General features: G+C 39.5%; 3 protein-coding genes and 1 pseudogene across 4 annotated transcripts; all 4 read right to left on the bottom strand.

Annotated features, from left to right (window-relative positions):
- Positions 1–9,610: 9,610 nt before the first annotated feature.
- LOC129550428 (olfactory receptor 5H8-like) lies at positions 9,611–10,576 on the bottom strand. Its single transcript, XM_055418099.2, has one exon. It carries the CDS (start codon positions 10,538–10,540, stop codon positions 9,611–9,613), a length of 930 nt encoding a protein of 309 aa, XP_055274074.2. The 5' UTR covers positions 10,541–10,576.
- Positions 10,577–28,954: 18,378 nt separating this feature from the next.
- Positions 28,955–30,790, bottom strand: LOC129551349 (olfactory receptor 5H2-like; annotated as a pseudogene).
- Positions 30,791–46,037: 15,247 nt separating this feature from the next.
- LOC129550427 (olfactory receptor 5H8-like) lies at positions 46,038–52,050 on the bottom strand. Of its 2 annotated transcripts, XM_088838746.1 has the most exons (3): positions 51,966–52,050; positions 51,682–51,710; positions 46,038–46,970 (listed from the first exon to the last, which is right to left on the bottom strand). In XM_088838746.1, exons 1-3 carry the CDS (start codon positions 51,991–51,993, stop codon positions 46,038–46,040), a joined length of 990 nt encoding a protein of 329 aa, XP_088694872.1. In that variant the 5' UTR covers positions 51,994–52,050. The 2 variants fall into 2 exon arrangements, with proteins under 2 accessions (XP_088694872.1, XP_055274059.1); XM_055418084.2 differs by lacking the exons at positions 51,682–51,710; positions 51,966–52,050 and having other exon boundaries at positions 46,038–46,988.
- Positions 52,051–64,819: 12,769 nt separating this feature from the next.
- Positions 64,820–67,659, bottom strand: LOC148778733 (olfactory receptor 5H2-like). Its single transcript, XM_088831018.1, has 2 exons — positions 67,641–67,659; positions 64,820–65,787 (listed from the first exon to the last, which is right to left on the bottom strand). The coding sequence occupies exons 1-2, from the start codon at positions 67,657–67,659 to the stop codon at positions 64,820–64,822; spliced, it is 987 nt and encodes a 328-aa protein (XP_088687144.1).
- Between the last annotated feature and the right edge of the window lie 4,430 nt (positions 67,660–72,089).

Raw genomic sequence — 72,089 nt, 5'->3', positions numbered from 1 at the left:
CAACTGAACTGAACTGAACTGAATCCTATCATGTAAGTCTTATCCTTATGACCCAATCTGAAACTAATTAACTCCTAAAGACTCCACTCAAAATAACACCACATTAGGGGTTGGTGATTTAACATAGGAATTTGGGGAGTAACCAAACAGTGGTTTGCCTTGTGTAACTACACTCTATGCGGTTGTGGAGAGCCAGAGATGACTTCGGACTGAACAACAACAAAAAACAAAACAGAATCAGAAACTCTAATGATGACACCTTTCAATTTGTCTCTTTAAGATCTTTAAATGATTCTGGTGCCTGCTAAATTTTCTTTAAAAGAGCAAAAACCATGAAAGTGAAATCCTATACCAGAGAGGCATTGACATGTACTAAATAATATTTTGCCAAAATTATTTAGCCACCAGAATTTAGTTACATAGTTCTGGCTTTGATTGATATCTGTTTTTATCTAATCCTAATCGTGTTGAACACAGTCTAGAATAATTTTATCCACATGCTCCTGAACAGTATGTCTCATTCAGTGCTAAGGTATTCTAAGGTGATGAGAAAAATCATATATAAATATATATAAGGAGAGAAGAATTTTTCTTTCCTTTTAGTCTCCAGCTTAAGAAAACAAATGCACTTTCATGATAAACACTGTCTCAAGTATATTATTGGTATTTCTAAGGACCGATTTAATCAAGCATCAGCAGTGTTCCAGACAACTGATGAGTTTAGCAAAATGATCTCATCCTATACACCTAAACAATTGTTAAATAGTACAGATTGAGTTTCATAGTTTCTTTTTAAAATAATCAGAAGAATACCTTTTTTAAAATGTGAATATTTCACAGGTGTATCTTTTACCTTTTTTCCAACACGCCACTGAAATGACAAAAATAATCTACAAAATGATCAGAGGTGAGTGGGATCACCTCATTTGACTAGGGAATTTTGTAATTTCTGGAAGGCACAAAGCAGTTGGGGTTGTACTGAAGGTAAAAACAGAGCAGAGGAATCTATATAGGAGACATCTACAAGAGAAGACTATAAGGACATCTAAGTTTCTTGGGGGCCTCCAAACATTCCATAGTCACCAAGCTAAATTAAGACTTGACAGGTTATTCACCCCACTCATATACTCATAGCTTGACATCAAACTTCTCATTCAAAGAAAAATCCATTAGAGAAATGTCCTTAATGATGGTAGAAAAAATATATACATGATGCCTGTACAAGCAGTTAATCTTTGGGTCATTACAATGTATGAAAAAGCAAAAATCTATATAATTGACAGGAAACCATTTGAACAATGGAAACATTGTGAAGCAATAACAACAAATTATGGACATATACAATAGCAATGATTCTTTAGGGAGAAGAGTAAAAGTACCTGGATGTGATCAATCCATTTTCTTTTCCTAGAATGTGAAGGGAATGCCTCAGAGGAACAAAATCAAATAGATGACCTGGTCGAATCTTGTTAACTGCACCTCCCGGAATATAGAGTAATGCTATATGTTGAAATACTTGTATCGTTAATCCAAACTTCTTAATTAGGAGGCTATTTCCAGATATTTGTCATACTCTATCCCAGGACTCAATCTTATGGATAAGAAGAATTCACTTTCAGTTCAGTTCAGTCGCTCAGTCGTGTCTGACTCTTTGAGGCCCCATGAACCACAGCACAACAGGTCTCCCTGTCCATCACCAACTACCGGAGTCCACCCAAACCAATGTCCAATAAGTCCGTGAGGCCATCCAACAACCTCATCCTCTGACATCCCCTTCTCCTCCTGTCCTCAATCTTTCCCAGCATCAGGGTCTTTTCAAATGAGTCACTTCTTCGCATGAGGTGGCCAAAGTACTGGAGTTTCAGCTTCAACAACAGTCCCTCCAATGAACACTCAGGACTGATCTCCTTTAGGATGGACTGGTTGGATCTCCTTGCAGTCCAAGGGACTCTCAAGAGTCTTCTCCAGCACCACAGTTCAAAAGCATCAATTCTTCAGCGATCAGATTTCTTCACAGTCCAACTCTCACATCCATACTTGACCACTGGAAAAACCATAGCCTTGACTAGACGGACCTTTGTTGACAAAGTAATGTCTCTGCTTTTTAATATGCTGTCTATGTATGTCATAACTTTCCTTCCAAGGAGTAAGCATCTTTTAATTCAATGGAAAAGAAATGCAAAAAAGCAAAATGGCTGTCTGAGGAGGCCTTACAAATAGCTGTGAAAAGAAAGGAAGTGAAAAGCAAAGGAGAAAAGGAAAGATATACCCATTTGAATGCAGAGTTCCAAAGAATAGCAAGGAGAAATAAGAAAGCCTACCTCAGTGATCAATGCAAATAAATAGAGGAAAACAATAGAAGGGGGAAGACTAGATATATCTTAAACAAAATTAAAGATACCAAGGGAACATTTCATGCAAAGATGGGCTCGAAAAGGACAGAAATGGTATGGACCTAACAGAAGCAGAAGATATTAAGAAGAGGTGTCAGGAATACACAGAAGAACTGTACAAAAAAGATCTTCACGACGAAGATAATCACGATGGCGTGATCACTCAGCTGGAACCAGACATCTTGGAATGCGAAGTCAAGTGGGCCTTAGAAAGCATCACTACGAACAAAGCTAGTGGAGGTGATGGAATTCCAGTTGAGCTATTTCAAATCTTGAAAGATGATGCTGTGAAAGTGCTGTACTCAATATGCCAGCAATTTGGAAAACTCAGCAGTGGCCACAGGACTGGAAAAGGTCAGTCTTCATTCCAATCCCAAAGAAAGGCAATGCCAAAGAATGCTCAAACTACCGCACAATTGCACTCATCTCACACTCTAATAAAGTCATGCTCAAAATTCTCCAAGCCAGGCTTCAGCAATATGTGAACCGTGAACTCCCAGATGTTCAAGTAGGTTTTAGAAAAGGCAGAGGCACCAGAGATCAAATTGCCAACATCTGCTGCTGGTGCTGCTGCTAAGTCGCTTCAGTCGTGTCCGACTCTGAATGACCCCATAGATGGCAGCCAACCAGGCTCCGCAGTCCCTAGGATTCTCCAGGCAAGAAAACTGGAGTGGGTTGCCATTTCATTCTCCAATGTGTGAAAGTGAAAAGTGAAAGTGAAGTCACTCAGTCGTGTCCTACTATTAGTGATCCCATGGACTGCAGCCCATGAGGCTCCTCTGTCCATGCGATTTTCTATGCAAGAGTACTGGAGTGGCTTGCCATTGCCTTCTCATGGAGAAAGCAAGAGAGTTCCAGAAAAACATCTATTTCTGCTTCATTGATTATGCCAAAGCCTTTGACTGTGTGGATCACAATAAAGTGTGGAAAATTCTGAAAGAGATGGGAATCCCAGACCACCTGACCTGCCTCTTGAGAAACCTGTATACAGGTCAGGAAGCAACAGTCAGAACTGGACATGGAACAACAGACTGGTTCCAAATAGGAAAAGGAGTACGTCAAGGCTGTATATTGTTACCTTGCTTATTTAACTTATATGCAGAGTACATCATGAGGAACGCTGGGCTGGAAGAAGCACAAGCTGGAATCAAGATTGCTGGGAGAAATATCAATAACCTCAGATATGCAGATGACACTACCCTTCTGGCAGAAAGTGAAGAGGAACTCAAGAGCCTCTTGATGAAAGTGAAAGAGGAGAGTGAAAAGGTTGGCTTGAAGCTCAACATTCAGAAAACAAAGATCATGGCATCTGGTCCCATCACTTCATGGGAAATAGATGGAAAACAGTGGAAACAGTGTCAGACTTTATTTTTTGGGGCTGCAAAATCACTGCAGATGCTGATTGCAGCCATGAAATTAAAAGACACTTACTCCTTGGAAGCAAAGTTATGACCAACCTTGATAATATATTAAAAAGCAGAGACATTACTTTGCCAACCAAGGTCCATCTAGTCAAGGCAATGGTTTTTCCCGTGGTCATGTATGGATGTGAGAGTTGGACTATGAAGAAAGCTGATTGCCGAAGAATTGATGCTTTTGAACTGTGGTGTTGGAGAAGACTCTTGAGAGTCCCTTGTACTCCAAGGAGATCCAACCAGTCCATTCTAAGGGAGATCGATCCTGGATGTTCATTGGAAGGACTGATGATAAAGCTGAAACTGCAATACTTTGGCCACCTCATGCGTCGAGTTGACTCACTGGAAAAGACTCTAATGCTGGGAAAGGCTGGGGGTGGGAGGAAAAGGGGACGACAGAGAATGAGATGGCTGGATGGCATCACTGACTCTGTGGACATGAGTTTGAGTGAACTCCGGGAGTTGGTGATGGACAGGGAGGTCTGGCGTGCTGTGATTCATGGGGTCGCGGAGAGTCGGACACGACTGAGCGACTGAGCGACTGAACTGAACTGAACTGAACTGAATTTCATGGCTGCAATTACCATCTGCAGTGATTTTGGAACCCAGAAAAACAAAATCGGACACTGTTTCCCCATCCATTTTCCATGAAGTGATGGGACCAGATGCCACAATCTTAGTTTTCTGAATGTTGAGCTTTAAGCCAACTTTTTCACTCTCCTCTTTCACTCTCATCAAGAGGCTCTCTAGTTCTTCTTTACTTTCTGCCATAAGGGTCATGTCTTCTGCATATCTGAGGTTATTGATATTTCTCCCAGTAATCTTGATTCCAGCTTGTGTTTCCTCCAGCCCAACATTTCTCAAAATGTACTCTGCATATAAGTTAAATAAGCAGGGTGACAATATATAGCCTTGACATACTCCTTTTCCTATTTGGGACCAGTCTGTTGTTCCATGCCCAGTTCTAACTGTTGCTTCCTAACCTGCATACAGGTTTCTCAAGAGGCAGGTCAGGTGGTCTAGTATTCCCATCTCTTTCAGAATTTTCCAGTTTATTGTGAGCTACACAGTCAAAGGCTTTGGCATAGTCCATAAAGCAGAAATAGATATTTTTCTGGAACTCTCTTGCTTTTTTGATGATCCAGCGGATGTTGGCAATTTGATCTCTGGCCTCTGCCTTTTCTAAAAACACCAATACAGTATACTAACGCATATATATGGAATTTAGAAAGATGCAAATGATAACCCTGTAAACGAGACAGCAAAAGAGACACAGATATATAGAACAGTCTTTGGGACTCTGTGGGAGAGTGTGAGGGTGGGATGATTTGGGAGAATGTTATTGAAACATGTATGTTGTCATATGTGAAACGAATCACTAGTTCAGGGTCGATGCATGTTATAGGATGCTCAGGGCTGGCATGCGGGGATGACCCAGAAGGAGGATAAAGGGAGGAGGGAGGTGGGAGGGGGGTTCAGGAGGGGGAACTCATGTAAACCCGGGGCGAATTCATGTCAATGTATGGCAAAACCAACCAATTTAATATTGTAAAATAATTTGCCTCCATTAAAAAAAATTAATTAATTAAAAAATAAAATAAATAAATAAATAAATAAAAAATAAAACCAGCTTAAACATCTGGAATTTCATGGTTCACATATTGCTGAAGCCTGGCTTGGAGAATTTTAAGCATCACTTTACTAGCGTGTGAGATGAATGCAATTGTGCAGTAGTTTGAGTATTCTTTGGTCTTACCTTTCTTCGGGATTGGAATGAAAACTGACCTTTTCCAGTCCTGTGGCCACTGCTGAGTTTTCCAAATTTGCTGGCATATTGAGTACAGCACTTTCACAGCATCATCTTTCAGGATTTGAAATAGCTCAACTGGAATGCCATCACCTTCACTAGCTTTGTTTGTAGTGATGTTTCCTAAGGCCCACTTGACTTCACATTCCAGGATGTCTGCCTCTAGGTGAGTGATCTCACCATCGTGATTATCTTGGTCATGAAGATCTTTTTGTATAGTTCTGTGTATTCTTGCCACCTCTTCTTAATATCTTCTGCTTCTGTTAGGTCCATACCATTTCTGTCCTTTTCGAGCCCATCTTTGCATGAAATGTTCCCTTGGTATCTTTAATTTTGTTTAAGATATATCTAGTCTTCCCCCTTCTATTGTTTTCCTCTATTTATTTGCATTGATCACTGAGGTAGGCTTTCTTATTTCTCCTTGCTATTCTTTGGAACTCTGCATTCAAATGGGTATATCTTTCCTTTTTTCCTTTGCTTTTCACTTCCCTTCTTTTCACAGCTATTTGTAAGGCCTCCTCATATAGCCATGATATTTGCAATTCACATTAAAGAAGTTTAAAAAGTGAGCTGACATACAGCACCCACCCCAGACCCAGTAATTTCTCTGGTCTCATTACCAAGTTGAAAAAGAGTGATACAGACTTATACATTTTATGTATTTGTGCTGTCAATCATTTTAATATTACAAATATTTCACTAATTCCTATTTAAGACCTCATATGTATAAACTATTGTACTACATGCCAGAAAAAAGAGAAAGACATATAAATTGTAGTCTAAAAGAACTTATCATATAAGGCCAGGTGAGGCCAAGAATTATAAATCAGCTGCTAAAATGTTAAAATCAGTGAGCATTCTTAGTTTCTTTGTGATATTCTGGAAACACATCTTGGAAGTTGTACCATTTGAGAGAGATATTGAGGAAATGTTACCATTTCAATTTTAAATGAAGATGAAACATTTGAGTGGGGAAGGCACTCTATGGAGAGACCTATGTGAGCAAAAGCATGAACCTGAGAGAGAGAGGTTTGTCCAGAAGGCTTTCAGAATCTCAGTTTGGATATAACAGAATCGTGGAAGAAGAACTTTATTATTTGAACTATGTTAAAAAGTGAAGAGGAACTAAAGAGCCTCTTGATGAAAGCGAAAGAGGAGAATGAAAAAGTTGGCTTGAAGCTCAACATTCAGAAAACAAAGATCATGGCATCTGGTCCCATCACTTCATGGGAAATAGATGGAAAAACAGTGGAAACAGTGTCAGACTTTATTTTTTTGGGCTCCAAAATCACTATGGATGCTGATTGCAGCCAGGAAATTAAAAGAGGCTTACTCCTTGGAAGGAAAGTTATGACCAACCTAGATAGTATATTAAAAAGCAGAGACATGACTTTGCCAACCAAGGTCCGTCTAGTCAAGGCTATGGTTTTTCCCGTGGTCATGTATGGATGTGAGAGTTGGACTGTGAAGAAAGCTGATCGCCGAAGAATTGATGCTTTTGAACTGTGGTGCTGCAGAAGACTCTTGAGAGTCCCTTGGACTGCAAGGAGATCCTACTAGTCCATTCTAAAGGAGAGAAATCCTGGGTGTTCATTGGAAGGACTGATACTAAAGCTGAAACTCCAATACTTTGGCCACCTCATTCGACGAGTTGACTCACTTTAAAAGACTCTGATGCTGGAAAGGATTGGGGGCGGGAGAAGAAGGGGACAACAGAGAATGAGATGGCTGGATGGCATCACCAACTCGATGGACATGAGTTTGAGTGAAGTATGGGAGTTGGTGATGGACAGGGCGGCCTGGCATGCTGTGATTCATGGGGTGGCAAAGAGTCGGACACGACTGACTGAGCGAATGAACTGAACTGAACTGAACTGAACTGAAACTAAGGTTTTATTTGAAAGATAGATGACATTATCTTAGATAATGTCAGAGTGAACAGATGCTGGATAGAGAATAGATAGATGGTTAGATAGTGTATTTATATATAATATGATCTGTATATATAGATACATTTCAATATATACAAATATTTTTACTTTTATTTATATAGCATATAATCTGCATGCACATGAAAAAATAATTACAGTGCATCTATAAATAAAGTATAAAGTAAATAAATTACAGTAAATAAAGCTATAGATATATAGCTCTAGGTACATTTATCATGTATGCTTACAATCTGGTAGCAATGACAATCCTTTAAAAGTTATTGGGTGGGAGGTGGGAGGGGTTCAAGATGGTGAACACACGTGCACCTGGGGCGGATTCATGTCAATGTATCACAGAACCAATACAGTAATGTAAAGTAATTAGCCTCCAATTAAAATAAATAAATTTAAATAAATAAATAAATAAAAGTTACTGAAGAATGATATGCTCTAATTACAGTCCTGTTTCTGAAGGTTAATCTGACAGTTGTGTTTGGAAAGGAAGGAAATATTAGCAACATGGAGGAATCAACAACTAGAGTTTTACAGATCACAGACGCTGATAATTTTGAAGTTGTGGGCCTGAATGGAATCAATAGGAGTCTGTGTGGAATTTCAGTGTTGAGAGAAGGGCAGACATGGATCTGGAAGTGTATCACTTATCATACTTAAATAATATGCAATGTGAGAAAAGCCAACTTTCAAGGACTTTTAAGACAGAAAATATCCAGATTTTTGCTCATTTTCATGTCTGTGCCACCAACACATTGGGAACTATGATATCATGCTATTGACATTATTTGAGCTTTGATAATATACATTTAAAATCCTTTGAGGTTAACAACACATTTAAATAAATGTTGTATATTACTGACTTCTTTAGCTTACAAACTTTTTTTTTTTAATTTTAGGAAGATTGAGGCCATTTCCTTCCTATTCTGCAACTTCTCTTCTTCCCACACCCATCCCAACTTAGTCATTCAGTCTGAATTAGTGAAGCTTTTCAGTTACCCAGCAACAAACAGACACAGCCAAAAAGAGCCTGAAGGCATTATAGACAGTAGAAATAACTTTCTTTTATCTCCTTATAGAAGCACACTGAGTTAAGATTATCTCGTATGGTTTGGCCTGCCCTTCAATGTTTTAAATCCCTTCACATGGTTCTTCATTACTTCCCTCTTTGGTTTATTTCCCTGTGTCACATGAGAATTGAATCCATTTGAAGCAGGATGACCAGGGACCAAACAAAGTAGAATAAAACCTTGAATGATGGCTGGCAATATTCCTAGGGTTTGCCTCTGTTCACTCAGACACAAAATGCCCACTATGTGAAGTTAAATGTGATATGAGTCTCCAGGCTATAAGAATGTATTACTATCAAAGACCCCATCTCAAGTATTTTTCAGAGCTTCTGCATTATTTTAGTACTTATGTGCTCTTTCACTCAGTAACATTCAGCTCTTTGTGACCCCATAGACTCACCGACTCCTCTCTCCATGGAATTTTCCAGGCAAGAATACTGGAGCAGGTTGCCATTTCCTCCTCCAAGGGATCTTCCTGACCCAGAGATCCAAACCACATCTGCTGTGTCTCCTGCATTGGCAGGCATATTCTTTTACCACTGTGTCATCTGGGAAACCCGTATTTTAGTGCTTAATACATGTTTAAAAAATCTACTTTGAAAACCACAATGAGGAATATACAAGCATGTAAAGATTTTTCATTTTAATTTATTTGGCTGTGCCATGCAGCTTGTAGTATCTTATTTTCCAGACCAGGGATCAAACCCAGGCCATCAGCAGTGATGATGTGTAGTCCTAAGCCCTGGACAGCCAGGGAATTTCCCATTTTAAATTCTGCTTTATTTATTTTAGCATGATATGAACATTTGATTAAAATTCCCTGTCTCTTTTAATAAGATATATAGATATCTTAGAGAATTTATTGAGTACTGAAATCTTATCATTAAAATAATAGGGTAGTTATGAATGCAAACAAAATTGAACTCTAATCTACATAGTTTTGTGTTGTTTTCAAGTAAGAAAACACATATTAGTATTGGATCTAAATATTTCTCTTTAACATTTTTGTCAGTGAATCTATGACTTTCTTATTTCTCAGGCTGTAGATAATTGGATTTAAGAAAGGAATTATGACAGTGTAAAATATAGAGTCCATCATATCTTGATCAGCTGTTCGTGTGGATCCAGGGCGCACATACGTGAAAAGAAGAGTCCCATAGAATAAGGAGACAGATAGGAGGTGGGCACCACAGGTGGAGAAGGCCTTCCTTATGCCTTGGGCAGACTTCTTCCTTAAAATCGTAAAGAGAACTAGTGTATAAGAGACAAGAATAATAAGAATGGTGAACACTTGAACTGAACCAGAGAAAATAAACATCATCAGAACATTAATAGAAGGATCAGTACAAGAAATTTTAAACAATGGCATGATGTCACAATAAAATTGATGCATTATGTTAGAATTACAAAAGGTTAATCTAAATAAAAAACATGTATGAAGTAAGGCATGAAGAAGGCCACTTGTAAATGATGAAATTAACATTTTCATGCATAGTCTGTTAGTCATAATCGCTGGATAAAGTAATGGATTGCATATGGCTACATAGCGATCATATGACATTGCTGCCAGCAGAAAGCATTCTGTGGTTGCACTGACTCCAAAGGAAAAAATTTGCACTATGCATTCAGAGAGGGATATCCTCTTATTCTTGGTAAACATGTTGACCAGCATCCTGGGGACCACTGTGGAGGATAACCAAGTATCCACACAGGCTAAACTCCCAAGGAATAAGTACATGGGGGTGTGAAGATGAAGGTCATTCCAGATGACAGCAATCAAACCAAGGTTCCCCATGACAGTGAAGATATATATAAACAAGAAGAGCACGAACAGAGGGATTTGCCATTCTGGTTGATATGTAAGTCCTGTGAGAGCAAACTCTGTCAGCTCTGTTGCATTTTTTCTTTCCATATCCTTAACAGAAGGCCTCTGAAATCAAATATAGTGAATGTAAAAAGGACAGTCATCAATCATTTAAGAAAGAAAATTTGGTGAAAATAATTGAAATAAAACCATACACTACCTGAATACCCTTTATTTTATTTACTCTTCTAAAATACATGAAAAGTATTTAGAAAATTATTAGATTAGAAAAATGCAACTATTTTATTTCAAAGTATGTACAATAACTAACAGGTATAGAAGAGAAGACATTAAGACATTATGCATCAAAAGTAAAGATGTGGGGCTTCCCTAGTGATCCAGGTGTTAAGAATGTGCCTTGCAATGCAGGGGACATGGGTTTGATCCTTGGTCCAGGAAGATCCTACATGCCATGGGGCAACTCAGCCCATTTGTCATAACTCCTGAGCCCTTGTGCCACTGCTACTGAAGTCTGCAGGCCCAAGAGCCTGTGCTCTGGAACAAGAGAAGCCAGTGCCATGAGAAGACTGCACACCACAGTGAAAAGTAGCCCCCGCTCACCACAACTAGAAAAAATCTGCATACAGCAACGAAGACCCAGTGCAGCCAAGAAAAACACAAAAAAACAGGTAAAGTTGTTAGAAGGCCCTGGATTATAAAATGAATTGAATGCCATGTGAAAGATCTTAAATTTTATTCTTCAAGGAATAGACAGATACAGAAAATTTTTGAGATGTGGAGTGTCTTCACCGTTTTTTTTAAATAAGTATTTGACTGTAGAAAATAGGCTGCTGGGTAAAGACCCTGGTGTCATAAATATTGATCACTAAACTGGAACTTTTATGCAGGGATTTCCATACCATATTACATAACAGAATTGTCTGGGGGAGTTTTGGTACAAAATATAGATTCTGAGGTATTACTGTAGAAATTGATTCAGTAGGTCATAGATTACATCTAGTAATATGTATTTTATAAATGTTGCCCAAGTGATTAAAACATTTGTGAAGTTTTTATTCCATGTGTGATATGACATTGAAAATTTTGAGGAAGGCAGATAAATCAAAATAGATCAGAATGTAGAGTCACCATTAGATATGAAGAGTTATCAGTAAAGGTAAGACAGTCAGTTGGTGTCTGGTTAGATGATCATCAAAAATTAAGATTGAAAACTCAGATAGAGTGGCCAATTTTTGCTAAAAACATCCTCTGAACATTGAAGTGACATAAACCTAGCAGTATGATTCTCCAAGAGTTTAATAGAAATAATGACTCGGGAATCACTGAGGTGGCAGAAAACATACTTTGTATGACTTATCCAGTGGACAGCATGCATAAGGTAAAAAGAAGGAAGTAAATGTAAGGGAGTTAAATTAAAATGGATTTTCATCACATCATCTAATCCTGTTTTCTGCCACATGATTCTTGATGTAGACACAAACTGTCATTCTCTTTAGAAGCCAAAATTCTGAAAACTGACTTTCCCCGTGAATTTAGAGTGAGGGAACTAGATCTAGAGTTCACCACTCAAACTACCACACAATTGCACTCATTTCATATGCCAGCAAAGAAATGCTCAAAATTCTCCAAGCTAGGCTTCAACAGAACCTGAATCAAGAACTTCCAGATATTCAAGCTGGATTTAGAAAAGGCAGAGATCAAATTGCCAACATCCGTTGGGTCATAGAAAAAGCAAGAGACTTTCAGAAAAACATCCACTTCTGCTTCGTTGACTACTCTAAAGCCTTTGAATGTGTAGATCACAACAAATCTGTGGAAAATTTAAAAGAGATGGAAATACCAGACTACTTTACCTGCATCCTGAGAAACCTGTATGCAGGTCAAGAAGCAACAGTTAGAACCCGTCATGGAACAACATACTGGTTCCAAATTGGGAAAGGAGTATGTCAAGGCTATGTCAAAATTTGTCAATTATGTCTCCCTACTTATTTAACTTATATGCGTGACTCAGAGGTTAAAGCGTCTGCCTCCAATGCGGGAGACCCGGGTTCGATCCCTGGGTCGGGAAGATCCCCTGGAGAAGGAAACGGTAACCCACTCCAGTATTCTTGCCTGGAGAATCCCATGGACGGAGAGGCCCGGTAGGCTACAGTCCACGGGGTCGCATAGAGTCGGACACGACTGAGCGACGGAACGGAACGGAACGGAACGGAACATCATGAGAAATGCTAGGCTGGATGAAGCACAGACTGGAATTAAGATTGCTGGGAGAAATATCAGTAACCTCAGATATGCAGAGGGCAACACCCTTATGGCAGAAAGTGAAGTGGAACTAAAGAGCCTCTTGATGAAAGTGAAAGAGGAGAATGGAAAAACCTGTTTTAAAACTCAATATTCAAAAAACAAATATCATGGCATCCGGTCCCATCACTTCATGGCAAATAGATGGGGAAACAGTGGAAACAGTAGCTGACTTTATATTTTTGGGCTCCAAAATCACTGCAGATAGTGACTGCAGCCATGAAATTGAAAGAAGCTTGCTCCTTGGAAGAAAAGCTATGACCAACCTAGACAGAATATTAAAAAGCAGAGACATTACTTTGCCAACAAAGGTCTGACTAGTCAAAGCTATGGTTTTTCCTGTAGCCATGTAAGGATGTGAGAGCTGGACTATAAAGAAAGCTGAGCACTGAAGAATTGATGCTTTTGAACTGTGGTGTTGGGGAAGACTCTTGAGAGTCCCTTGGACTGCAAGGAAATCCAACCGGTCCATCCTAAAGGAAATCAGTCCTGACTGTTCACTGGAAGAACTGATGCTGAAGCTGAAGCTTCAATATTTTGGCCGATGTAAAGGGCTGACTCATTAGAAAACACCCTGATGCTGGGAAAGATTGAAGGAAGGACGAGAAGGGGATGACAGAGGATGAGATGGTTGGATGGCATCACTGATGCAATGCACATGCGTTTGAGCAAGCTCTGAGAGTTGGTGATGGACAGGGAAGCCTGGCGTGCTGCAATTCACGGAGTCACAAAGAGTCAGATATGGCTGAGTGACTGAACTGAACTGAACTCAAACCTACCTACACTAGATTTGTGATATGAAAAGGTGAGAAGTCAAATGTGAACAAAAGAGCTTTTGGTTGCAAATCAGCCAAGCACACAGTATCACCACACCAAAATTCATCCTATTTCCACAACAGTGGCATTGTCATTGTGAGATATCTTGCAACCAGGAATACCAGCTCACACAAAAAGGGAAGACCAGAAAAGCTACTGAGCAGAGTGATCAGGGAAACAGGAGAGAATGGGAAGCTGAGTGGTGGGAACTTGAAGAGAGGAAAATACTCAAGGAGAACAAAGGAAAGAACAGTGCCTAAGTCAGATAAATGCTCTGGCCGCATAAGGAGTGCACAGAGATCACTGAATGTCAGGATTAAGAGATTTCTGATGGCTTTAGTAGTCCCCTGATGCCTCAGTGGCTTTAGTGAGAGCAGTTTCCACTTGTGATAGAGTCGAGGCCAGAAACGGAAGGGAAGCAAGTGGCACAGTAGTGAGGAAAATGAAAGAGAGTATCTGAGATGTGGACAACAGATGTGGGTTTCTTGTCTTATGGAACAACGTCATGAAAGTTTTCAAAAGAGAGAGAAGAGGCAGTGAGAGGAGTAAGGATAAAGCAGCAGAATGGGAAATTTGGATGGGGAAGGGGCAGTGGAAAGGAAACAGGAAGCAGGAAGAGAAGAAGGGAAAGAACATTAATGTTAAGTGTACGAAAGACAAGGCAATGAAGAGGCAGGGAGGAAATATCAGATGAAACAAGGGGAAAAGCTAGAGGTAGGGCTTAAATATTGTCTTAAATCTAATTTTTATTAGAAGTTGTCAGCACTGAGAATCTTTTCTTTTTCTTTTATTCAAAATCCCAAGTTTATTTTTCTATGGAATTTGTGTATGGAATAGGAACTTTCATTTTAATTTTACCTTATAAATTTGTATTGTTAATAAATATAATATCACTGCCTAGTATCATTGCTATTACTATGCTTAGAGATGACTTTCCCTAGAATTTCTGATGGATTTACTTGACAGCTTTTGCTTTTCTACCAGTTTGATAGCAGAAAAATAGAGCTATTGACTGGAATTTCATACAGGCAATATAAATAACCAGTGCCAATAACTGCAGTTATTAAACGTACGTTTATTTGGACTGGTCTCTATGCAGGACTTCCCTGGTGACTCTGACGGTTAAGTGTTTGCCTACAATGTGGGAGACCCGGGTTTGATCCCTGGGTGGGGAAGATCCCCTGGAGTAGGAAATGGCAACCCACTCCAGTATTCTTGCCTGGAAAATCCCATGGACAGAGGAACCTGGTAGGTTACAGTCCAAGGGGTTGAAAAGAGTAGGACATGACTGAATGACTTTGCTTTCATTTTTCTTGTATGCAGTCCTGAAACTAAATAATCAAAATGCTCAGCTCAATGTGTGGGTAATTATTAAGTCATAAAGCTGAAAAGAGCACTGAGGGAACATTTTTTGCATTTTTCTATATATATATGTTTTTTCCAGTGAAACTATTGTCAGAAGCAGGTTACAAAGTAGAGGTTACTAGTTAAGTGATTTACTATTTAATTGACTTAAATGCAAAGAGTCTGCTTAATTAAATGAAATAAGTGTTTTGAATACAATTATCAAAAAAGTTTCTTTTACAAGAAACATTCTGACTTAAATTCCTAAACTGCCTTTTAATTTGTTTAACAGTATGGTAACCAAAACTTAGGCTGTGGAATCATTCCAATTATTTTAACCAAATAATTTTATATCATTAAAGAATACAGTGTAGTCTTAGAGCTATTTTGCTTACCCAGATTTTACTCACAATAATAAAATATGCAGATTATTCAGTTTTCCATTTTCAACTGGATATTTTGATATCTTATAAACCAAATCAATATTATTATAAATTTAATAATATTTCACCTTTCTATAAAAAATAATGAATATCATAAAAATCATTCTTCCTCACCAATATCTGTTAAGAAACTGTAGAAATCCATTTAGCATTCGGCTTTCTGAAGTATTAATAGAAAATAAAATTCAGGCACCACAGTTGTGATAACACAGGCAGCATCATTTTGCACACTGATTCATTTTGGGAGCTTCATTTTCCAGGCCCAGGAAAATGTTGTTTATATGAATTTGTTTTGAACAGAATTGCCAACCATTGCATAACTGTATGCTTTTGCCAAAAGAGGAAGGAATGATGAACTAAAATTCCCTTGATAGTGCCCAAGGATTCCCTTTTGGACAAACGTAAGCTTTTTCGCTGTGCATTATGTACTTGGACATTTATGAGAAATCCAGGCTGCTCCACAGGGCATTGCAGTCTCTGAAATCATAAACATTATGTCATGTTTACATAACACAGAACACATTTCTGACATGTTTATGCAAACTCCAGTTTATCTATGAATTTTGATAGTCTGCCAGTATGGTCTTAATTAACTACACATGATTTTCATGATGTCAAAGTTCTAGATTCTCTTCAGAAGCCAACAAGAAAATTTTCCTCCTCATGGAAATTGTGACTCACATCCAGACCCACACCTAACTCCCCACTTTACAGTGAAAACTGATGAGAAATCTTTCTAGGAAGAGCAAAAGAAAAGCAAAAGGCAAGACCACACTGGTAGGTAGCCGAGATCAGTGCTCCTCAAACTTTAATTCCTATGAATCTCCTGGTGATCTTAGAATGCAGATTCTGTTTTGGTAGGTCAGAGGTGGCTCCTGAGGGGTGTCATTTCTCACAGGGTGCTGTATCTGGATATTTGCCATCCTCAGAGACTTCCTTCATTTACACGCCTAGCTTCTCAGAGAGTTGGATCATTACAGAAACAATACAGAAACAAAGAAAAATGGCAAATGGAGCTTGTGTGCAAAGAGAGAAGCAAAGTGGAGACCAAGTAGACAAAGAAGGCCACTGTGAGTGATCACAGAGGATCTAGAGGCTGGTCGGGTACTTTGCTCTTTACCCAACTTAAAGGATAACTACTAAGGGATTTTGAACATGGTGGTCACATATTCAGATTTTCCTTTAAATATTTACAGAGAAGTTGCCATTAAACATTTATTGAGCAAAATATTGACATTATTTATGTCAAAATAGGAGAGAGAGAAAGTTAGCTTAAAACTCAACATTCATAAAACAAAGATCTGCTCACTGGAAAGTTCTTCCTTCACCACTGTCCTCTGCAATGTCACAGAGAGAAGCTGTAGTGCAGCAGTTGTCCACTTTATGATGGTGCCTGCATACCATTCAGAACCATCTGTAAATCAGGCCTCAGTCTTCTCGGTCAACTAATCATAAGGACATCTTTTCATGGCAAATAGAAGGGGGAAAAGTGGAAACAGTTGCATATTTTATTTTCTTGGGCTCCAAAATCACTGTTGATGGTGACTGCAGCCATGAAATTAAAAGACATTTGCTGCTTGAAAGGAAAGCTATGACAAATCTAGACAGCGTATTAAAAAGCAGAGACATTACTTTGCCAACAAAGGTCCATATAGTCAAAGCTATGGTTTTTCCAATAGTAATGTACAGATGTGAGAGCCAGGCCAGAAAGAAGGCTGAGTGCCCAAAAACTGATGCTTTTGACTTGTGGTGTTGTAGAAGACTCTTGAGAGTCCCTTGGACAGCAAAGAGATCAAATCAGTCAATCCTAAAGGAAATAAACCCTGAATATTCATTGGAAGTACTGATGCTGAAGCTCCAATTCTTTGGCCACCTGAAAAGAGTGTGATGTGGGAAAGACCGAAGACAAAAGGAGAAGAGAATTAGAGTATGAAATGTTTGGATAGCATAATCAACTTGATAGACATGAATCTGAGCAAGTTCTGGGAGATAGTGAAGGACAGGAGAACTTGATGTGCTGCAGTCCATGGGATTGCCACAAATTGGACACTACTAAGCTACTGAACAACAACAAGGAAGTGTCTTGACTTTGGTGCATGATGAGTAAAAGATTTTAAGGGTCCAGACTTCTTGAGGGGGGAATTTTACAGCATAAAGGTAGCTAGGGAAGAGCAGGGAAACGGGGGCAGGAACCAGGAAATCACACATCTTGTAAACAGCAGAAGTCCATTAACAGATAAAGAAAAGCAGAAACCTCCAGACTGACAGAAAATTGGGTGATAAGGTCTGAGTAGCAGATGAAGAAAGGTGAGGAAAGGTGGGAATCTCTTGTAAACAAATGTAACTTTTTGTTCAATGTGCTCTCATAAGCACAAAAAGATTAGCTTTACAATAAGAAGCCTCTATGGATTTCTGAGGCAATGTTATCCTTATTTGGGCATATTCCTCCAGTCCATTTACCAAGTGACAGGAAGGGCTACTAGTTTTGAGTGAAGCCCCAGAGAGAAGGGACTTCCCTGGTGGCTCAGACAGTAAAGCGTCCGCCTACAATGCAAGAGACCCGGGTTCAATCCCTGGGTCAGGAAGATCTCCTGGAGAAGGAAATGGCAACCCACTCCAGTATTCTTGCCTGGAAAATCCCATGGATGGAGGAGCCTGGTAGGTTAAATAAAGTCCATGGGGTCACAAAGTCTGACACAACTGAACGACTTCACTTCTCTTCAGGAGAGGAGGCTGTCCAACATATCAAGGCTAATGTAAAAGCTGTTGTGCTCATGGGCCATATCCAGCACAAGCACTGGTGCTGGAAGTGGCAGTGGAAGAGATTGACGCCTTTAACACACTTCTAGAAGTGCATGCCCTTGGAATTCTGAGCAAAGGACTGCCATCTTCTAGATAACTACTCTAATTTAGAGAAACAACCATTGGCCTCCTAGTGAGCCTTAGGAGAAAAAAACCATGACCACCAATTTTCAATGATAACAGAGCTGCCCTTGCTAAGCTGAATAGTTTCCCTGTCACTCTCCATGCAGTTGGGTATGCATAGAAGCATTTCTTCATCAAATGAAATTAGTATATATAAACTTGATCAAGCAGGAACAAGCCCTGAGGGCACAAGTAAGTTACTAAAGCAGTGGTCCAAACTCTTATTTGCCTTCACTCCTGCTGCAATGGCTTCTGTCTCCCAGCCTGGGCCTGTGTCCTTATGATTAGTTGACCGAGAAGACTGAGGCCTGATTTACAGATGGTTCTGAATGGTATGCAGGCACCATCATAAAGTGGACAACTGCTGCACTACAGCTTCTCTCTGTGACATTGCAGAGGACAGTGGTGAAGGAAGAACTTTCCAGTGAGCAGATCTTTGACCACTGCACCGGATTGTACACTTTCTTTGGGAGGAGAAATGGACAGTTGTGTGGTTATATGCCAATTCATTGATTGTGGCCAGTGGTTTGGTGGAATATTCATAGACTTTGAAAGAATATGATAGGAAATCAACAATAAGGAGATCTGTAGAAGACTTATGTTAATAGACCTCTCTGAATGGGCAAAAAACATGAAGGTATTTGTGTCCCATGCAAATGCTCATCAAAAAAAGTGATCTCAGCAGAATAGGATATTATCATTAAGTGATTAAGATGATGGTAAAGAATCTGTCTGCAGTGCAGGAGACCTGGATCTTGTCTCTGGGTCAGGAAGCTCCCATGGATACGGCAATGGAGACCCACTCCAATTTTCTTGCCTGGAGAATCCCATGGAGAGAGGATTCTGGTGGGCTATAGTCCATGGGGCTGCAAAGTGCCTCACATGACTGTTCAATTAAGCACACAATGTATAGGCACTAGTCAGTCTTTCTCAAGCACCTCTGTCACCACTCAGTGGGCTCCCAAATGAAGTGGCCAAGGTGGTAGGGATAGAGGTTATTGATAGGCTCAACAACATTTACTTCCCCTTCCTAAGTCCAGCTTGACTTTGGCCACTGCTGGGTATCCAGTCAGTCAGCAGTCAAGCCAAACATTAAGCCCTTGATGTGCACCACCATTCATTAGCGTGACCAGCTGTGTACCTGGTGGCAGCATGGTTACATTTGAAGTGGGAGTCCTTTGTTCTTTTTGGAATATATACTTACTCTAGGTGCAGATATGTCTAGATTTATTAACTTCCCTGCAGTCAGTGCTTCTGCCAATATTATCATCCTTGGTCTTATAGAATTCCTTATCCACTGTCATTGTTGTTGTTCAGTCACTCAATCATATCCAACTCTTTACCATCCCATGGACTGCAGCATGCCAGGTTCCCCTGTTTCTCACTGTCTCCCAGAGTTTGCTCAAGCTCATGTCCATTGAGTCAGTGATGCCATCCAACCATCTCATACTCTGTCATCCCTTCTCCTCCTGACTTCATCTTTCCCAGCATCAGAGTCCAATAAGGAGGCTATTCATATCAGGTGGCCAAAATATTGGAGCTTCAGCTTCAGCATCAGTTCTTCCAGTGCATATTCAGGACTGATTTCCTTCAGAATTGACTGGTTTGATCTCCTTGCTGTCCAAGGGACTCTCAAGAGTCTTTGCCAACACCACAGTTCAAAAGTAGCACTTCTTTGGCACTCAGCCTTCTTTATGATCCAGCTTTCACATCCATACATCATGACTGCTGGGAAAACCATAGTTTTGACTATATGGACCTTTGTTGGCAAAGTGGTGTCTTTGCTTTTTAATATGCTGTCTAGGTTTGTCATAGCTTTTCTTCCAAGGAGTAAGTGTCTTTTAAATTCATGGCTGTAGTGACCATCCTCAGTGATTTTGGAGCCCAGGAAAATACAATCTGTCACTGTTTCCACTCTTTCCCCATTTATTTGCCTGAAGTGTTGGGCCCGAAAGCCATGATCTTAGTTTTTTTAATGTTGAGTTTTAGGCCAGCTTTTTCCACTGTCCTCTTTCAACTCATTATGAGGCTCTTTAGTTCCTTTATGATTTCTGCCATTAGAGTGGTATACCATTAGATATCTTCATCATATCTGAAGTGGTTAATATTTCACCTGGCAATCTTGATTCCAGCTTGTGAGTCATCCAGCCCATGAATAGTATAGTCATGATGTACTCTGCATATAAGTTAAATAAGCAGGGTGACAATATACAGCTTTGATGTACTCCTCCCCAATTTTGAACCAGTTTGTGGTTCCATGATGGGTTTTAACTGTTGCTTCTTGACCTGCATACAGGTTTCTCAGAAGGAAGGTAAAGTAGTCAGGTATTCCCATCTCTTTAAGAAGTTTCCACAGTTTGTCGTGATCCACAATCAAATGAATTTCATTTGATTACTTCATCCGTAATCAATAAAGTAGTAGATATTTTTGGAATTCCCTTGTTTTTTCTATGATCCTGTGGATGTTGGCAATTTGAGCTCTGGTTCCTCTGCCTTTCCTAAATCCAGCTTGTACATAGGGAGTTTCTTGGTTCACATACTGTTGAAGCCTAGCTTGAAGGATTTTGAGCATTAGTTTGCTAGCATGTGAAACGAGGGAAATTGTATGGTAGTCTGAACATTCTTTGACATTGGTTTTCTTTGAAATTGGAATGAAAACTGACCTTATCCAGTCCTATGGCCACTGCTGAATTTTCCAAATTTGCTGACATATTGAATGCAGCTCTTTAACAGCATCATCTCTTAGGATTTGAAATAGCTCAGCTAGAATTCCATCACCTCCACTAGCTTTGTTCATAGTAATGCTTCCTAAGGCCCACCTGACTTCACACTCCAGGATGTCTGGCTCTAGGTGAGTAACCACACCATTGTGGTTATCAGGGTCATTGACACCTTTTTTTGTATATTTCTTACGTGTATTCTTGCTCAGATGGTAAAGAATCTGCCTGCAGTGTTGGAAACCCGTATTTGATCCCTGGGTCAGGAAGATTCCCTGGAAAAAGGAATGGGTACCTACTCCAGTATTCTTTCCTGGAGAATTCCAGGGACAGAAGAGCCTGCCACACTGCTGTCCATGGGGTTGCAAAGAGTCAGACATTACCGAGAAACTAACAATTTCACTTATCCACTGTCATGCTAGTCTTTTCTTATAATTTTATATTTATTCATTTATTGTATATTTGGCTGTGCTGGGTCTTCGTTGCTGTGCAGGCTTTTCTCTAGTTGTGGACAGCAGGGTCTACTCTCATGTTATGGTGTGCAGACGTGTCATTGTGGTGGTTTCTTTTGTTCCGGAGCATGGATTCTTGGGTGTGCAGGCTTCAGTTGTGGTACATGGGCTTAGTTGCTCCGAGGCATGTGAGATCTTCCTAGACCAGGGATCAAACCCATGTCTCCTGCATTGGCAGATGGATGCTTTTCCACTGAGCCACCAGGGAAGCTCTGTCACAGTATTCTTAATAGCACTGATTCTGGTCAAGGAGTTCACTTCAGAGCAAAAATAAGTGTGGCAGTGTGCCCATGCTTGTGGTAATCACTGGTCTTACCCTATTCCCCATCATTCTGAAGCATACAGTTTGATAGAATGGTGAATCTCTGAACCAACCACCAGTATATGATACTGTTTCACCCATAGCAGATTAATGGGTCTAGAAATCAAGGAGTGAAAATGGGAGTGGCACCAGTCACTAATAACTCTAAGAACCCCTACAGAATATTTGTTTCTAGTTTCTGTGTTTTTCTGTCTTTCTGGCCTTAGACTCTGAATTACAGAGGGAGGAATGTTTCTACTGGGACACAAAACAGTGATTCCACTGAGCTGAAAGTAGATTGGCACTCAGTACCTTTGGGTCTGCATTTCTCTGAATCAGCAGACAAAAAAGAAATTCTGTGGTAGCCGAGGTGATTGATGGTAACTACCAGGAAGCAGTTAGATTATTCCACAAAGGGAGTAAGGAAAAGAGTGTCTGGAATGAAGATTCACTAGTCTCTTAGTGTTTTCATTCCCATGATTAAGGTCATTGAAAAACTTCAACAAACAGGTCAGACAGTAGTTCTAATGGCTCAGACTCTTCAGGAATGAAAGCTTGGTTTACCCCACCAGATAAAGAACAGTGTTCACCTGAGAGCCTTCCTGAAGCCAATAGGAATATAGAATATGTAGAGAAATAATTCAGTTAAATCATCAGCTACAAAATAAGTATCAGCCACAATCATGTGAGCTCTTACAGATATGAGGACTATAATTGCCAAGAGATTTCCTTCTTAGTATGATGTGGATACATTGTAGGTGTAGAGCAAATATCTTAGCTTTCTTTCCAGTCTTCTTTCCTTGTCATGTGCATAGGATATCCTGACTGTATAATATAGAGTTTGAGGGTTATTCATTTGCCATTATAGTATTTAAGTTTTCATATATCATGGAGAGAAATAAACATCACTCCAAGAATTTACCTACTGTTCTGGGGAAGGAGATAGTACATTTTCCATTATCCACAAATGGGTGTCTTATGTTCGGTGGAATATAACTTTATTCTTATTATATGTGGAGATAACATATGTCTTCAGGAGATATGTATGGGTGCCATGGTGAGTATGGATAGATTTTAAGGTTAGTTTTATGTGTCAACTTGGCTGGGATGTGGGCTGTCCATTTATCTGATTAAACATTATTTTGGAGTGTGTCTGTGAGATTACGTCCTCGCAATGTACCTGGGCATCATCCAGTCTGCTGGGGGTCTGAATGTAACAGCAAGGCAGAGGAAGTTTGAATTCAGTTTCTACTTGCCTGGTTGACACTGATCTTTAGATTCTCTAGGTGATCCTGATTCTCAAGACTTTGTACTCAGGCATCTATAGCATTGGCCCTCCTGTCTCAGGCCTTCTTTTGAATTACAACACTTGCTGTCCTCAGTCTCCAGCAGCGTTCCAGGCAACTGGCTGAATTTAGTAAAATGGTAACATGCTAAACACCTAAATAACTGTTAAACAATACAGATTGGTTTTCAAAGTATCTTTTTAAAGGAATCATATTCTCTAAGTGTAGAATATATATTCTTTATATATGAAATATATTTTCTGAAATCTGGATTTTTCAAAAGTGTATATTTTATTTCTTTCCTAACGTGCTACTCTAATGAAAAATAATGTACTAAATTAATAAATCTGTAACAGAAGGTGAGTGGAATCACATCATTTGACTAGATATTTTGATAATTTCTGGAAGGCATAAAGCGGTTTGAATTGTACTGAAGGTCAGAACAGAGCAGAGGAGTCTGTAGACCAAACATCTGAAGAAGAAGGCTACAAGGAGGTCTAAGTTTCTTAGAAGCTTCCAACTGTCTGTTCTGTACTCACCAAGCTAAATTAAGTCTTGATAGGTTATACAGCCCACTCATATACTCATAACTTGACATCAGACTTCTCATTCAAAGAAAAATCCATTAGGAAATGTCCTTAATGACAGTAGAAGAAAATGCATACATATAGCCTGCACTTTCAGTTAGTCTTTGGGTCATTACAGTGTATGAAAAAGCAAAAATCCACATAATTGACAGGAAACCATCTGAATAATGGAAACATTGTGTACCAATAATAGTCAACAAACTACAGACATAAACAATTAAAATGAATCTTTAGGAAGAAGATTAAAAGCAACTTTAATGTGATCAATCCACTCCATTTCCCTAGAACTGAGAATGCACCAGAGAAATTAAAATAAGATGAATGGACTGGTCTAATCTTGTGACCTGCACAAGATTCCAGGAATATAGAGTAATGTATTTTTAAAAAATACTTGTGGCTGAAAACCATTTTATGGTCACCAGTAAACCTCTTTCTCCAGCCACACTTGTCATCACCAGATAGGCTCATGAAAAAGGCAAAATGATGACAAGAACAAAGGTTACACATGATCCCTACATCATTAGCTTCCACTTAACATTGACAGCTTGCCTAAGGTCATGTCAGAGTGCTCCATTTGCCAGTACAGAGCCCAGCATTGAGTCCCCAATATTTCAACATTAGTTGGAGTGGTTAGCCAGCTACATGGCAATAAGTTGATAATTTGACAGTTTTCCATCAAGAAAGAGTTGGTGTTTTGTTCTTACCAGAATAGATATTTACTCTAGATACAGATTTACCTCCCCTATAGGCAGTGCTTCTGCTGAAACAACCATCTGTGGACTTACAGGATTCCTTATTCACTGTCATGGTACATTTCATTCCACAGTGTCATCCCACATTTCATTGCCTCTGATCAAGGAATTTACTTCATAGCAAATAAAATGTCATAATGGCCCCATTATTTTTATATTCACTTGTCTTATCCTGTTCCCTAAAATCCTGAAGCAGCTGATTTGAGTGAACGATACAATGGACTTTTAGAACTAAGTTACACAATTTCCTGTATGATAATACCAGAAAGTTCAAAGTTCAAAAGATGAATATTTTTTGAATCTGCATCCAATACATAGTACTGTTTCTCAGATAGGATTTTCTCTGCTTCATGGATCACAGCCTTGCCATGGCAAAGAGGTTGTGGAAACTCAATGAAGCAAGGAGCCATGCCATGCAGGGCCACCCAGGATGGATGGATTATAGCAGAGAATTCTCAAAAAACATGGCTCACTGGAGGAGAGTCTGGCAAACCACTCCAGATTTCTTGCTACAAGAACCCCATGAATAGTATGAAAAGGAAAAATGATATGATATTTTTGGAGTGACAAAGATGACACCCCTCCAAGCTCAGAAGGTGTCCATTATGCTACTGGGGAAGAGTGGAGGGCAATTGCCAATAGCTCCAGAAAGAATGAAGAAGCTGGGCCAAAACGGAAATGACACTCAGTTGTGGATGTGTCTGGTGTCTGGTGGTAAAAGTAAAGTCTGATGCTATAAAGAACAGTATTGCATAGGAACCTGGAATATTAGGTCCATGAATCAAAGTAAATTGGATGTGGTCAAATAGGAGATGGCAAGAGTTAACATCAACATCTTAGGAATCAGTGAACTCAAATGGAAGAGAATGGGTGAATTTAAGATGACCATTGTATCTACTACTGAGGGCAAAAACCCCTTGGAAGAAAAGGAGTAGCCCTCATAGTCAACAAAAGAGTCTGAAATGCAGTACTTGGGCAGTCAATCCCAAAGAAGGAATGTCAAAGAATGTTCAAACTATCATACAGTTGCATTCATTTCACATGTTAGCAAGGTTATGCTCAAAATCCTTCAAGCTACATGTGAATCCATCAGCAGTATGTGAAGTGAGAACTTCCAGATATACAAACTGGGTTTAGAAAAGCAGAGGAACCAGAGGTCAAATTGCCAACATTTGTTGGATCATAAAGAAAGCAAGGGAATTCCAGAAAATCTTCTGTTTCATTGACTACACTAAAGCCTTTAACTGTGTGGATCACAACAAACTGTGGAAAATTCTTAAGGAGATGGGAACATCAGACCATTTTACATGTCTCCTGAGAAACCTGTATGCAGATCAAGAAGCAGCACTTAGGACTGGACATGAAGCAATGGACTGGTTCCTAATTGGAAAAGGAGTATGTCAAAGCTGTATGCTGTCACCCTGCTTATTTAACTTATATGTGGAGCACATCATGTGACATGCTGGGCTGGATGACTCACAAACTGGAATCAAGACTGCCAGGAGAAATATCAACAACCTCAGATATGCAGATGATGCCACTCTAATGGCAGAAAGTGCGAAGAGGAACTGAAGAACCTCTTGATGAGGGTGAAAGAGGTGAAAGAGGAGGCGTGAAACTCAAGATTAATAAAACTGAGATCATGGCATCCCATCCCATCCCATCATGGAAAATGGAAGGGAGAAAAGTAGAAGCAGTGACAGACTTTATTTTCTTGGGCTCTAGAATCATTGAGAATGTTTACTGCAGCCATGAAATTAAAAGATGCTTACTCCTTGGAAGGAAAGCCATGACAAACCTAGGCATTTATTAAAAAAACAAAGGTCCATATAGTCAAAGTTATGGCTTTTTGAGTAGTTATGTACAGATGTGAGAGTTGAACCATAAAGAAGGCTGAGTGCTGAAGAACTGATGCTTTTCTATTGTGGTGCTGAAGAAGACTTGAGTCCCTGGTACAGCAAGGAGATCAAACCAGTTAATCCTAAAGGAGATCAACTCTGAATATTCATTGGAAGGACTGATGCTGAAACGTAAGCTCCAGTATTTTGTCCACCTGATACAAAGAGCTGACTCATTGAAATAAACCCTGATGCTGGGAAAAATTGAAGCAATCTTTCCTTTCCTGCCGGAGAAGTGGGTGCAGAGGATGAGATGGTTGGTTGGCATCACCGACTCAGCAGACATGAATTTGACCAAACTCCAGGAGACAGAGGACAGAGCTGGTGTGCTGCATTCCATGGAGTCGCAAAGAGTTGAACATGACTTCACAAGCAAACAACACCACAACAGCAGTTCACAACTCAGACTGAGAAATATGGTTCTAGATTTAGTAGAGTTTGTTTTTACTTAACTTGTGATTGTGTTGATTTTTTGAACACTGTAAAGGATAATGTTGTCAGCAAGTTCTCAATATCACAAGCTGTTGTAAAATGAGGAGAAAAAAAATTTATCCATGTACATAACAGAGAGGAGCTATAAATTCTCTTAAATCTCAAGGTTAAATAATTAATATATCTTCATAATAAAGAGTAGTTCTGTTGTATTATTAGTGTTTCCAAGTAGCGTTTTCATCTGATATCATCAGTGTTTCAGACAACTGGATGAATGTAGCCTGATAGCTTTTACATCTCACTAACATTAAATAATACATATGTCATTTCATAGTTTCTTTTTTTAAAGATATCTGGACAATACTTCTAATGTAAAATGTAAGCTTTGTAAGGGTTTATATTTTACATCTTTCCCAACATTCCACTGCAATGACTTATATGATATACAAAATGAAAAAAAAAAACAACACTTTAACAGAAATAAAAATGGGAACACATCAGTGAAGAGATTTTAGTGAATTTTGTAAGGCATAAATTAGTATGGATTTTTCTGAAACATACATCAGAGCACTAGAATCTATAGATTAGACATATTCAAGAGAAGGCTCCATAGGAAGTCTGACATCTGACAGGCCTCCAGTGCCTATTTCATACCTGCCCAACCTAAAGAAGAACTTGGCAGGCGATACATTTTTCTCAACCTTCTCATTCAAACAAAAGGCCAGTTACAGAATCAAACTTTTGTGGTTATCAAAGAAATATACACCAGTTGCCTATATTAGAAATATAGGCTTTAAGTCATAACAGTTTGTGAACAAACAGAAATTTAGATAACTTACAAGAAAAAAATAATCAGAGCAATGGGAATATTATACAGCAACAAAAATAACAATCCAGGGAAATACGCAATAACATGGATCCTATAGTGAAAAATTAAAAAAGTATCTGGACTATGATTTATTCACTCCATTTCTGAGGCTTGGGGATGTCCCTTAGGGAACAAAAACAAGATACATGACTTGGTCTAATCTTGTGACCTTTACTTTTGGATATATGTAATAATGATATTTTTACTGGTACTGTTAAATTATAAATCCAAACATATACTTAAAGAGTTTCTCCTAATATAAAACAGGAGATAATCCTCCTGCTAAGTAGAACAAGATTAATCACTTTAGGTATATGATACTTGCAACTGTCGTGAAAGAAACCTAAGCCTGGTGGGCTGCAGTCCATGGGGTCGCAAAGAGTTGGATACGACTGACCGACTGAACAACAGGAAGGTGATCTGACTTTCAGTAGCCATTGTAGGCCTAGTAATCTCCATGGGCTCGTCACAAGATTAATAATACGCCTTCCAATTTTACTTCATTTAAAGTATTCATTTTAATTCTCTCCGATTATTTATAGATACAAATTCCTGTGATTGTCCTCCATTCACTCAAAAACAATCCTAACTTTACTGTAGAATTAAATGTAATGTAAGTCTCTAGACTACACAGTGCTTTTGCTATCAAGGACATTATATCCCATTTTCTTCGGTGATTATACTATTGTATTGCTTAATGCATTTATGAAGCCACAATGAGAATATATGTGTGAACTATGATAATTTCTCTCCTCTTTAATTATTCTAATATTACATGAACTCCTGATTAAAATTTATCTTTATTCTTGGTTTTGAGTTACATATCCACATATTTTAAGATGTTTACTAGAAATCCCACCTTCAGTTCAGTTCAGTTCAGTTCAGTCACTCAGTCGTGTCTGACTCTTTGCAACCCCATGAATCACAACATGCCAGGCCTCCCTGTCCATCACCAACTCCTGGAGTTCGTTCAAACTCATGTCCATCGAGTCAGTGATGCCATCCAGCCATCTCATTCTCTGTCGTCCCCTTCTCCTCCCGCCCCCAATCCCTCCCAGCATCAGAGTCTTTTTCCAGTGAGTCAACTCGTCACATGAGGTGGCCAAAGTACTGGAGTTTCAGCTTTAGCATCAGTCCTTCTGATGAACACCCAGGACTGATCTCCTTTAGAATGGACTGGTTGGATCTCCTTAGTGAGTCATTAAAATTCTAGAATAGTTATAAAAGGAACAAACTTATACACAAAACTACAAATAGCAGCATCAGATCTCCACAATTATATGACTATTTTAACAAGAGGACAAATACTAATATGAGTTTTAAGCATTTATCTTCAACGTTTTTGCCAGGGAATTTATGACTTTATTATTTCTGAGGCTGTAGATAATTGGATTTAAGAAAGGAATGATGATAGTGCAAAACAGAGAGTCCATAATATCTTGATCATTTTCTTGTAAAGATCCAGAGAGCACACACATGAAGGGAAGAGGCCCATAGTATAAACAGACAGACAGAGGTGGGCTCCACAGGTGGAGAAGGCCTTCCTTATGCCTTGTAGAGACTTCTTTTTCAAAATTGTACAGAGGACTAATGCATAAGAGATAAGAACAATGGAAATGGTGAATGCCTGTATTGACCCAGAAAAAATGAATATTATCAGAATGTTAATGGAAGGGTCAGTACAAAAATTCTTAAACAGTAGTGTAATGTGACAGTAAGAGTGATGTACTGTGTTGGAATTGCAGAAGGCAAACAGGAAAAGGAGTAAGTCAAGGCTGTATATTATCACCCTGCATATTTAACTCATATGCAGAGTACATCATGAGAAATGCTGGGCTGGAAGAAGCACAAGCTGGAATCAAGATTGCTGGGAGAAATATCAATAACCTCAGATATGCAGATGACACCACCCTTATGGCAGAAAGTGAAGAGGAACTCAAAAGCCTCTTGATGAAAGTGAAAAAGTTGGCTTAAAGCTCAACATTCAGAAAACTAAGATCATGGCATCTGGTCCCATCACTTCATGGGAAATAGATGAGAAAACAGTGGAAACAGTGTCAGACTTTATTTTGGGGGGCTCCAAAATCACTGCAGATATTGATTGCAGCCATGAAATTAAAAGACGCTTACTCCTTGGAAGGAAAGTTATGACCAACCTACATAGCATATTAAAAAGCAGAGGCATTACTTTGCCAACAAAGGTCCATCTAGTCAAGGCTATGGTTTTTCCAGTAGTCATGTATGGATGTGAGAGTTGGGCGGTGAAGAAAGCTGAGTGCCGAAGAACTGATGCTTTTGAACTGTGGTGTTGGAGAAGACTCTTGAGAGTCCCTTGGACTGCAAGGAGATCCAACCATTCCATTCTAAAGGAGATCAATCCTGGGTGTTCATTGGAAGGACTGATGCTAAAGCTGAAACTCCAATACTTTGGCCACCTCATGCGATGAGTTGACTCACTGTAAAAGACTCATGCTGGGAGGGATTGGGGGCAGGAGGAGAAGAGGACGACAGAGGATGAGATGGCTGGATGGCATCACCGACTCGACGGACATGAGTTAGTGAACTCCGGGAGTTGGTGATGGACAGGGAGGCCTGGCGTGCTAAGATTCATGGGGTCGCAAAGAGTCGGATACAACTGAACAAATGAACTGAACTGAACTGAATCTGAGTAAAAAAAAATATGAAGTGTGGTATGAAGGAGGCCACCAAAATATGACAAAACTAACAACCAAATGCCTAGTCTGTTGGTCATGATCATTGGATAATTAGTGGTTTGCATATGGCCACATAACTATCATATGCCATAGTTTCCAACAGAAAACATTCAGTAGTTAGCAGATTACAAAGGAAAAAAATTGTATCTTGCATTCAGAAAGAGAGATCATTTTGCTCATGGCAAAGAAGTTGAGCAGCATCTTGGGGGTCAGTGTGGAGGATAACGAAATATCCACAAATATCAGGTTCCCTAGGAATAAGTACATGGGGATGTGAAGTTGAGGGTCATTGCAAATGAGTGCTATTAGACCAAGGTTTCCCACGATGGTGATGAGGTATATTATCAAGAACAGCAGAAACAGGGGCACTTGCCACTCTGGTTGATGTGTAAGTCCTGTGAGATTGAACTCTGTCAGCTCTTTTGCATTTTATGTTTCCATATCAGTAATAGATTGAATCTGAAATACAATTCAGTAAATGGAGAAAACATTTCTCAAGAATTTTAAAAAGGAAATTTGGTTAGGGTAATATGAATAGAGCCATATACCAAGCCTGAATGCCCTTTATTTTATTTACTCTTACCAAATACTTGAAAAGTATTTGCAGAAATCAATTTATTGGAATAATGTAATTATTTCAGTTCAAAATATGTACAGGTATGAATGGACGTAGAAGAAGAGAAAGACATTCTAAACATGATCAAATTTATGGGGGATTATTAAACAAGATGGAGGAAATGTGCTTAGGGCATGGATATAGTGTCAAAATTAAGATGTTAGAAGGGCCTGATTATAAGGTAAACTGAGTACTAATGAAACTTTATTGAATTTTATTCTTTAAGGAATAGACAAACTGAAAATTTTTAAAACATGGAGATGCATCCTCAGTTATTTTTAAAGTTAAATAACTGGCTGAATAAAATAGACTTCAGGGGTTGTAGCCTGGTGTCAGAAGTACTAATCTGGAAGCTATGACTATTGACCAGTGGTTCTTACAACAGGTTACACATTCGAAGTGTCTGGGAGAGGGAGTGGTACAAAATAGATTCTGAGGTATTATTACCAAAGTTGATTCTCTAGGTCATGAATGTTATCTAGTCATTTTATTAATGTTTCCTAAGTGAAGAAATGATTCTTTTGAACTGTGGTGCTGGAGAAGAATCTTGAGACTCCCTTGGACTGCAAGGAGATCCAACCAGTCCATTCTAAAGGAGATCAATCCTGGGTGTTCATTGGAAGGACTGATGTTAAAGCTGAAACTCCAATACTTTGGCCACCTCATGCGATGAGTTGACTCACTGGAAAAGACTCTGATGCTGGGAGGGATTGGGGGCGGGAGGAGAAGGGGACAGCAGAGAATGAGATGGCTGGATGGCATCACCGACTCAATGGACATGAGTTTGAGTGAACTCCGGGAGTTGGTGATGGACAGGGAGGCCTCGCATGCTGTGATTCATGGGGTCGCAAAGAGTCAGACATGACGGAGCGACTGAACTGAACTGAAGAAAATGTATGCGGAAATCTTATTCCATGTGTGCTTTGACATTGGGGTGATTAGGAATTCAAACAGATAGTTCAAAGTAAATCAGAATGTAGAACCACTAACACTTGCAGACATATTAGATGTAAAGGGGTGGTTAATAAAAGAGAGAAAATCATAAGAGTCACTTGATTACCAGGTAGAAAGTCATCAAATATTGAGACTGAAAACTCAGATGTGGTGGCAAGTATTTGCAAGGAGCAAGCACTGACCATCCAGGTGATATATACTAAGCATTATGACTCCATAGGAGCATAATAGAAACAAAGATTTGGGAATCGTTAAGGTAGCTAATTGGAGAAGGCAATGTCACCCCACTTCAGTACTCTTGCCTGGAAAATCCCATGGACAGAGGAGCCTGGTGGGCTGCAGTCCATGGGGTCGCTACTAGTCTGACACTACTGAGCGACTTCACTTTCACTTTTCACTTTCACACATTGGAGAAGGAAATGGCAACCCACTCCAGTGTTCTTGCCTAGAGAATCCCGGGGACAGCAGAGCCTGGTTGGCTGCCGTCTATGGGGTCACACAGAGTCGGACACAACTGAAGCGACTTAGCAGCAGCAGCAGCAGTAGCAAGGTAGCTAATAATAGAGTGGGAAAGACTAGAGATCTCTTCAAGAAAATTAGAGATACCAAGGGAAAATTTCATGCAAAGATGGGCTCAATAAAGGACAGAAATGGCATGGACCTAACAGAAGCAGAAAATATTAAGAGGTGGCGAGAATACACAGAAGAACTGTACAAAAAAGATCCTCATGACCTGGATAACTACGATGGTGTGATCACTCACCTAGAGCCAGACATCCTGGATGAGATGGCTGGATGGCATCACCGACACAATGGACATGGGTTTGGGTGGACTCTGGTAGTTGGTGATGGACAGGGAGGCCTGGCGTGCTACGGTTCATGAGGTCACAAAGAGTCGGACACAACTGAGAGACTGAACTGAGCTGAATAGTAAAAATAAGTATTCATATATTTCACAATCATTTGAACCAGATTCTGTAGCTAGTTATGAACATGTCAAACCAGAGATATATTAATTCACGTATTTGACAAGAAAATTTACTTTATAAATTTCTATTGTTAATAAATATGCTAACTCTACTTAGAGTCTCTGTTGTCACAGACAACTGACATTCTCTAGAAATCCTGTTGGATTTAATTGAGAGCATTTATTCCCCTACCAGTTTTATAGAAAAATTTAACCCCCAGCCTGGAATATTAACACAGGCAATGTAAATAAACAATGGCAACAGCTGCAGCTGCTAAATGTATATTTGTTTGAATGTGCTTCCTTTTATAAAATTTTAAACAATTCAGCAAACAAAAAAGTTCAATTTAATGTGTGGGTACTTAAGTCATAAATTTGAAAGAACACTTAGGAAACACTTTCTGCATACAGTTTTATATACATATATATACATATACATGCACACAAATATATATATACACACATACATACACACACATACCTACAACCTTTGTGAGTGTGTATATATATATATATATATATACAATCAATTTCATATATATGTAGGAAATAATATTTCAATGAAATTATTTTAAATTCCAAAGAAATTGCTGTCAGAATTGGGTTAAAGGAGAGAGGGGTTACTATGTCAGTGATTTAACTTAAAAATCAATCAGAGAATGTAGTTAAGTTAATGGAATATATATTTTGAGCAAAATAATCAGAAGGATTTCTTAAAGAGGAAGCGTTATGATATAACTCTGTGAAGTCACATATATTTTTAATGTTCTAGTTCACCAAAACATATCCTATGGAATCATTATAATTATTCTAATCATATTATTATGTTTCATTACGGATCTATTTTGCTCATCTAGATTTTACATATAATAATAAAGTAGATTATTAGTATTTGTTTTCCATTTTCAAATGTCTGTCTTGGCATTTTGTAAACCAAATCAAGTTAGTATAAAATTTAACAGTATTTTAACATTAGTTTTAAAAATAGATGTTATAGAAATCATTCTGTCTTACTTATAGCTACCAAAGTTGAGATCCTTTCAGTGTTTGACTTTTCAAAGTAGAAAATAATACAAAAGTACTGCATTGACAAGAACACCAGTAGCAATATTTTGCACATTGATTCATTTTGGAGGTTTCATTATCCAAGCTCAGGAAAATGCTTTTCATATGAATTTATTTTGAACACAAGACTCAACTAGTTTTATAACTGTGTGCTTTTGCCAGAAAATGTGTAATTGAAGAACTGTTCATAAAATTCCCCTGATAGAGCCCATGGACACCCATTCAGTTCAGTTCACTTCAGTGGCTCAGTGGTGTCCAACTCTTTGCAACCCCATGAATCACAGCATGCCAGGCCTCCCTGTCCATCACCAACTCCCGGATTTCACTCAAACTCATGTCCATCGAGTTGGTGATGCCATCCAGCCATCTCATTCTCTGTCGTCCCCTTCTCCTCCCGCCCCCAATCCATCCCAGCATCAGAGTCTTTTCCAGTGAGTCAACTCTTTGCATGAGGTGGCCAAAGTATTGGAGTTTCAGCTTTAGCATCTGTCTTTCCAATGAACACCCTGGACTGATCTCCTTTAGGATGGATTGGTTGGATCTCCTTGCAGTCCAAGGGACTCTCAAGAGTCTTCTCCAGCACCACAGTTCAAAAGCATCAATTCTTCGGCACTCAGCTTTCTTCACAGTCCAACTCTCACATCCATACATGACCACGGGAAAAACCATAGCCTTGACTAGACAGACCTTTGTTGGCAAAGTAATGTCTCTGCTTTTTAATATGCTGTCTGGGTTGGTCATAACTTTCCTTCCAAGGAGTAAGTGTCTTTTAATTTCATGGCTGCAATCAGCATCTGCAGTGATTTTGGAGCCCAAAATTAAAGTCTAACACTGTTTCCACTGTTTCCCCATCTATTTCCCATGAAGTGATGGGACCAGATGCCATGATCTTAGTTTTCCTAAGATGTTCTCCTGGGCATTATGAGCTTTGACATTCATGAAAAATTCAGGTTGTTCCACAGGGCATTATAGACTCTAAAATGATAAGAAGCAGTCATTATAGAGAGTTCAGTTTGTTTTTTTAAAATATATATCATGTTCATTTTATTTTATTTTCTTAATTTATTTATTTTAATAGGAGGCTAATTACTTTACAATATTGTATTGGTTTTGCCATACATTGACATGAATCTGCCCCGGGTGTACATATGTTCCCCATCTTGAACCCCCTCCCACCGCCCTCCCCATATCTTCCCTCTGGGTCATCCCAGTGCACCAGCCCCGAGCACCCTGTGTCATGCATCGAACCTGGACTGGCGATTCGTTTCACATATGATAATATACATGTTTCAATGCCATTCTCCCAAATTGTCCCACCCTCGCCCTCTCCCACAGAGTCCAAAAGACTGTTCTGTACATCTGTGTCTCTTTTGCTGTCTCGCATGCAGGGTTATCATTATCATCTTTCTAAATTCCATATATATGTGTTAGTATACTGTATTGGTGTTTTTCTTTCTGGCTTACTTCACTCCGTATAATAGGCTCCAGTTTCATCCACCTCATTAGAACTGGTTCAAATGCATTCTTTTTAATTTCTGAGTAATACTCCATTGTATATATGTACCAAAGCTTTCTTATCCATTCATCTGCAGATGGACATCTAGGTTGCTTCCATGTCCTGGCTATTATAAACAGTGTTGCAGTGAGCATTGGAGTGCATGTGTCTCTTTCAATTCTGGTTTCCTCGGTGTGTATGCCCAGGAGTGCGATTGCTGGGTCATATGGAGTTCTATTTCCAGTTTTTTGAGGAATCTCCACACTGTTCTCCATAGTGGTTGTACTAGTTTGCTTTCCCACCAACAGTGTAAGAGGGTTCCCTTCTCTCCACACCCTCTCCAGCGTTCTTTGCTTGAAGACTTTTGGATATCACCCATAATTAATTTTTATTGGAATAGAGTTGCTTTAGAATGTTGTATTAGTTTCTACTGTATGGCAAAATGAAACAGTCATACATGTACATTTAACCCCTCCCTTTTGAACTTCCTTCCCGTTCAGGTACCACAGTGCCTTGAAATTAGTACACTCCCTAACACCATACACACAAATGAACTCAAAATAGATTAACTTGAATGTCATGTCAGACACAATGGAACTCTTAGAAGAAAACATAGGAAGAACTGTGATATAAATTGCAGCAAGATTTTTTCTGACCCACCTCTTAGAGTCATGAAAATAAAAACAAAAATTAATAAATGGAATCTAATGAAACTCTAAAGCTTTTTCACAGCAAAGTAAACTATAAGCAAGTTGAAAAGGCAAGCTTCAGAATGGTAGAAAATATTTGCAAACAAAGCAACGGACAAGGATTAATCTCCAAAATATACAAGCCTCTTATACAACTCAATATCAAAAAGCAAACAACCCAATCCTAATAGACATTTATGTCCCAGTTCAGATCAGTTCAGTCATTCAGTCGTGTCCAACTCTGCGACCCCATGAATCACATCATGCCAGTCCTCCCTGTCCATCACCAACTCCTGGAGTTCACTCAAGCTCATGCCCATTGAGTCAGTGATGTCATCCAGCCATCTCATTCTCTGTCGTCCCCTTCTCCTCCTGTCCCCAATCCCTCCCAGCATCCGAGTCTTTTCCAGTGAGTCAACTTGTCACATGAGGTGGCCAAAGTATTGGAGTTTCAGCTTCAATATCATCCCTTCCAATGAACACCCAGGACTGATCTCCTTTAGAATGGACTGGTTTGCTCTCCTTGCAGTCCAAGGGACTCTCAAGAGTCTCTTTCAACACCACAGTTCAAAAGCATCAATTTCTCAGTGCTCAGCCTTCTTCACAGTCCAACTCTCACATCCATCATGACCACGGGAAAAACCAGAGCCTTGACTAGATGGACCTTTGTTGACAAAGTAATGTCTCTGCTTTTTAATATACTATCTAGGTTGGTCATAACTTTCCTTCCAAGGAGTAAGCGTCTTTTAATTTCATGGCTGCAGTTACCCTCTGTGGTGATTTTTGAGCCCAAAAAAATAAAGTCTGACACTGTTTCCACTGTTTCCCCATCTATTTCCCATGAAGTGATGGGACCAGATGCCATGATCTTAGTTTTCTTAATGTGAGCTTTAAGCCAACTTTTTCACTCTCCTCTTTCACTTTCATCAAGAGGCTTTTGAGTTCCTCTTCACTTTCTGCCATAAGGGTGGTGTCATTTGCATATCTGAGGTTATTGATACTTCTCCCGGAAATCTTGATTCCAGCTTGTGCTTCTTCCAGACCAGAGTTCCTTATGATGTACTCTGCATATAAGTTAAATAAGCAGGGTGACAATATACAGCCTTGACGTACTCCTTTCCCATTTGGAACCAGTCTGTTGTTCATGTCCAGTTCTAACTGTTGCTTCCTGACCTGCATATAGGTTTCTCATGAGGCTAAATAGACATTTATTCGAAGCAGATATACAGATGGCCGACAAACAAGTGCAAAGATGCTTAGTGTTGACATCACTAATTATTAGAGAAATGCAAATCAAAAATATTAATACAACGAGGCATCACTTCACACAGCTCAGAGTGGCCATCATCAAACAATCTACAAGGAATAAATGCTGGGGAGGGTATGGAGAAAAGGGAACCTTGATGCCCTATTCTTGTGAGTGTAAAAGTAGACAACCACTCTGGAAAACAGTATCGAGGTTTCTTAAAAAACAAAATATTCAGTTACCATATGATCCAGCAATCCCACTCCTGGGTGTTTACCCAAGAAAATCACAAATCAAATAATACATGCAGCCCAATGTTCATAGCTGCACTATTTAAAATAGCCAGGACATGGAAGCAACCTAAACCTGACAGCATCAGAAAGTGAATAGCTGTTGCACTAAAACTCCTCTCTCTGACATCCCTAAAGGACACTGGTGATGGGAAAACATTCCAGTGAGCAGAACTTTGACCACTGAACCTGGTTGTTCAATTTATTCTGGAGAAATGGACAGATGTGTGAATATATACCAGTTCATTGGCTGTGGCCAGTGGTTTGGTGGGATGTTCAAAGCCTTTGAAGGAAAATGACTTGAAATTGATTACAAGGAGATCTGTAAGAGTCATGTTAATAATTTCTCTAAATGGGCACAAAACATGAAGATATTTGTGTCCCATGTGAATGTTCACACACAAAAAAAATGTTATCTCAGCAGAATAAGATATTATCACCAAGTGATTAAGATTACCCAATGACTGGACACTAGTTACTCTTTCTCAAGTAACCTTGTCATCATTCAATTGCTGTTCAGTTTCTCAGTCATGTCCAGTGCTTTGCAATCCCATGGACAGAAACATGCCAAACTTCCCTGTCCTTCACCATCTCCCAGAGCTTGCTTAAACTCATGTCCATTGAGTTGATGATGCCATTCATCCATGTTGTCCTCTGATGGTCCCATCTCCTCCTGTCATCTGTCTTTCCCAGCATCAGGGTCTTTTTCAATCAGTCAGCTCTTCAAATCAGGTGGTCAAAACATTTGAGATTCCTTCTCAACTTAAGTTCAGTTCAATTCAGTCGCTCAGTAGTGTCCGACTCTTGCAACCCCATGAATCACAGCACGCCAGGCCTCCCTGTCCATCACCAACTCCCAGAGTTCACTCAAACTCATGTCCATCGAGTCGATGATGCCATCCAGCCATCTCACTCTCTGTCGTCCCCTTCTCCTCCTGCCCCCAATCTTTCCCAGCATCAGAGTCTTTTCCAAGTGAGTCAACTCGTCGCATGAGGTTGCCAAAGTATTGGAGTTTCAGCTTTAGCATCAGTCCCTCCAATGAACACCCAGGACTGATCCTTGGAATGGACTGGTTGGATCTCCTTGCAGTCCAAGGGACTCTCAAGAGTCTTCTCCAACATAAGCTCCTCCAGTGAATTTTCAGGATTGATTTTCTTTAGAATTGAATGGTTTGATCTCCTCGTAGTCCAAGGAACTCTCAAGAGTCTTCAACACCACAGTTCAAAAACATCAATTCTTTGGCGCTCACCCTTCTTTATGGTCCAACTCTCACATCCGTACATGACTACTGGAAAAATCATAGCTTTGACAACACTGACCTTTGTTGGCAAAGTAATGTCTCTGCTCTCTAATATGCTGTCTAGGTTTATCATAGCTTTTCTTCCAAGAAGCAAGCATCTTTTAATTTCATGGCTGCACTCACAATCTGCAGTGATTTTGGAGCCCAAGAAAATAAAATCTATCACTGTTTTCATTGTTTCCTCATCTATTCTCCACGAAGTGATGGGACTTAATGCCATGATCCTAGTTTTTTCAATGTTGAGTTTTAAGCCAGCTTTTTCACTCTCCTCTTTCACCTTCATCAAGGGGCTCTTTAGTTCCTCTTCCCAGTCTGCCATAAGGGTGGTGTCATCTGTATATCTGAGGTTATTGATATTTCTCCCAGCAATCTTGATTCCAACTTATGCTTCATCCACCCTGGCATTTTCACATGTTGTAATCTGCATATAAGTTAAATAAGTGGGATGATAATATACAGCCTTTACTTATTCCTTTCCCAATTTGGAACCAGTTCGTTGTTCCATGTCCGGTTCTAACTGTTGCTTCTTGACCTGCATGCAGGTTTCACAGGAGGCAGGTAAGGTGGCCTGGTATTCCCATCTCTTTAAGAATTTTCCATGGTTTGTTATGATCCACACAGTCAAAGGCTTCAGCATAGTCAATGAAGCAGAAGTAGGTGTTTTTCTGGAATTCTCTTGCTTTTTCTATGATCCAACAGATGTTAGCAATTTTTTCTCTGGTGTCTCTACTTTTTCTAAATCCAGCTCTAACATCTGGAAGTTCTCAGCTTGGAAAATTTTGAGCATTACTTTGTTAGCATGTGAAATGAATACAGTTTTGTGGTAGTTTGAACATTCTTTGGCATTGTCCTTCTTTGGGATTAGGATGAAAACTGACCTTTTCCAGTCCTGTGGCCACTGCTGAGTTTTCTAAATTTGCTGGCATATTGAGTGCAGTTCTTGAACAGCATCATCTTTTAGGATTTGAAATAACTCAACTGGAATTCCATCACTAGCTTTCCACTAGCTTTGATTTTAGTGATGCTTCCTAAAGTCCACTTGACTTCACACTCCAAGATGTCTGGTTGTAGGTGAGTGATCACACCATCATGGTTATCTGTGTCATGAAGATATTTTTTGTATAGTTCTTCTATGTATTCTTGCCACCTCTTCTTAATATTTTCTGCTTCTGTTAAGTCCATACCGTTCCTGTACTTTATTATGCCCATCTTTGCATGAAATGTTCCCTCGGTATCTCTAATTTTCTTGAAGAGATCTCTAGTCTTTCCCATTCTATTGTTTTCCTCTATTTCTTTGCATTGTTCACTTAGGAAGTCTTTCTTATCTCTCTTTGCTGCTCTTTGGAACTCTGCATTCAAATGGGTATATTTTTCCTTTTCTCCTTTGCCTTTCACTTCTTCTTTTCTCAGCTATTTGTAAGGCCTCTTCAGACAACCATTTTGCCTTTTTGCATTTCTGTTTCTTGGGGATGGTCTTGATCACTGCCTCCTGTACAATGTCATAAACTTCTGTCCATAGTTCTTCAGGAACTCCATTAGGTCTATTCCCTTAAATCTATTTGTCACTTGGCTGTATAATCATAGTTCAGTTCAGTTCAGTTCATTCGCTCAGTCGTGTCCGACTCCTTGCGACCCCATGAATCACAGCATGCCAGGCCTCCCTGTCCATCACCAACTCCCGGAGTTCACTCAAACTCATGTCCATCGAGTTGGTGATGCCATCCAGCCATCTCATTCTCTGTCGTCCCCTTCTCCTCCTGCCCCCAATGCTTCCCAGCATCAGAGTCTTTTCCAGTGAATCAACTCGTCGCATGAGGTGGCCAAAGTATTGATCATAAGGGGTTTGATTTAGGTTATACCTGAATGGTCTGGTGGTTTTCCCTACTTTCTTTAATTTAAGTCTGAATTTTTCAATAAGGAGTTCACGTTCTGAGCCACAGCCAGCTATCAGTGTTATTTTCGCCGACTGTATAGAGCTTCTCCATTATCAGCTGCAAAGAATATAATCAATCTCACTTCAGTATTGAGCATCTGCTGATGTCCATGTGTAGAATTGTCTTGTGTTATTGGAAGATGGTGTTTCTTATGACCAGCTCATTCACTTGACGAAACTCTGTTGGCCTTTTCCCTGCTTCATTTTGTACTCCAAGGCCAAACTTGCCTGTTACTCCAGGTATCTCTTGACTTCCTACTTTTACATTCCAGTCCCCCATGATGAAAAGAACATATTGTTTTGGTGTTAGTTGTAGAAAGACTTATAAGGGAATCTTAAAAGCTATCCTTGATTCTCCAGGCCAGAATGGATTGCCACACCCTCTTACAGAGGATCTTCCTTATCCAGGGTTCGAACCCGTGTCTCCTGAGGCTCCTGACTTTCAGGCAGATTCTTTACCGCTGAGGCACCAGGGAAGCCCCATCATTTAATGGGATCCTAAACAAAGTGGCCATGGTGGCATGGATTGAAGTTATTGATTGGCTCAACAATATTGACTTTCCCTCCCTAAATCCCTAAGCTTGACTCTACCCTCCACTGGGTGCGCAGCCACAGCTGAGACCAATATTACATCCTTAATGTGGCACCATCATTCACTGGAGTGATCAGTTGTGTATTTGGTAGCAACATGATTACATTGGAAGTGGAAGTGGAAATGAAAATGAAAGTGATCTGTTCTACTGGAATGGATACTTACTCTAGATACAGATATGTCCAGATATGTGACTTTCCTGCAGTCAATGCTTCTGCCAAAATTAGCCTTATTCTAACAGAATTCCTATTCCAATGTCATAATGTTCTTAACGGTACTGATTATGGTCAAGGAACTCACTTCAGAGCAAAATAAGTGTGGCAGTGTGCCCATGCTTGTGGAATTCAGTGGCCTTACCCTGTGCACCACTCTCTGAAGCATATAGTTCGATAGAATGGTAAATGGCCATGGTAAAGCTTCAGTTATAGTAGAACTATATGGCAATATCTCACAAAGCTAGGACAAGTATCTCCATAAAGCTGAAATTTCTGAACCAAATACCAGTGTATGATACTGTTTCATGGGTCTAGGAATCAAAGGGCAGAAATGGGAGAGGCAGCAGTGACTACTGTCCCTAGTGACCACTACAAAATATTTATTGTTCCTATGTTTTTCTGTCCTTCTGGCATTGCACTCTCACTTCCAAATGGAGGATTGTTTCTATCCAAACGCAAACTATGATTTTGTTGACCTGAAAGTAAACTACCACTCACTACTTTTGCATCTGCATTCCTCTGTGTTATCAAACGAACGAAAGAGTTACTGTGCTGCTTGAGGTAATAGATGGCAACTACAAAGACAGTAAGGAAGAGTAGGTCTGGAATACAAATGACACACAAGGGTGAAGCTTGCAGACTACCTTTTACAGTGCTATTTAAGTAGGAACTAGTGGATGTATAGAAATTCTTTTTGTTCTTTAAATATCTTAATATTGTAAAATTTTTTTCCACTGATTGTCTCAAAATACTGGGTTTGTTTAACTCACACTGCTACAATCAAATATCATAGATTTTTGGCCTTATAACACAGACATTTATTTTTTACATTCTGGAGGTTGGGAAGTCTGAGTCCAAAAGTCCAGCAAACAGTGAACTGGTGAGAACTTGCTTTCCGGCTGGCAAACAGCTGCCTTCTCATATGGCCTTTCCTAGCTGAGTACCCCTGTAGAGAAAGCTAGCTCTCTTGTCTCTCTCTCTTCTTATAAGGGGACTAATCCCATCATGAAAAGCCTTACCCTTATGACCTCAGTTAGTCAGTTCAGTCACTCAGTCCTGTCCCACTCTTCGCAACCCCATGAATTGAACCAGGTTTCCCTGTACAACACCAAATCCCAGAGCTTGCTCAAACTCTTGTCCATCGAGTTGGTGATGCCATCAAACCATGTCATCCTCTGTCATCCCCTTCTCCTCCTGCTTTGAATCTTTCCCAGCATCAGGGCCTTTTCCAATAAGTCAGTTCTTCGTATCAGGTGGCCAAAGTATTGGAGTTTCAGCTTCAGCATCAGTCCTACCAATGAATATTCAAGATTGATTTCCTTTAGGATTGACAGGTTGGATCTCCTTGCAGTTCAAGGGACTCTCAAGAATCTTCCCCAACACCACAGTTCAAAACATCAGTTCTTTGGCACTCAACTTTCTTTAGAGTCTAACTGTCACATTCACACATGACTAATGGAAAACCATAGTTTCACTAGATGGACCTTTGTTGGCAAAGTAATATCTCTGCTTTTTAATATGCTATCTAGGTTTGACATAGCTTTTCTTCCAGGGAGCAAGGATCTTTTAATTTCGTGGCTGCACTCACCATCTGCAGTGATTTTGGAGCCCCCAAAAATAAACTCTGTCACTGTTTCCACTGTTTTCCCATCTATTTACCATGAAGTGATGGGAACAGATGTCATGATCTTAGGTATCTGAATATTGAGTTTTAAGCCAGCTTTTTCACTCTTCTCTTTCACTTTCATCAAGAGGCTTTTGAGTTCCTCTTCACTTTCTGCCATAAGGGTGGTGTCATCTGCATATTTGAGGTTATTGCTATTTCTTCCAGCAATCTTGATTCCAGCTTGTGCTTCTTCCAGCCCAGCATTTCTCATGATGTACTCTGCATAGAAGTTAAATGAGCAGGGTGACAATATACGGCCTTGACATACTCCTTTCCCTATTTGGAACCAGTCTGTTGTTCCATGTCCAGTTCTAACTGTTGCTTCTTGACCTGCATGCAGCTTTCTCAGGAGGCAGGTAAAGTGGTCTGGTATTCCCATCTTTTTGAGAATTTTCCACAGTTTGTTGTAACCCATATACAGTCAAATGCTTCAGCATAGTCAAAGAAGCAGTAGATGTTTTTCTGGAATTCTCTTGCTTTTTCTATGATCCAACAGATGTTGGTAATTTGATCTCTTATTCCTCTGCTTTTTCTAAATCCAGCTTGAACATCTGGAAGTTCATGGTTTATGTACTGTTGAAGCCCAGCTTGGAGAATTTTGAACATTACTTTCCTAGAGTGTGAGATGAGTGCAATTGTACGATAGTCTGAACATTTTTTGACATTGCCCCTCTTTGGGACTGGAATGAAAAGTAACCTTTTCCAGTCCTATGGCCACTGCTGAGTTTCCCAAATTTGCTGGCATATTGAGTGCAGCACTGTAACAGCATCATCATTTAGGATTGAAGTAGCTTAACTGGAATTCCATCACCTGCACTAGCTTTGTTTGTAGTGATGCTTCCTAAGGCCCACTTGATTTCCAGGATGTCTGCTCTAGATGAATGATCACACCATCATGGTTATCTGGGTCATGAAGATCTTTTTAGTATAGTTCTCCTGTGTGTTCTTGCCACCTCTTCTTAATACCTTCTGCTTCTATTAGGTCCATACCACTTCTGTCCTTTATTGAGCCCATCTTTGCATGAAATTTTCCCTTGCTAACTCTAATTTTATTGACTAGATCTCTAGTCTTCCCCCTTCTATTGTTTTCCTCTATTTCTTTTTATTGATTGATGAGGAAGGCTTTCTTATCTCTCCTTGCTATTCTTTGTAACTCTGCAATCAAATGGGTATATCTTTCCTTTTCTCCTTTGCCTTTAACTTCTCTTCTTTTCTCAGCTATTTGTAAGGCCTCCTCAAACAACCATTTTACTTTTTTGCATTTCTTTTTCTTGGGGATGGTCTCTATAACTGCATTCATGTCATGAATGTTCGCCCATATTTTTTCAGGCACTCTATCAAATCTAATCCCTTGAATCTGTTTCTCACTTCCACTGTATAATCATAAGAGATTTGATTTAGGTCATATCTGAATGGTCTAGTGGTTTTCCCTACTTTTCTCAATTTTAGTCTGAATGTTGAAAAAAGGAGTTCATGATCTGAGCCTCATGATCTTATGACCTCATCTAAGACTAATTACCTGCCAAAGAGTCTACTGTAATACCACCATATTAAGGGGTTAGTTCTTCAACATATGGATTTGGGAGGAAACTGACATTCAGTCCCTACAGTAGTTTGCACTTGTGTGTTCGTGTGCTCATTTTTGTCTGACTCTTCGCGACCCTGTGGACTGTTCCACCTGGTTCCTCTGTTCAGGAGTTTTCCAGGTAGGAATACTGGAGGGGTTTGTTATTTACTCCTCTAGGGGATCTCCCCAACACAGGGATAGAACCCACATGTCTTGTGCCTCCTGCATTGGCAGGCAGATTCTTTTCCTCTGTGCCAGTTGGCGGATTTCAAAGATTGAGACCATTTCCTTCCTATTCTGCCACTTGTTTCTTCCCCACGCCCATTTCAAATTAGGTCCACAATCTAAACTGTTAGCTTTCTGACACAGTGAAGCTTTTCAGACTACCCAACAACAAGCATAGCTAGAAAGGGGCCTTAGAAATCATATGGACAGTGAGAGGCAACTCACTCCATTTTGGTCCTCATAGAAGCAGACTGAGTTACGAGAATTCTTCAACGGTGAAGGTCAGGTCAAAATCCTTGCATCCTTTCTCATGTTTTTTTCATTGCTTTCTCATTGTATTTATTCTTCTGTGTCAAATAAGAGTTGAATACTCAAGAAGTGAGCTCACCATGTCCTAAATAAAGTAGAATAGAAGATCTTTTGATGGTCAGCAGCATTCCTGGGATCTGCCTCTGTTCACTCAAACACAACATCTTACTATGTGGAGTTGTATGTAATATGAGTCTCCAGGCTATATGGCTGATTATGATCAAAGGCCTCATATTTGAGTTCTTTTCAGAGGTACAGCACAATTTTAGTGCTTAATATATGTTTAGTAAATGGGCTTATAAAACCACAATGAAGATATACAAGCATGTAAAATATTTTCATTTCTGCTTATTTTAGTATGATATGAATACTTGATTAAAATTTCCTGTGTGTTTAAATAATATATACAAATATTTTAAATCATTTATTAGGTACTAAAATCTTAAGTCATTAAAATAACAGTTATGAATGCAAAAAACTTTGAACGTTAAACTCAAACATTTAATCTACATAATTTTATGTTGTTTTCATATAAGAGAACACATATTAGTATTAAATTTAAATGTTTCTTTTTAATATTTTTAGCAGTGAATATATGACTTTTTTATTTCTCAGGCTGTAGATAATGGGATTTAGGAAAGGAATTATGACAGTGTAAAACAGAGAGTCTATCATATCCTGATCATCTGCTTGTGTGGATACAGGGCGCACATACATAAAAAGAAGAGGGCCATAGTATAAAGAGACAGACATGAGGTGGGCCCCACAGGTGGAGAAGGCCTTCCTTATGCCTTGTGCAGACTTCTTTTTTAAAATTGTGAAGAGAACTAGTGTATAAGAGATAAGAACAATAAGAATGGTGAACACCTGTATTGAACCAGAGAAAATAAATATCATCAGAACATTAATCGAAGGGTCAGTGCAAGAAATTTTAAACAATGGCATGATGTCACAATAAAAATGATGTATTATGTTGTCATTACAGAAGGTTAATCTGAATAAAAAGCCTGTATGAATTAAGGCATGAAAAAGGCCACCAACAAATGATGAGACTAACATTCCCATGCATAGTCTATGAGTCATAATCGCTGGATACAGTAGTGGGTTGCATATGGCTAGATAACGATCATATGACATCACTGAAAGCAGAAAACATTCCGTAGTTGCACTGACTGCTAATGAAAAAAATTGCACCATGCATTCAGAGAGAGATATCCTCTTATTCTGGGTGACAATGTTGACCAGCATCTTGGGAGTCACTGTGGAGGATAACCAAATATCCACTAAGGCCAAATTCCCAAGGAATAAGTACATGGGGATTTGAAGGTGAGGGTCATTCCAGATGAGACAAATCAGACCAAGGTTTCCCATGGTAGTGATGAGGTATATCATCAAGAACAGCAGGAACAGGGGGACTTGCCATACTCGTTCATATGTAAGTCCTGTGAGAATAAACTCTGTCAGCTCTGTTGCATTTTTTGTTTCCATATCCTTAATATATGGCCTCTGAAATACAGTGCAGTAGATGGAAAAAGGACAGTCACCAGTCATTTAAAAAGAAAATTTCAGGAAGATAATAGAAATAAAAACATACACTAGAGTGTCCTTCATTTTATTTACTCTTACTGAAATACATGAAAAGTATTTGGGGGAAATTATTGTGCTGGAAAAAACCAACTATTATGTTGGCCAAAAATTTTGTTCAGTTTTTCAGTATGGTCCTATGGAAAAACCCAAACTTTTTGACCAACTGCCTACTGTATCTCAAAATGTATATGGGAACGAACAGATGTAGAACAGAAGCAAGACATTCTGAACATGAGCAAATTTATGGGAAAACTGCTAAGGTAGAGAAATCCTGTGTTTTATTCATGGATGCAGCATCAGAAGTAAAAATGTTACAAGGGCCTGGTTTAATAAATGAATTTAATGCCATGCACGTCATAAACGGCATCTAATAATATGCATTTTATAAATGCTCCCCAAGTGATTTAAATGTATCTGAAGTTTTTAGTTCATATGTGATATGACAATGGGAGTTTTGAGAAGTCAAAAAAAACAGATCAAAATAAATCACAATGTAGAGTTACTGGGACTTGGTGACACATGAGATATGAAGAGTGGGTTAGTGAAAGTTGCTCAGTCATGTCTGACTGTTTGCTAACCCATGGATTAAACGGTCCATGGAATTCTCCAGGCCAGAATACTGCAGTGGGTAGCCTTTCCCTTCTCCAGAGGGATCTTCCCAATCCAGGAATCAAACCAGGGTCTCCTGCATTGCAGCAGATTCTTTACAAGCTGAGCCACAAGGGAAGCCCAATTCTCCATGGATCTTCCTGACCCAGGAATCAAACCAGGGTCTCCTGCATTGCAGGCAGATTCTTTACCAACTGAGCTATCAGGGAAGCTGGAAGAGTGGGTTAGTAAAGGTGAAAGTCACTTGATGTCTTACTAGGTGATCATGGAAAATTAAGGAAAATTCAGATGCAGAGGCCAGTTTTTGCAAGAAACTTCTTCTTTATATTAAAGTGACATAAATTTAGCAATAATAATCTATAAGAGTTTAAAATAATGACTTAGGAGACATTGAGGTGGCTGAAAGCATATCCAGAAGACAGTGGACAGTGTGGATAACGTAAAAGAAAATACATGTGGAGGTGCTATGTTAAATTAAAATAGATACCCATCATGTATTAATTAATAATATTTGATTCTCTTTTCTGCTATATGACTCTTGGTGTTAGACACAAATTAGCATTCAGTCTAGAAGTCAAAATTCTAAAAACTGACCTTCTCTACTCCCTGAAAGTAGAGTGAGGGGACCAGATCTACCATTAGCCACCCAAACTCATCTACACTGAATTTGGATATGAAGAGGGGAGAAAGAGGTCAAATGTTGAGAAAAGAGATTTTCCAAGTCAATGAAGTTGCAATATCATGTCGCCAAAATGCATCCTGCACCCACAACAATGGCATTTTCATTGTGAGCCGTAGCATTCAAATTCAGCAGCAATGGCAACAGGTCTCACTGAGCTAGAGTTGCTATATGATTTTGGCGGTTAACTGCTTAACTTTTTTTGTGTGTTCCTGCCCATTTGTCTGGTGGATTTATGTAAGTTCCCTAGCACTTACTTATTAGAGCCAATTTCCATTGAATTAACTCATTTCATGTTGCAACCAGGAACACTGGCTCACACAAGGAGGGAAAAGAAAAGACCAGAAAAGGCTACTGAACAGTGACTAGAGAAGCAGGAGGGAATTAGAAAGGTAGTTTTATGAACCTAAAGAGTGGAAAGCACAAAAAAGACAAAGGAAAGTACAATTTATTTGGTAACAAAAAGAGTGAACCGAAATCACTGAGTAGGATTTAAGAGATTTGTAATGGCTTTAGTGAGATGAGTTTTCATTTGTGACAGAACAGATGTCAGATAATAATGAGTGATGAAAGGGAAGCAAGTGTCACAGCAGTGAGGAGAATGAAGGAGAGTATCTGAGATGTGGAGAGAGATGCAAATTATTTTTTGTCTTGAGAAACAATGTCATTAAATTTTCAAAAGAAAGAGGGGCAGGCATTGAGAAGAAAGAGGATAAAGGAATAGAATGGGAAGTTTGGAGGGAGAGATGAAAAGGAAACAAGAAGCAGGAAGAGGAGAAGGGATATAGATGGATAAGTGTAGGACAGACAAAGCATTGAAGAGGGAATGAGGAAGCATCAGAGAAAAGCTTAGATGAAATAAGGAAAGGCTAGAGGTGTGGCTTAAATATTTGTCTTAAATTTTTGTTAAAAGTTATCAGTACTCTAAATCCTTTTTCTTTTATTCAGAACCCCATTTATTCCCTATGGAATCTGTATATGGAACAGAGACTTTCATTTTAAGTTTACTTTATAAATTTGTATTGTTGTTAAATAGTCTACCACTGCACAATGTCTCTATTATTATGATGATTACGGCTGACTTTCCCTAGAAATCCTGCTGGATTTACCTGACAGATTCTGTTTTTCTACCCATTTGATAGCAGAAAAAAATTGAACCAAGTACTGGAACTTGATACAGGCAACATAAATAACCAATCCAAAAATTTGAATCTGTTAAAAGTATATTTGGAATAGGTTTTGTTCCATGCAGTCCCCAATAACTAATGAAAATCAAATTTTCAATTCAATGTGTGGGTGATTATTAAGTCATAAGGCAGAAAAGAGTGCTGGGAAATATTTTCTGAATTCTTCCAGATATATATATTTTTTTCAATGAAATTACTGTCAGAAGTTGGTGAAAGGATAGAAAGGTTACAGTTTAAGCAAATTAATTTAAAATTTAATTTGTTAATGTGGTTAATTAAATGAATATTCATTGGAAGGACTGATGCTGAAGCTGAAACTCCAATGCTTTGGCCACCTGATACGAAGAGCCAACTCACTGGAAAAGACCCTGATGCTGGGAAAGACTGAAGGCAAAATGACAAAGGGGTGGCAAAAGATGAGATGGTTAGATTGCATCACCAACTTAATGGACTTGAATTTGAGCAAACTCCAGAAGATAGTGGAAGACAGGGTAGCCTGGAGTGCTGCAGTCCATGGCATCGCCAAGAGTTGGATATGACTGAGTGACTGAACAACAACAGCAACAAAATAAAATGAGTGTTTTGAACACAATTTTCAGAAAGATTTCTTATACAGGAAACATTATGACTTAAATCCCCAAACTCACTTTCAATTTTTTTGACATTCTTCTTCACCAAAACTTATCCTACAGAATCGTTGTAACTATTCTAACTAAATAATTATCTATCATTAAGGAATGCAATGTAGTCTTAGAGCTATTTTGCTCACCCAGATTTTACTCACAATAATAAAAGTTACAGATTATTCACTGTTCATTTTTCATTTTCAGTTGGCTATGCATTGGCTTGAATTGGCTTATGAATGAAATCAAAATTGTTATAAATTTAATAGTATTTAACTTTTTATAAAAAATAATGAGTATTATAGAAATCATTCACTCTTACCAATATCTCTTAAGAAACTGTGGAGATCCTTTCAGTGTTTCACTTTCTGAAGTAGAAAATAGTAAAAGAACACTGCAGTGACTCTACATAGGCAGCATCATTTTGCACACATTCATTTTGAAATCTTCATTTTCCAAGCTCAGGAAAATGTTGTTTATATGAATTTGTTTTGAACAACATCAACCAATTGCATAAATGTGCGCTTTTGCCAGAGGAGAAAGTGAAAAACCCAAATTCCCAGGATAGCACACAAGGATTCTCTTTATAACAGTCCTAAGCTTTTCCACTGGGTGTTATGGACATGGACATTTATGGGGAATCCAGGCAATACCACAGGGCATTACAGACTCTGAAATAAAAATCAAATCAGTGTTGACAGTTCCAGATTTTTTTAAAATTGGAATTGTACTCCTTACGTCACAGATGCCATTTCTAACATGTTTATACAAACTCCAATATCTATGAATTTTGATACTCTGTGTGCTTTGGTCAGTATGGTCTGATTTAACTAATCACATTTGGTTTTCATGAAGCCAAAGTTTTAAAGTCCCTTTATGAGCCAACTCCTTCTCATGAAGACTGTAGCTCATATTCCATGCCTATTTCTAACTTTCCACTTTGCAATGAAGTTTGATGAGAAATCTTCCTAGGCATAGGTCATGGAGAGGCGCAAAGGAAAAATGAAAGAAAGAATACATGGGAAGTAGCCTAGATCAGTGCTCCTCAGACTTCAGGTCCTGTGAATCTCCTGGTGAGTTTCTTAAAATGCACATTCTGCTTCAATAGGTTAGAACTGGGTCCTGAGTGTCTTCATTTCTAACAAGGTTATACCTTTGAACATTTGCACTCCTCAAGGTCTTCCTTCACTTGCAGGTCTAGCTTTTCAGGGAGCTAGACCATTATAGAAAGAAAAAATTTGCAAATGGAGCTGTAATGCATAGAGAGAAGAAAAGAGGAGCTTCTTTGGGAGGCTAGCACATGGTGGATCACAGAAGATCTGGAGTCTGGGTCGGACTTTGTTCTTTATCTCAACTGAAAGGGAAACTATTGAGGGATTTTGAACATGAGGGTTACATGTTCAGATTTGCTTTAACTATTAACAGAGAAGTTGCATTGAACATTTATTTATAAATATAATGACATTATTTATGTCAAAGTAATGTAATATGAAAATGGTAATATTTAGTTTTGATACCTGAAAAATAGAAAAATGTTTAACCTCCACTTGGGACCAACTTAGTAGCTAAGAAAAAAAAGCAAAGGGTAGACTTTGCTAGACTCATTAATCGGTTATCCGGTGTTCTTAGAAATGTGCTAGTGAAAGCAGAAAAAGGCATGAAAAAAAAACCACCATAGACCAAATAAGTCAGTATGAAAACTCAGCAAAGGATGGAGTAAGCAGTGCATTAGCAGCTTCAGCATAATTCAAAAACGCAACAATTTACTGCCCCCTTCAGTTGTGTATGTGTTCAGTCACACAGTCATATCTGACTCTTTGCGACCCCATGAACTGTAGTCCGCCAGGCTCCTCTGCCCATGGGATTTTCCAGGCAAGAATACTGGAGTGGGTTCCCATTTACTTCTCCATCAGTTTTGTATAATTACCTTTTAACTCATTTTGTTGTCTGTGAACGAGTACAAAGGTCTGCATTGCTATTCTTAGTATGAATAGTCTTTTCAATTTTAGTCATTTTAATAGGTGAAGGAATAGTTGTTGCATCTGGCACCTCCTACAAAAGAAAAATAAAAAAGGCACAACACCTAGTGGAACCCTGTGGATTTTAGAAATAACACCATCGTCATTTGGATGTGTTAGTCCAGCCCATTCCAGCCAAAGCTGCTAACTTTGAGTGTGGCTCAGAATAGAAGAACGTTTACAAAAGGTCCAGGCTGCTGTGCAAACTGCTCAGCCAATTGAACCACATGATCTCATAAAAACTATGGTGCTTGGAGCAGAGGCAGACAAGGATGCAGTTGGGGGTCTTTGGCAGGCCTCTTGGGCATCCCTGGTAGCTCAGATGGTAAAGAATCTGCCTGCAGTGGAGGAGAACCAGGTTCGATCCCTGGGTCAAGAAGATCCCCTGGAGAAGGGAATGGCTCTCCATTCCAGTATTCTTGCCTGGAGAATTCCATGGACAGAGGAACCTGGCAGTCTACAGTCCATGGGATTGCAAAAAACTGGATGTGACTGAGTGACTAACACACACATAGGTAAAAAGTAGAGAAGACCATTGGTTTTGGAGCAAAGGCCTGCATCCACTGCAAATAACTACTCTCCTTGTGACAAATAGCTGTTGGCCTGTGTCTAGGCATTTTTAGAGGCTGAATGCTTAAATATTTAAAATGTTGGTTAAAATGTAGTTTTCCATAAGACCAGAGCAAATTTTCATAAACTTAGTGTTATATGACACACCAAGCGATAAAATTGGCAGTTCAGTTCAGTTCAGTCGCTCAGTCATGTCCGAATCTTTGTGACCCCATGAATCACAGCACGCCAGGCCTTCCTGTTCATCGCCAACTCCCAGAGTTCATTCAAACTCATGTCCATCGAGTCGGTGATGCCATCCAGCCATCTCATTCTCTGTCATCCCCGTCTCCTCCCACCCCCAATTCTTCCTAGCATGAGACTCTTTTCCAGTGAGTCAACTCGACGCATGAGGTGGCCAAAGTATTGCAGTTTCAGCTTCAGCATCAGTCCTTCCAAAGAACACCCAGGATTGATCTGCTTTAGAATGGACTGGTTGGATCTCCTTGCAGTCCAAGGGACTCTCGATAGTCTTCTCCAGCACCACAGTTCAAAAGCATCAATTCTTTGGTGATCAGCTTTCTTCACAGTCCAACTCTCACATCCATACATGACCACGGGAAAAACCAGAGCCTTGACTAGACAGACCTTAGTTGGCAAAGTCATGTCTCTGCTTTTTAATATGCTATCTAGGTTGGTCATAACTTTCCTTCCAAGGAGTAAACGTCTTTTAATTTCATGGCTGCAATCAGCATCTGCAGTGATTTTGGAGCCCAAAAAAATAAAGTCTGACACTGTTTCCACTGTTTCCTCATCTATTTCCAATGAAGTGATGGGACCAGATGCCATGATCTTTGTTTTCTGAATGTTGAACTTCAAGCCAACATATTCACTCTCCTCTTTCACTTTCATCAAGAGGCCTTTGAATTCCTCTTCACTTTCTGCCATAAGGGTGGTGTCATCTGCATATCTGAGATTATTGATATTTCTCCCAGCAATCTTGATGCCAGCTTGTGCTTCTTCCAGCCTAGCGTTCCTCATGATGTACTCTGCATATAAGTTAAATAAGCAGGTTGACAATATACAACCTTGACATACTCCTTTTCCTATTTGGAACCAGTCTGTTGTTTCATGTCCATTTCTAACTGTTGCTTCCTGACCTACATACAGGTTTCTCAAGAGGCAGGTCAGGTGGTCTGGTATTCCCATCTCTTTCAGAATGTTCCACCGTTTATTGTGATCCACACAGTCAAAGGCTATGGCATAGTCAATGAAGCAGAGATAGATGTTTTTCTGGAACTCTCTTGCTTTCTCCATGATCCAGCGGATGTTGTCAATTTGATCTCTGGTGCCTCTGCCTTTTCTACAACCTGCTTGAACATCTGGAAGTTCATGGTTCACATACTGCTGAAACCTGGCTTGGAGAATTTTGAGCATGACTTTACTAGCGTGTGAGATGAGTGCAATTGTGCGGTAGTTTGAGCATTCTTTGGCATTGACTTTTTTGGGATTGGAATGAAGACTGACCTTTTCCAGTCCTGTGGCCACTGCTGAGTTTTCCAAATTTGCTGGCATATTGAGTGCAGCACTTTCACAGCATCATTTTTCAGGATTTGAAATAGCTCAATTGGAATTCCATCACCTCCACTAGCTTTGTTCGTAGTGATCCTCTCTGAGGCCCACTTGACTTCACATTCCAAGATGTCTGGCTCCAGGTAAATGATCTCACCATCGTGATTATCTTGGTCATGAAGATCTTTTTTGTACAGTTCTTCTGTGTATTCTTGCCACCTCTTCTTAATATCTTCTGCTTCTGTTAGGTCCATACAATTTCTGTCCTTTATCAAGCCCATCTTTGCATGAAATATTCCCTTGATATCTCTAATTTTCTTGAAAAGATCTCTTGTTTTTCCTATTCTGTTGTTTTCCTCTATTTCTTTGCATCGATCGCTGAAAAGGCTTTCTTATCTCTCCTTGCTATTCTTTGGAACTCTGTATTCAGATGCTTATATCTTTCCTTTTCTCTTTTGCTTTTCGCTTCTCTTCTATTCACAGCTATTTGTAAGGCTTTCTCAGACAGCCATTTTTTTTTTTTTTTTTGCTTTTCTTTTCCATGGGGATGGTCTTGGTCCCTGTCTCCTGTAGAATATCATGAACCTCCATCCAGAGTTCATCAGGCACTCTATCTATCACATCTAGACCCTTAAATCTATTTCTTACTTCCACTGTATAATCATAAGGGATTTGATTGAGGTCATATCTGAATGGTCTAGTGGTTTTCCCTACTTTCTTCAATTTAAGTCTGAATTTCGCAATAAGGAGTTCATGATCTGAGCCACAGTCAGCTCCTGGTCTTGTTTTTCCTAACTGTATAGAGCTTCTCCATCTTTGGCTGTAAAGAATATAATCAATCTGATTTCGGTGTTGACCATCTGGTGATGTCTTCTCTTGTGTTGTTGGAAGAGGGTGTTGGCTATGTTCAGTGTGTTCTCTTGGCAAAATTCTATTAGCCTTTGCCCTGCTTCATTTCGTGCTCCAAGGCCAAATTTGCCTGTTACTCCAGGTGTTTCTTGACTTCCTACTTTTGCATTCCAGTCCCCTATAATGCAAAGGACATCTTTTTTGGGTGTTAGTTCTAAAAGGTGTTGTAGGTCTTCATAAAACCGTTCCACCTCAGCTTCTTCAGCATTACTGCTTTGGGCATAGACTTGAATTACTGTAATATTGAATGGTTTGCCTTGGAAATGAACAGAAATCATTCTGTCATTTTTAAGATTGCATCCAAGTACTGCATTTCAGACTCTTTTGTTGACCATGATGGCTACTCCATTTCTTCTAAGGGATTCCTCCCCACAGTAGTAGATATAATGGTCATCTGAGTTAAATTCACCCATTCCAATCAGTACACTGGCATAATTTTGTCAAATGGAAGAGAAATGTACCCACTCTGGCCTGAGCAAGCCCTCAGGGCACCAGTATGTTTCTTGAAGAAACATGATCACCATACCTGCTGCAATGACTTCTCTAGCCCAGCCTGCACTATGGCCTCGTGGGTTGGTCTCTATAATCCATGGAAAGAGGAAGAGATTACCTGGAGCTGATTTAGCAATCATTCTGTACCACATAAAGACACCATCTGCAGGTGGACAGCTACAGTACTACTGATACTCTCCATGACATCCCTGTAGGACAGTGGTGATGGAATATCCTCCCAATGGGCAAAACGTTGAGCAGTCTACCTGCTTTGTTTCCTGGAAGGAGAAATGGCCAGATTAATGATGATATGGGCTTCCCAGATGGTGCTAGTGGTAAAGAACCCACCTGCCAATGCAGGAGACATAAAAGACCCAGGTTCAATTCCTGGTTCAGGAAGATCCCCAGGAGAGGAAATGGCAACCAATTCAAGTATTCTTGCCTAGAGAATCCCATGGACAGAGGAACCTAGCGGGCTACGGTTCATAAGGTCTCACAGAGTCAGACATGACTGAACCAACCTAGCATGCACACACATGATGATATAAAATATATTAGTTTCAATCCCTGGGTTGGGAAGATCCCTTGGAGAAAGGAATGGCTACCCACTCCAGTATTATGGCTTGGAGAATTCTGTGGATTATATAGTCCATAGGGTTGCAAAGAGTTGGACATGACTGAGCTATTAAAAAGCAGAGACATTACTTTGCCTACAAAGGTCCGCCTAGTCAAGGCTATGGTTTTTCCAGTGGTCATGTATGGATGTGAGAGTTGGACTATTAAGAAAGCTGAGAGCCCAAGAACTGATGCTTTTGAACTGTGGTGTTGGAGAAGACTCTTGAGAATCCCTTGGACTGCAAGGAGATCCAACCAGTCCATTCTAAAGAGATCAGTCCTGGGTGTTTATTGGAAGGACTGATGCTAACGCTTAAAATCCAATATTTTGGCCACCTGATGCAAAGAACTGACTCATTGGAAAAGACCCTGATGCTGGGAAAGATTGAAGGCAGGAGGAGAAGGGGATGACAGAGGATGTGATAGTTGGATGGTATCACTGACTCGATGGACATGAGTTGGAGTAAACTCCGGGAGTTGGTGATGGACAGGGGGGCCTGGCATGCTATGATTCATGGGGTTGCAAAGAGTCGGACAGGACTGAGCAACTGAACTGAACTGAACTGAGTGACTTTCACTTTCACATATTAGTTTCAGGTATACAACATGGTTACTCAAAATTCTTATAGATTATGCTCCATTTAAGGAAAGATATAAGCATCTGAATGCAGAGTTCCAAAGAATAGCAAGGAGAGATAAGAAAGCCTTTTCAGCGATCAATGCAAAGAAATAGAGGAAAACAACAGAATAGGAAAAACAAGAGATCTTTCCAAGAAAATTAGAGATATTAAAGGACAGAAATGGTATGGACCTAAAAGAAGCAGAAGATATTAAGAAGAGGTGGCAAGAATACACAGAAGAACTGTACAAAAAAGATCTTCACGATGAAGATAATCACGATGGTGAGATCATTCACCTAGAGCCAGACATCTTGGAATGTGAAGTCAAGTGGACCTCAGAGAAGATCACTACGAACAAAGCTAGTGATGGAATTCCAATTGAGCTATTTCAAATCCTGAAAAATGATGCTGTGAAAGTGCTGCACTCAATATGCCAGCAAATTTGGAAAACTCAGCAGTGGCCACAGGACTGGAAAAGGTCAGTCTTCATTCCAATCCCAAAAAAGTCAATGCCAAAGAATGCTCAAACTACCGCACAATTGCACTCATCTCACACGCTAGTAAAGTCATGCTCAAAATTCTCCAAGCCAGGTTTCAGCAGTATGTGAACCATGAACTTCCAGATGTTCAAGCAGGTTGTAGAAAAGGCAGAGGCACCAGAGATCAAATTGACAACATCCGCTGGATCATGGAGAAAGCAAGAGAGTTCCAGAAAAACATCTATCTCTGCTTCATTGACTATGCCAAAGCCTTTGACTGTGTGGATCACAATAAACTGTGGAACATTCTGAAAGAGATGGGATTCCCAGACCTCCTGACCTGCCTCTTGAGAAACCTGTATGCAGGTCAGGAAGCAACAGTTAGAAATGGACACGGAACAACAGACTGGTTCCAAATAGGAAAAGGAGTACATCAAGGTTGTATATTGTCAACCTGCTTTTTTAACCTATATGCAGAGTATATCATGAGGAATGCTGGGCTGGAAGAAGCACAAGCTGGAATCAAGATTGCTGGGAGAAATATCAATAACCGCAGATATGCAGATGACACTACCCTTATGGCAGAAAGTGAAGAGGAATTCAAAAGCCTCTTGATGAAAGTGAAAGAGGAGAGTGAAAATGTTGGCTTGAAGTTCAACATTCAGAAAACAAAGATCATGGCATCTGGTCCCATCACTTCATGGCAAATAGATGGGGAAACAGTGGAAGCAGTGTCAGACTTTATTTTTTGGGGTTCCAAAATCACTGCGGATGTTGCTTGCAGCCATGAAATTAAAAGACGTTTACTCCTTGGAAGGAAAGTTATAACCAACCTAGATAGCATATTAAAAAGCAGAGACATTACTTTGCCAACCAAGGTCCGTCTAGTCAAGGCAATGGTTTTTCCCGTGGTCCTGTATGGATGTGAGAGTTGAACTGTGAAGAAAGCTGGTCGCTGAAGAATTGATGCTTTTGAACTGTGGTACTGGAGAAGACTGTTGAGAGTCCCTTGTACTGCGAGGAGATCCAATCAGTCCATTCTAAAGGAGATCAATCCTGGGTGTTCATTGGAAGGTCTGATGCTAAAGCTGAAACTGCAATACTTTGGCCACCTATGCAACGAGTTGACTCACTGGAAGAGTCTGATGCTGGGAGATTGGGGGCAGGAGGAGAAGAGGACGACAGAGAATGAGATGGCTGGATGGCATCACTGACTCGATGGACATGAGTTTGAGTGAACTCCGGGAGTTGGTGATGGACAGGGAGGCCTGGCATGCTATGATTCATGGGGTTGCAAAGAGTCAGACAGGACTGAGCAACTGAACTGAACTGAACTGAGAGTGATTATAAAACTCTGGTTATATTGCCTATGCTATACAATGTATCATTATAGTGAACTTATTTTATGCATATCAATTTGTACCTCTTGTTCCCAACCTTGTCTTTCACTTCCTTTTTTTCCTATCCCCACCAGTAAACACTAATTTGTTCTCTATATCTGTAAGTCTATTTATGTTTTGTTATATTTATTCCTTTTTTTATTTTTATATTCCATACACACATATGGTATTTGTCTTTCTCTAGCTGATTTATTTCACTGTCATTGCAAATGAAAAAAAATAATTATTTTTCTTGACTAAGTAGTATTCCGTTTTGTACATTTATTTATGTGCATGTGTTAGTTGCTCAGTCGTGTCCAGCTCTTTGCGACCCCATAGATGGTGGCCTACCAGGCTTCTCTGTCCATGGGATTCTCCAGGCAAGAATATTGGAGCGGGTTGCCATTTCCTTCTCCAGGGAATCTTCCCAACCCAGGGACTAAACGTAGGTCTCTTGCACTGCAGGCAGTATATATATACACACACACACATACTTTATCCTCTTTATCTATTCATCTGTTGATGTACTCAGATTGCGTTTGTATCTTTTTTATTGTAAATAATGCTGCTGTGACTATATTGGGGTGCATATTACCTTTCAAATTAGTGTTTTCATTTTCCTAAGATATATACCTAGAAGTGGATTTCCTGGTTAATATAGTAGTCTATTTTTAGTTTTTTAAGGACCCTGTATACTATTTTCCACAGTCACTTCACCAAATTACACTCCCATCAGCAGTATAAAAGGGTTTCCTTTTCTTCACATTCTCACCAGCATTTGTTTTTTGCTGTCTCATTGATAGTAGTCAGTCTAAGAGGTATGTGGTGATATTTCATTATGCTTTTGATTTTCATTTCTCTGATGATTAGGTTGAGCATCTTTTCATGTGCCTGTTGGCTATTTGTATGCCTTCTTTGGAAAAATGTCAATTCAGGTCCTTTGTATATTTTTTTAATAATGCTATTTGACTGTTAGTTGTTGAGTTTATGATCTGTTTGTATATTTCATATATTAACCATTTATTTGCCATATTGTTTGCAAATATTCTCTACTATTCTTTAGTTTGCCTTTTTATTTTGTTAATGTTTTCCTTTGTTTTTTAAAGGCATTTAAGTTTAACTAGACCCCATTTGTTTATTTTTGCTTTTGCTTCCTTTGCCTTAGGAGACAAAAAATATTACTCTGATTTAGGACCAAGAATGTTCTGCCTATATTTTCTTCTAGGAATTTTATGCTTTCTAATTTTCCACTTAGATGTCTATTTCCCATTTTGAGTTTATTTTTGTATATGATGTGCAGAAATATTCTAATTTCATTCTTTTGTATGTAGCTATCAGTTTTGTGAGCAAAACTTATTGAAAAGACTGTCTTTTTCTCATTTTATGTTCTTGCCTCCTTTGTGGTAGATTACTTGACCATAACTACATGGCTTATTGTTGGGCTTTCTACTCTATTCAGTTGCTTTATCTGTCTGTTTTGTGCCAGTACCATACTATTTTGATTACTATAGCTTTGTTACATAGAATGGAGTCAGGGAGTGTGATACCTCCAGGTTGTTTTTCTTCTTAAGATTGTTTTGGTTAGTAAAGGTCTTTTGTTTTTCCATACAATTTTTACATTACTTGTTCCAGTTCTATGAAAAATGTCATTAGCATTTTGATCAAGAGTACCTTGAATATATAGATTGACTTGGATAGTATTGTCAGTTTACCAATATTAATTCTTAGTCTGCTTGTTGGCAGGACCTGGGCCCAGGCTGGGGTGTCCTAGGGCTGATGTTTTCTCACTGATGAGTAGAGCTAGTGCCTGGGGTCTCTGGCTGCAGGAGCCTGGGGTTCTGAGGTTTAATGTCTGCATGCTGATATGTGGGGCCATGTCCTAAGCCCTCTGGTGGACAGGCCTCTATGACATTTTTTGGGGGGTGGTATTTAGGAGTAAAGTCTCCATATCCCACAGTCCTCTGGATCATCCAGAAGTGAGTCCCAGTGGCCTTCAAAGATGAATGTTTTGGGAACTCATCTTTCTGGTGCAGGACTCCCAAGGTAAGGAGCCTGATGGGGGACTTGCCCCTCACTCCTTTCAGAAAACCTCTTCAATTGCAATTATTCTCCCAGTATTGGATCACTCACCATGGGTATATGTCTTAACTATACTGCAACTTGACTTACCTCCCATCGATCTCATTGAGGTTCTTTCTTTATATCTTCAGTTTTGGAAGATCTATTCTGATTGATTATGGTCTTTCTCATCAATAGTTGTTCTGTAAATAATTGTAATGGTGATGTGCCTTTGAGAGGATGTAAGCTCATAGTCTTCCGACTCTGCCAAATTGGCCCAGGGGTGTTATTGTATTCATTTAAAGTCTAAGTCCAGCTTAAGGAATTGTGTATGGATACCAAGTTGACAATGAGTAGGCTTGTAATGATTCATTTTATGGATTAAGCTGACCTGATCTCAGTCAGTCAGTTCAGTTTTCAGTCGTGTCTGTCACTTTGAGACCCCATGAATCACAACACGTCAGGCCTCCCTGTCCATCACCAACTTCCTGAGTTTACCCAAACTCATGTCCATCGAGTCGGTGATGCCATCCAGCCATTTCATTCTCTGTCGTCCCCGTCTCCTCCCACCCCTAAACCTTTCCAGCATCAGAGTCTTTTCCAGTGAGTCAACTCGTCGCATGAGGTGGCCAAAGTATTGCAGTTTCAGCTTTAGCATCAGTCCTTCCAATGAACACCCAGGATTGATCTCCTTTAAATGGACTGGTTGGATCTCCTTGCAGTCCAAGGGACTCTCAAGAGTCTTCTCCAGTACCACAGTTCAAAAGCATCAATTCTACAGTCCAACTCTCACATCCATACATGACCACGGGAAAAACCATTGCCTTGACTAGACGGACCTTGGTTGGCAAAGTAATGTCTCTGCTTTTTAATATACTATCTAGGTTGGTCATAACTTTCCTTCAAAGGAGTAAGCGTCCTTTAATCTCATGGCTGCAATCAGCATCCGCAGTGATCTTGGAGCCCAAAAAAATAAAGTCTGACACTGTTTCCACTGTTTTCCCATCTATTTCCCATGAAGTGATGGGACCAGATGCCATGATCTTTGTTTTCTGAATGTTGAACTTCAAGCCAATTTTTCACTCTCCTCTTTCACTTTCATCAAGAGGCTTTTGAATTCCTCTTCACTTTCTGCCATAAGGGTGGTGTCATCTGCATATCTGAGGTTATTGATATTTCTCCTGGCAAACTTGACTCCAGCTTGAGCTTCTTCCAGCCCAGCGTTCCTCATGATGTACTCTGCATATAAGTTAAAAAAGCAGGTTGACAATATACAACCTTGACGTACTCCTTTTCCTATGTGGAACCAGTCTGTTGTTCCATGTCCAGTTCTGACTGTTGCTTCCTGACCTGCATACAGGTTTCTCAAGAGGCAGGTCAGGTGGTCTGGGATTCCCATCTCTTTCAGAATTTTCCACCGTTTATTGTGATCCACACAGTCAAAGGCTTTGGCATAGTCAATGAAGCAGAAATAGATATTTTTCTGGAACTCTCTTGCTTTCTCCATGATCCAGCAGATGTTGTCAATTTGATCTCTGGCGCCTCTGCCTTTTCTAAAACCTGCTTGAACATCTGGAAGTTCACGGTTCACATATTGCTGAAGCCTGGCTTGGAGAATTTTGAGCATGACTTTACTAGCGTGTGAGGAGTGCAATTGTGCGGTAGTTTGAGCATTCTTTGGCATTGCCTTTCTTTGGGATTGGAATGAAGACTGACCTTTTCTAGTCCTGTGGCCACTGCTGAGTTTTCCAAATTGCTGGCATATTGAGTGCAGCACTTTCACAGGATCATCTTTCAAGATTTGAAATAGCTCAACTGGAATTCCATCACCTCCACTAGCTTTGTTCGTAGTGATGCTTTCTAAGGCCCACTTGACTTCACATTCCAAGATGTCTGGCTCTAAGTCAGTGATCAAATTATCGTGACTATCTTGGTCGTGAAGATCTTTTTTGTACAGTTCTTCTGTGTATTCTTGCCACCTCTTCTTAATATCTTCTGCTTCTGTTAGGTCCATACCATTTCTGTCCTTTATTGAGCTGATCTTTGCATGAAATGTTCCCTTGGAATCTCTAATTTTCTTGAAGAGATCTCTTGTTTTTCCCATTCTGTTGTTTTCCTCTATTTCTTTGCATTGATCACTGAGGAAGGCTTTCTTATCTCTCCTTGCTATTCTTTGTAACTCTGCATTCAGATGCTTATATTTTTCCTTTTCTCCTTTGCTTTTCACTTCTCTTCTTTTCACAGCTATTTGTAAGGCCTCCTCAGACAGCCATTTTGCTTTTTTGCATTTCTTTTACATGGGGATGGTCTTTTGCCCTGTCTCCTATACAGTGTCACGAACCTCAATCCAGAGTTCATCAGGCACTCTATCTACCAGATCTAGTCCCTTAAATCTATTTCTCACTTACACTGTATAATCATAAGGGATTTGATTTAAGTCATATCTTAATGGTCTAGTGTTTTTCCCTACTCTTTTCAATTTAAGTCTGAATTTGGCTTAAGGAGTTCATGATCTGAGCCACAGTCAGCTCCTGGTCTTGTTTTTGCTAACTGTATAGAGCTTCTCCATCTTTGGCTGCAAAGAATATAATCAATCTGATTTTGGTGTTGAGCATTAGTGTCCATGTATAGAGTCTTCTCTTTTGTTGTTGGAAGAGGGTGTTTGCTATGACCAGTGCGTTCTCTTGGCAAAACTCTATTAGCCTTTGCCCTGCTTCATTCTTATCCATCCTAAACCTTCAGTTTATCATTAACTTTCTTAGAAAAGTTTTCCAGATTGGCCTACAAATACATACACAGCTAGAAAGTTCTTTACAAATCATCATAGATAGTGAGAGATAACTTGCCTTTTGCCTCTCTGAGAGTCGGACTGTGAAGAAAGCTGATCGCTGAAGAATTGATGCTTTTGAACTCTGGTGTTGGAAAAGACTCTTGAGAGTCCCTTGGACTGCAAAGACATCCAACCTGTCCATCTTAAAGATCAGTCCTGGGTGTTCATTGGAAGGACTGATGCTAAAGCTGAAACTCCAATACTTTGGCCACCTGATGTGAAGAGCTGATGCTGCTAAATCGCTTCAGTAGTGTCCGACTCTGTGCGACCCAGTAGACGGCAGCCCGCCAGGCTCCCCCATCCCTGGGATTCTCCGATGTGAAGAGCTAACTCACTGGAAAAGACCCTGATGCTGGAAGGGATTGGGGGCAGGAGGAGAAGGGGACAACAGAGGATGAAATGGCTGGATGGCATCACTGACTCGATGGACATGAGTTTGAATGAACTCTGGGAGTTGGTGATGGACAGGGAGGCCTGGCGTGCTGTGATTCATGGGGTCACAAAGAACCGGACACAACTAAGCAACTGAACTGAACTGAACTGAACTGGAGCACACTAAGATAAAAATATCTCTCATAGTGTAGCTCTTTGTCTTCATTATCTTAGATTCCCCCATTTTTTTTCTCATTGCTTTCCCATTTCTTTCTGTGATAAGATAGTTGATTCCCATGAGAAGTGAAATTTACCATACACCAAATAAAGTGGAATGTAAGACCTTTTGATGGCCAGCAGAATTCCTAGGGTTTGCCTCTCTTCATTCAAATACCAATCTGCCTCCACTTTGGAGTTAAATGTGATTGACAAATAAGTGTCAAAGACATCATAAACAAGTCTCCTTCAGAGGAACTGGTCAGTTTTAATATTTAATGTATTTTAAAACCACATCAAAGAACATACAGGCATAGAAAATATTTGGGGTTTTTTGCTTTATTTTAGTATTCTATAAGAGGATAAAATTTTTATATGTTTTTGATAAGAATATGAATCTATTACATGGCATTTATTAGTTACTAATGTCTTAAGTGACTAAAATAATAGAACACTTATACATCCAGAAAAGCTGAACACTGTCACAAAGCAACATCTAAACTATATAATTTTGTTAATATTTAAATGAAAGGAGTACTTATAATACTATGAGATCCAACCATCTCTCTTTAACGTTTTTGTCAGGGAATTTTTGACTTTCTTATTTCTCAGGCTGTAAATAATTGGATTCAAAAAAGGAATTATGACAGTGTAAAATAAAGAGTCCATCATATCTTGATCATTTGCTCGTGTAGATCCAGGGCGCACATACATGAAAAGCAGAGGCCCATAGTATAAGGAGACAGACAGGAGGTGGGCCCCACAGGTGGAGAAGGCCTTCCTTATGCCTTGCAAAGATTTCCTTTTTAATATTGTAAAGAGAATAAGTGTATATGAGATAAGAACTATCAGAATGGTGAACACCTGTATTGAGCCAGAGAAAATAAATATCATCAGGACATTAACAGAAGGATCAGTACAAGAAATTTTAATCAGTGGCATGACATCACAGTAAAAATGAAGTATTACGTTAGTATTACAAAAGGTTAACCTGAATAAAAAACCTGTATGAATTAAGGCATGAAGAAGGCCACCTACAAATGATGAGACTAGCAGCTGCATGCATAGTCTATTGGTCATAATCACTGGATAAAGTAATGGTTTGCATATGGCTACATAGCGATCGTATGCCATTGTTGCCAGCAAAAAACATTCTGTGGTTATACTGTTTGCAAAGGAAAAGAATTGTACTATGCATTCAGAGAGAGATATCATCTTACTCTTGCCTAGGAAGTTGACTAGCATCTTAGGGGTCACTGTGGATGACAACCAAGTATCCACAAAGGCCAAATTCCCAAGAAAAAAGTACATTGGGATATGAAGTTGAGGGTCATTGTAGATGAGTGCAATCAAACCAGTGTTTCCCATGATGGTGATGAGATATATCGTAAAAAACAGCAGAAACAGGGGAATTTGCCACTCTGGTTGACATGTAAGTCCTGTAAGAATGAACTCTGTCAGCTCTGTTGCATTTTTTGTTTCCATATCCTTAATAGATGGCCTCTGAAATGCAATGTAGTAAATGGAGAAAGGACATCATTTATTTGTAAAAGTGAATCTGCTGAGTGTAATTGAAATAAAAGCATATACTAACCTGAACATTTTTTATTTTACTTTTACTATGATACATGAAAATTAGTAGTGGAAAAGTTTTATTAGAATAATGTAATTGCATCATTTAATCTTTTTTTCAGAAGTGAGCAGATTTAGAACACAGAAAAACATTATGTCATTTAAAACTTTGCACAGAAATGAGAAGATTTAGAAGAGAAGAAAGAAATTCTGAAGATGAGCGAACTTCAGTTCAGTTCAGTCCAGTCTCTCAGTCGTGTCCGACTCTTTACAACCCCATGAATCACAGCATACCAGGCCTCCCTGTCCATCACCAACTCCCGGAGTTCACTCAAATTCATGTCCATCGAGTCAGTGATGCCATCCAGCCATCTCATCCTCTGTCATCCCCTTCTCCTGCCCCCAATCCCTCCCAGCATCAGAGGCTTTTCCAATGAGTCAACTCTTCTCATGAGGTGGCCAAAGTATTGGAGTTTCAGCTTTAACATCAGTCCTTCCAGTGAATACCCAGGACTGGGCTCCTTTAGAATGGACAGGTTTGATCTCCTTGCAGTCCAAGGGACTCTCAAGAGTCTCCTTCAACACCACAGTTCAAAAGCATCAATTTCTCAGTGCTCAGCTTTCTCGATAGTCCAACTCTCACATCCATACTTGACTACTGGAAAAACAATAGCCTTGACTAGACGGACTTTTGTTGACAAAGTAATGTCTCTGCTTTTTAATATATTGTCTAGGTTGGACATAACTTTCCTTCCAAGGAGTAAACGTCTTTTAATCTCATGGCTGCAATCACCATCTGCAGTGATTTTGGAGCCCCCAAAAATAAAGTCTGACACTGTTTCCACTGTTTGCCCATCTATTTCCCATGAAGTGATGGGACCAGATGCCATGATCTTAGTTTTCTGCATGTTGAGCTTTAAGCCAACTTTTTCACTCTCCTCTTTCACATTCATCATGAGCAAACTTAGGGGATGCTAAATAACCTCGGATATGCAGATGACACCACCCTTATGGCAAAAAAAGAGGAGAAACTAAAAAGCCTCTTGATGAACGTGAAAGAGGAGAGTGAAAAAGTTGGCTTAAAGCTCAACATTCAGAAAACTAAGATCATGACATCTGGTCCCATCGTTCATGGAAAATAAATGGGGAAACAGTGGAAACAGTGACAGACTTTATTTTGGGGGACTCCAAAATCACCGCAGAGGGTGACTGCAGCCATGAAATTAAAAGATGTTTACTCCTTGGAAGGAAAGTTATGTCCAACCTAGATAATATATTAAAAAGCAGAGACATTACTTTGTCAACAAAAGTCCGTCTAGTCAAGGCTATGGTTTTTCCAGTAGTCAAGTATGGATGTGAGAGTTGGACTATCGAGAAAGCGGAGCACTGAGAAATTGATGCTTTTGAACTGTGGTGTTGAAGGAGACTCTTGAGTCCCTTGGACTGCAAGGAGATCTAACCAGTCAATCCTAAAGGAAATCAGTCCTGAATATTCATTGGAAAGACTGACATTGAAGCTGAAGCTTCAATACTTAGGCCACCTGATGCAAAGAACTGATTCATTGGAAAAGACCCTGCTGCTGGGAAAGATTGAAGGCAGAATGAGAAGGGGACAGCAGAGGATGAGATAGTCAGATGGCATCACTGCCTCAATGGACATGAGTTTGAGCAAGCTCTGGGTGTTGGTGATGGACAGGGAGCCTGGTGTGCTGCAGTCCATGGGGTCGCAAAGAGTCGGACACGACTAAGCAACAGAATTGACTGATAGAGTAAGGTCAAGAAATTCTTTGTGTATAACATGGATATAAGAACATAATAACAATATTAGAAGGGACCAGTTTATAAAATGAATGAAATGCCGTGTGAAGATCTTGAACTTCATTCTGTAAGCATTCGGCAAGAATTTAAAACTTATTCGACAAGGAGGGAGAACATCACTTATTTTTTCAAGTTAAATATTTGGCTATAGAAAATAGGGTGCAGGGAGAAGAAACTTGCGTCATAAGCAATAATTAGGAAGCTGTAGCTATTGTGCAATGATTCCTAAGCCAGATTACACATCAGAATTGTCTGGGGGAGTTTTGTGCAAAATATTGATTCTGAAGTATAACTGAAGAAATTGATTCAGTAGATTATGAATGGGCTCTGATAAAAGGTATTTTATAAATATTCACCAGGTGATCTAAATGTATGTGAAATTCTTAGTTCATGTGATATAACATTAGGAATGATGAGGAAGACAAAGAGATCAAAATAAAATGAGAATGAAGATCACTTGTACTGCTGAACTCAAGTTTGTGTCCCTGATGCCTAGGGAGACCAAACAAACCAAAAAGTTTGTTTAGGAGTTTGGAACAGAGAAAGGTTTAGTACAGGGCCAGGCAAGGGGAATATGTGGCTTACGTTCTAATATCCTAACTCATCCTTGGTTTCTGAGGAAGACGTTTTAAAGGCAAAACTTCGGATGAGGGCTGCAGAATGTATGACTCTCTTCTGCTTGGTTTGTGGTTAGGTAGCAGGGTGTGTTCGAGCAATCTTGTGCTCAGCCTTAAAGTTACCATCCTCTACCTGGATAGAGGCCTTAAAGAAAAACTTAAAGTTATGTTGTTGTGTATATTCCTTGAGGGAGAAAAAGGACCTTGCTTCATCGCTGCAATATTGTTTGCTGACTGTTCCTCTTTGCTTCTGTATCCTGCCACTTTTCCTAATTAGGAACCGTTTGAATCTGACCTTAGGAACTCAGGGAAGGTCTAGGAGCTAAAGCTTTTTTTCTACAAAGAAATGGGAGATACTGAAAGTCTTTTGTACTCATGAGGGCCCCACAGGGTCCTGCTCAGTTTCACTGGAACTCGGTGACGTGTAAGATGTGAAGGAGTGATTAGTAAAGGAGAGAGAGTAACTAAGTGACTGGGCAGATGGACATCAAAAATTGGCGTAGAAGACTCAGATGCAGTAGCTGGTTTTTGCAAGAACATCCTCTGGATATTCAAGTTAGATAAACTTCACAGTACGATTCTACAAAAGATGTGATAGAAATAATGACTTATGAGTCATTGAGGTGGCTGAAATTCATAGTATGTATGACCTTTCCATTGGCCAGTGTGAGTAAGGTAAAAAGAGAGAAGGCATGAAAATAAACTTGAGGAAGTTATATTAGAGAGAAATGGATGTATATCATTTATTAGACAGAAAAATCTGATCCTCTTTTTTTACCACACGAGTCTCTTTTTTACCAGATGGTGGCAAACAAAAACTGTCATCCGCTCTAGAAGCCAAAATTCTAGAAAGTGACTTTGTCCTCCCCCTTGAACCTAGGATGGGGAGGGAGGCGGGGTTTTGGTGAGGCATTTGATTTAGGGTTAGACACTTAAACTCTTCCCTGTGGCTCAGCTGGTAAAGAACCTGCCTGCAATGCAGAAGACCTGGGTTCAATCCCTGGGTTGGGAAGATCCCCTGGAGAAAGGAAAGGCTACCCTTCTCCAGTATTCTGGCTTAGAGAATTTCATGGACTATATAATGCATGGGGTCACAAAGAGTCAGACATGACTGAACAACTTTCACTTTCACTCAAACTCAGGGCTCCCTTGGTAGCTCAGCTGGTAAGGAATCTGCCTGCAATGCAGGAGACCTGGGTTCCATCCCTGAGTTGGGAAGATCCCCTGGAGGAAGGCTTGGCAACCCACTCCAGTATTCTTGCCTGGAGAAATCCCCGTGAACAGAGGAGCTTGGCGGGCTGCAGTTCATGGGGTTGTAAAGAGTGGGACACAACTGAGCGACTAAGCAAATCACCCAAACTCACCACACTGAATTTAGAATATATATAAAGACAAAAAGCATATGTGCATATGAAAAGAATTTTATTTGCCAACTCAACCAAGGAAAAAGTGTCGTGACCCCAGAAAATGAATCTTATGTCCACAACAACGGCATTGTCAGTGTGCAGTGTGGCATTTAAGTTCAGCTACAATGATAACAGGTCTGACTGAACTAGAACTGAAACATGATTTGGGTGTCAGCTGTCCGATTTCTTTCTTTGTGCACCTTCCCATTTATCCAGTGGATTTCTTCAAATTACCCTAGCATTTCTTCATTGGAGACAATTTCCATTCAATTAACTTAATTCTTCCTGCAACCAAGAGCTCTGGCTCACCCAAAAGGAGAAAAAGAGAGACCAAAAAATGCTACTGAGCAGAGTGAATAGAAGAAGCAGGAGGGAATTGGAAAGTTGTGTTGGGAACTCAAACAGAGGGAAATACTCAAGAAGAACAAAGTCAAATACAGTCCTTAAAGCAAAATGAATATTCTGATAGAATAGAGTGAAAAGAAATCTTTGCATGTGGGCACTAAGCGAATTTTAGAAGCTTTAGTGAGAGCAGTTTTCATATTGTAACAGAGTTGAGTTAGAGAACAAAGAGAAGTGGCACAGCAGTGAGGAGAATGAAAGTATCTAATATGCTGAGAACAGTTTTACATTTCTTGACCAACCTAGATAGCATATTAAAAAGCAGAGACATTACTTTGCCAACGAGGGTACGTCTAGTCAAGGCTATGGTTTTTCCAGTAGTCATGTATGGCTGTGAGAGTTAGACTGTGAACAAAGCTGAGTGCTGAAGAATTGATGCTTTTGAACTGTGGTGTTGGAGAAGACTCTTGAGAGTCCCTTGGACTGCAAGGAGATCCAACCAGTCCATCCTAAAGGAGATCAGTCCTGGGTGTTCATTGGAAGGCCTGATGCTGAAGCTGAAACTCCAGTACTTTGGCCACCTGATGTGAAGAGTTGACTCACTGGAAAAGACTCTGATGCTGGGAGGGATTGGGGGCAGGAGGAGAAGGGGACGACAGAGGATGAGATGGCTGGATAGCATCATCGACTCTATGGACATGAGTTTGGGTAAACTCCGGGAGTTGGTGATGGACAGGGAGGCCTGGCATGCTGCGATTCATGGGGTCGCAAAGAGTCAGACATGACTGAGCGACTGAACTGAACTGAACATCTGGAAGACAGATTTGAATTTTTTTTTTGCCTGTAGAACAGTATCATATAGTTTTTCAAAAGAGAAAGAGGAGAGTATTGAGATAAGAATGGGTAGACAAGTGAAGTGGAAAATTTGATTAAATGAAAAGAAAACAAAAAGGAACAAAAAGCAGAAAGAGACTAAGGACCATGGATAAACATAGGACAGATCAGGAAATGGAGAGAGAGAGAAGTATTAGAAAAGTTGAAGATGAAATAAAAGTCTCAGAGTTTGGGGGCTTAGTGGTGGCAAATATTTGTCTTAACTCTGGTTTCATCAAAAGTTGGCAGCGCTGGATGTATAGAACAGTCTTTTGGACTCTGTGGGAGAGGACGAGGGTGGGATGATTCGGGAGAATGGCATCGAAACATGTATATTATCATATGTGAAACGAATTGCCAGTCCAAGTTCGATGCATGATACAAGATGCTCGGGGCTGGTGCACTGGGATGAACCAGAGGGATGGGATGGGGAGGGAGGTGGGAGGGGGGTTCAAGATGGGAACACATGTACACCCGGGGCAGATTCATGTCAATGTATGGCAAAACCAATACAATAATGTAAAGTAATTAGCCTCCAATTAAAATAAATAAATTAAAAAAATAAATAAATAAATATATTAACACTTAAAAAAAAAGTTGGCAGTGCTGGGAAACCTTTCTTTTACTTTTCTTCAAAATTCCAAGTTTATTTTCATATGGAATTTATATATGAATTAGTATTGCAATTTCAATTTATTTAAAATTGTTCATAAATATACTAGCATTGCCTCAAAGTTCTTTTCATATTTAAAAGATGTTTTGTCATTGTTATTACTGTAATCAAAGCTGGATTTATCTAGAAATTCAGCTTTTCTTTATAGCATTTGCTTCTCTGCAACTTTTAGTAGCAGAATCAAATTGAGCTCAAAGCTAAAACTGAATAAAGGCAATGTAGCTGTAATTGCAGTTCTTCCATGCAACCCCAAATTAATAAATAATCAGAAATTCTTAATTCAGTGTGTGGGTACTTAAGGCCTACCTTTTACTAAAGGTCAAAAGAGACTGGAGAGGTATTTTTACTATTTCAGAAGATACATAAATAGATAGAGAGATGATACATTTACATATTCAGTGAAATAACCTAAGAAATACATGGAAAAGTAGTGAATGTAGGTTAACTAAGTAGAATAAATATTTTGAATACAACTGTCAGGAAGATCTTGCATGGGAAACATTGTGGCCTAAATA

The sequence above is a fragment of the Moschus berezovskii genome, chromosome 1 (genome assembly GCF_049115385.1).
Source record: "Moschus berezovskii isolate FMDL1 chromosome 1, NW_MosBer_1.0, whole genome shotgun sequence".
Lineage (NCBI taxonomy): Eukaryota > Metazoa > Chordata > Mammalia > Artiodactyla > Moschidae > Moschus > Moschus berezovskii.
This window is presented reverse-complemented; position numbering and strand designations above follow the sequence as displayed.

Excerpts from the sequence above, each read along its gene's own strand:
- LOC129550427 (XM_088838746.1), bottom strand. The coding sequence starts at position 51,993 with ATGGGGTCGCAAAGAGTCAGATATGACT. Across the intron at positions 51,711-51,965 it reads GCAAAGAGTCAGATATGACT|TGGAGGTTAAACATTTTTCT; the intron begins GTGTGACTGAAC and ends GTTGGTCCCAAG. Across the intron at positions 46,971-51,681 it reads AACATTTTTCTATTTTTCAG|GATATGGAAACAAAAAATGC; the intron begins GTATCAAAACTA and ends CCATATATTAAG.
- LOC129550428 (XM_055418099.2), bottom strand. The coding sequence starts at position 10,540 with ATGGAAAGAAAAAATGCAACAGAGCTGACAGAGTTTGCTCTCACAGGA.